Source organism: Ursus americanus, chromosome X (assembly GCF_024610735.1).
Source record: "Ursus americanus isolate L20-20 chromosome X, mUrsAme1.1.p, whole genome shotgun sequence".
Lineage (NCBI taxonomy): Eukaryota > Metazoa > Chordata > Mammalia > Carnivora > Ursidae > Ursus > Ursus americanus.
The window spans coordinates 90,044,583-90,116,671 of NC_142164.1; the positions used below are offsets into that span (position 1 = coordinate 90,044,583).

At 43.0% G+C, this 72,089-nt stretch overlaps 1 protein-coding gene and 1 long non-coding RNA gene across 3 annotated transcripts; both read right to left on the minus strand.

Moving 5' to 3' along the window:
- Positions 1-17,373: 17,373 nt before the first annotated feature.
- LOC148106980 (uncharacterized) lies at positions 17,374-32,057 on the minus strand. Its single transcript, XR_015723262.1, has 4 exons — positions 31,975-32,057; positions 31,699-31,778; positions 28,378-28,539; positions 17,374-22,180 (listed from the first exon to the last, which is right to left on the minus strand). It is a non-coding gene; the product is annotated as an uncharacterized LOC148106980 (long non-coding RNA).
- Positions 32,058-36,674: 4,617 nt separating this feature from the next.
- Positions 36,675-38,971, minus strand: MID1IP1 (MID1 interacting protein 1). 2 transcript variants are annotated; one of them, XM_045791624.2, is made up of 2 exons: positions 38,708-38,971; positions 36,675-38,443 (listed from the first exon to the last, which is right to left on the minus strand). In XM_045791624.2, the coding sequence occupies exon 2, from the start codon at positions 38,201-38,203 to the stop codon at positions 37,652-37,654; it is 552 nt and encodes a 183-aa protein (XP_045647580.1). In that variant the 5' UTR covers positions 38,204-38,443; positions 38,708-38,971; the 3' UTR covers positions 36,675-37,651. The 2 variants fall into 2 exon arrangements, with proteins under 2 accessions (XP_045647580.1, XP_045647581.1); XM_045791625.2 differs by having other exon boundaries at positions 38,680-38,971.
- Positions 38,972-72,089: the final 33,118 nt, after the last annotated feature.

The window sequence follows — 72,089 nt, forward strand, 5'->3', positions numbered from 1 at the left end:
CCGAAGGCCTATTCTGTAAAAACCACCGGTTACATGCATGAAAGGTCTGCTGTCCTTTGCCTTTTTTTTTGTTTAGTTGTCAAAGAGAAAGAGAGATTGAATGCACAAGCAGAGGGAGCAGCAGGCAGAGGGAGCAGCAGGCTCCCGCTGAGCAGGGAGCCCGATGCAGGGCTCGATCCCAGGACCCCAGGGTCACCACCTGAGCCGAAGGCAGACGCTTAACCCACTGAGCCACCCAGGCATCTTCTGTCCTTTGCCTCTTTGGCATCTAGGTGCTAGAGGGTCCTGCTTTGCACTCCGTGGGGATATTATAAGGAATTAGGGTAGATTTGGCCCACTGAAATTTTGGCCTTAAGTCTATGGCATTCTGTTTTTTTAGAAGAGCTGTTTTAGTCCATTATGTTGACACGAATTCAAACAGCCCGAAATTAGGAGAAGGCATCTGACAGCTCCTGCCTCTGTCAAGTTACAAAATAAGGCTCGGGCACAGCTGTATATCACCTAATAGAAAGGAGACACATTAGCATTATGTCAAGGAGATTTTCAAAGAAACGGTGGTCTGGAGCAAAGTCCTCAGACACTTGAGCAAGCAAGAGCTGTCTCCCTGTGGCCTTGGCTCACTTAGTGCCTGCTGCTTCAACAAAGAACATTCGAGGCCAGCTTCCCGCCCTTCCCCCCCCCCAGCTGCTTTTATTTTCTATTTTTCTAAAGCCCCTTTCTTAAAAATGTTTAAAGTTAGGGTCAAGAAGAGGCATGGAACTGGAATAGGGAAAGAAAATTTTTAAAGATCCTGCTCAGCGCTGACCTTCAGGTGGAAGCCGCTTTATACTGAGTGGCTGTGTGAGACCCATTTGAGTTCATTAACACCCTCTTCAAAACAACGAGAGAGAAAAAGAAAACCTTCTTTTCCCCATACCAATGACTCAATTTGGCTTTTGTGTATCTTTAGGTTAGCGTGTGACCAAGGCCTTCTGAAGCCTGATGAAGCCGTATGATAAGCAGCTAACGCGGTCCAAAGACCTTGAACATCTCATTTAGATGCCGCTTGACGGATATAAAGCAGTGCTTTTCTCTCTCCGCAATCCAGACTTCACTAGAAGCCTGATTTTTAATACAATCCTCTCTGGTTATTTCATTATCTCATTGCTAAAATCACATGCCCAGCCTATGCCGCCTGTTCTTTCTTTTCTTCTTAAGATTTATTTATTTATTTGAGAGAGAGAGTGCACGAGTGCGGGGGGAGGGGCGGCAGAGGGAGAGGGAGAATTCAAAGCAGGCTCGGCGTCGCAGAGTGCAGAGCCTAATGGAGGGCTCGATCTCACAACCCTGAGCTGAAATCAAGAGTCCGAGGCTTAACCGAATTCACCACCGGGCACCCCCGCCTGTTTCTTTTCTGTTCCTCTTTGCACACAGTCTCCCATCAGACCATGCGTCCCCATTTCTGGTTCAAGACAATGGTCGTCACACCATTGCATCCCGTCTCAGCTCGGCACCCGCTGCCTCCTTCTCAATGCGGCAACCCTGTCTTTGAAAAACCTACAGTGAAACCAGGCTCAACGACTGCCCAAATGTTCCTGTCACCTTTAACTCTATGCTCCACCTGACCCCCAAGCTTGGGACAAGAACACTTCCTTCCCCTTCCCCCACTCATCCCCGTCAACCAGGGCTTCCTTCCTTGTCTCCATCGGAAAGGGGCACGAACTCCCTTCTCCAACCAGCCAAACAATCAACCAAACAAGCCGCATCCTACCCACAGCAAAGTCCTCTTTTCTTGCTCTAAAAGGGACACCACGTATTGTCCATTTATGACATTCCCAAGACATCTCTGCATGCAATCATATCTTGCCCCACCCCGTCCCTTAAAAGCCACCACAGATAAGCTATTCTGGGCATCAAAGGCCAGCGCGCATTCTAAGATTGATGGAAATGATAACTCGTACCTGGTAAGGAGCCAGCACACAAAAGGTACAATCGATGTCGTCAAGATCAAAGATACAAAACGAGTGGCTGAGGCTCCTCATCCCGCCTTCGTTTACTCCGCGGAGATGTCCGGAAGCTTGGTGGTCGCACAGTCGCCGTGTGCGCGCGTGTGCGCGCGTGCGCGTGTGCGCATGTGCGCATGTGCGCTAGCACAGGCCCAGCAGTCCCTAGTACTATTAAGAGGCATCCGGCCGCTGCAACCCCATCTTGTAGCACAGAGCCGCTTCCCCCCTCGCGTTTCTCCCTGTAGCGTCGCACTTCCTAAAGGATTCAGTGCAAAGGCCCAGCCAGGGCTTTCCACAATGGGTTACATCAGAAATTTAAAAATATATCTTTCCTATATCAGCTTACTCTCTTGGGAACTTTTGACTGCAGTCTTTCGTATGCATATGCTGAATTTCCTTTCATCTGAGTTCCTATAGCACTTTCAAATCCATCTCTCGGCTGTAGTCCTGCCACAAATTACACAGCATTTTCTGCAGGGCTTCCTTGAGGGCCCAGCCTAGGCCCTCCCTGTCTTGAATCCTCAGTAGTTAGCACTGATCTACAGATCGTTTACATAAATGTTTGCCAAACCGTTGTTAAATGCTTTCCCACGGCACACGCGCTGGATCAAACGTGAGCGCTCAGGATGAGGGAACTGTATCTGTTTTATTTTCTGCACAGACCATACTTAGCACGTACAATTTAATCAGTGCCTTTGAAAATGGATGCTCTGACTTGTCTAACTTTTACTACCTGTCTGTATTTTCTATTCATTGTTGTTTTGCTAGCCAAACGCCTTTGCAAAAAGGTAGGAAGACCAGGAAGGCAGAGATATCTTGCCCACTGCCTTTAAAATCCAAAGAGGAACAAATCACTATCCATGACCTCACTGTTATCTCCTTTGGAAGTGAACATCAAGGACTATGGTTTTAGATGAGAAGTGAATGACATTACGACCAGGAAAAGCCTTAATAGAGGATTGAGCCCATTTCACCAGCTCCCTCGGGCCACCTGCCAGTTCGAGAAGAACATGCAGTAACCCTGTCAGCCGGCTTCAAAATTAGAATGAATTCATAAGAAACAAAAGATCTTGTTTTCATGGGAAAATATCCTTTGTGATATCCAACAAAGGGAGAATAATTTTGAAAGCATGTGACTTGGGGTCCTATCCTGCAGTTCTTACACAGACAAAACTCTCATTGACTCCATCAATAGAATTATTGCTACATAAAAGTCTTTTGCAAAATTTCCATGATGCTTCAAAGTGCATTTTAAGTGCATCAGCCCAGCATCCCACACCCTCCCCCATTTTAATACAGCTGGAGAAGGTTTCTCTTAGATTGCCCTATTGTACAGCAGGAGACGAACCCAGCATAGGATTGGAAGCCAATGGACACCCCTCACCCCCACCCCTGCATACATCATCATACCAAAATCCAGGCGATATAGAGAAGGTCAAATTTCAACTGATCTCTGAGCTTGAATTTTCCATTTCAAATTGCTCTTGCCAGGTAGACAGAAAATGGATTTCTTGCAAGCTTCAATAAATACCATCTCCAAGTAAAATCCACATTTTTCAAATAGATAACAGTATAATGATTGGTATTGCTATTCCAGCTATGGTTGAATAGCAAGCAGTCCATTCCTTTTTATGTAGTATGCTCCTTAAGAGCCTCAAAAGATGAAATTGGGCCTTCAATACTGTTGGAATGAAGGACAATGGGCCCGATCTCTTCTTTTGAATTCTCTTAGCAAATGTACTGCATAAAATAGAATGCAATGCTAGGAAAGACTTCCCTTCTCAAAAAAAAAAAAAAAAAAAAGGCAGGCAATATCTGTTCTAATAGGTTTTCCATTCTCACCCATACTTGTGTTGTTGTTCACTCAATTGATGCAATTTTTAGTAGGGAGCATATTCTTAAACTAAGAAAAAAAAATGCTTACTTTAATTCATGAGTTTTTGCCCTAAAGAAGCTAATGCTAATAGTTTCACATATGGGCATAAAAGGAAATGGGGGAGCCTGTGGCCTCTCCCATGGAACTTTTAGAAATTAGAAAGACCTGGGGCACCTGGGTGGCTCAGTCGGTTAAGGGACTGACTCTTGATTACAGCTCAGGTCACGATCTCAGGGTCGTGGGGTGGAGTCCTGTGCCTGGCTCCAAGCTCAGCGGGAGACTGCTTGAGAATCTCTCTCTCCCTCTGCATGCCGCTCCCCCCACCTACTCAAAATAAATAAAATCTTTTTTAAAAAGCTGTGGATTGCTTTGGGTAGTATAGACATTTAAAATATAGATAGATAGATGATGATAGATAGATAGATGATGATAGATAGATAGATAAATAGATCCATCTGCTCCAAGATGCTGTTCCAAGTGCTTTATACATATCATTTTATTCACTACTTACTATAACCCCAAGTGGAAGGTACAGATCCATTTTACAAATGAAAAAATAATGAGGCAAATAATACTTTTTAGTAAATAATTGTTGACTAATGTAAATAAATGGAGGCCAATAGAAAGTTCCTAAAATGATTAGCAAAGAAGCTGTAGTCAGTGACATTTTCGAAAATGATTGCCCTTAGTCATTTGGTGTAACAGAGACAGCTCTTAGCTTCCTAATATGCATTCTCTTCTTCTTCATTAGAAACAAAGCCTGATTTTCTTCCCCAGAATTCCTTGCAGCTAGGGATGGCCTTATGGCCATGTTCTTGTTAATGAAATTTACATATAAGTGTTGTATTTCTGGGAAGATCTTTAAAATGAAGGAGGCAGGCGTATTCATTTCTCCTTCCTCTTTCCTGCTGCTCGGAACACATACGTAATGCTGATACTCAGCAGCCATTTGGACCATGAGGTGACCTTGGGAATTGAAGCCACACATAGCTGAACAAGAGAAAGGGGTGCTGGTGCCTGACACGGTGAAACCACCATACCACACCCGGCTGCCTACATCCTAACTACTTTTACATGAAAGAGATCTAGGAGATGGGGGTTAAAGACTACACTCATCTCGATGGGTACTAACATATCGAATTGTTGGATCACTCTATTGTGCACCTGAAACCAATATAACACTGGATGTTAACGTTACTGGAATTAAACTAAAAAGTTTAATTTAAAAAAAAGAGAGAACTAGGGCCACCTGAGCGGCTCAGTCAGTTAAGCATCCTACTCTTGATTTCAGCCTGGGTGGTGATCTCAGGGTTATGGGATCAAGCCCAGTGCCAGACTCCATGCTCAGCGGGGAGTCTGCTTGGGACTCTCTCTCCCTCTCCCTCTCCCTCTGCCTCTCCACTCCCCTCCCACTCATGCTCCCACTCTCTCTCTCCCTCTCTCTAAAATAAATAAATAAATAAATAAAATAAATGTTTTTTAAAAAAAGAGAACCAAAAGAAAACCAGATTTCTAGCTTAAGCCACTGTCAATTTTTTATTTTCTGCTATATGCTGCCAGACCAAGAACACCCTAACAAGTGGCATACATACCACAACAACAATGTCTCTTTGATACCTATAACAAAGGGTTATGCTCATATTTGAAAAAGATCAAACGTTCTTTTTACAAGTGTTTGTGCTTACTCATGATACATATTTTTTTATTATAAAAGTAATACCTCTGTATTTTGGAAAATTTTTAAAAAACAGAAAAGCAGTAAGAAGAAAATGACACTGATCTCTAATTCTAGCAATCAGAACAGATGCTATTCATACTTTGGATTTTACACAAACCTGTAAAATTAAACCTTTTCTGCAGCATGCCACACAGATGCCTATCCTGCTTCTCTCTGAAGAGTCCTCATAATGAAGAGCTCAAAGTGTTATGCAATAGTTTAGTCCATAGCTGGAGTCATTCTGTTTTAAGTTCTATCTTCTATTAACAAAAATGTGCCTCCCTGACATATGGAGCAACCCAGAATAAATGTATTGTCTCTCAAATATCATGTTCCATTAAATGTTTGGAGGTAAACACAAAAGCTTTCATTTCCATAGTCACAAACTATGCAGCAAGCATTGTGACAGGAATGAAAACACAGGCCATGACTTAAAATAATCCAAGTGACAGATGGTGAAGGCCAAGTAAGTGAGGGCACGTTCAAAAGGCTTTTTTTGTTTTTAAATTTGGTGACCAACTAAAATATGGAGGGTCGAGGAGCCAGGCAACAAGGTAGGCGGTGATATCTTCAATGAACCAGGAAATGTTCCAATAGCCACTGGAGTACGTTTGCAAATCAGTGGTAGTGGTGGGGGATCAAGAGAAGAGTGTACAAAAACATAAGTCAAATTTTGAAAATCAATGTTTGAGAAGCTTATAGGACACTCCTATAGGGATATTCAATAGAGAGTCAGAAACTTCTATCTGGAGTATAGAGACACATTAACACTTCCACTGTTCTGTTAATCCAGCTGTTAGAGACAGTGGAGGAATTAGGGTGTTGTGCTCTTGAATGGCATTACAATCAGAGAAGCAAAGAATATGTATATCCCACTCCAGACACTGCCATCCTCCCTTGAGAGGTTCATGAAAGACACACACAGACGTACACAGAGATAGAGAGAGAGAGAAAATTAAATACAGCCTTAGCACTTTCTGGGCTTAGACCCCAAGCCCCCCAAAAGATACTCTGGGCCATGTTTAGGCTGGACCATGTGGCCATGTGGCATGTCACCTTATCCTAGGTCACCTTCAGCCTAAAGCAGGTTGTGAGTGAAGCCTGCTAATGTTTCACCTGCACCCAAGTTTGAGATCCTACCATGGCTCAGCCTTATGTAAAAAAAAAAAAGAAAGGAAGGAAGGAAGGAAGGGAAGAAGGAAAGAAAGAAAGAAAGAAAGAAAGAAAGAAAGAAAGAAAGAAAGAAAGAAAGAAAGAAAGAAAAAGAAAAAAGCAAGTTAGTTGGTTGGCTAAGCTCCAAGGCAGTAGGTCCTGCATCCGCTTATCACTTCTTGCCATATGGATGGCAGAGAACGAGGAGAGAGGAAGAGAGTCTCCCAGAGGGGGTAGCCCTGACTCTTCCGCTCCAGCAGTGTTTCAGGGAGAGCAGCAAGAAGGCCACATCCTAGGGCTGACCTGTTAACACACAGTGACTGTGCGCACTGGAAATATGGCATACTCCTGTCCCAGAATCTGATGAATCCGAACAATACTCCTCCTCCCCAAATGTAGATTGAAGGGAGGAGGGAAAACAAGATCTTGCTCCTTCATTAACTTACATAGCCAAAGGAATCACAGCATTTGAACAGCTTCCTAGACCTACTGGCTTATATTAAACTTGGGGCCAATTAAATCTCCTTGGTCATTTTCATAATGACACCGATGTAAGTAAAGTAGGAACCCTTAATGAGAAATTTACATTCATCTCTCTGTCAGTTTTAATTTTCTTGCTTTTGTTTCCTAATTCATGTCACCATCTAACATTCAAATGCCTGATAAAGTAAAAAACAGAAAAGGCCACGGTTAAGGGTCTGGAACCCACAATCAAAAACCTCATTCTAAGTCGATCTAATTGTTCTTCACGTTCAAGTTACCTTGAAACACCCCAACCAAAGACTCATTTGGCCTTGCCTTTTCTACGTTGCCCAGGAAGACATCACGGCCACCAAATAGTGGTTTAAATCATGCTATTCTACTGCCCATTCCATTATTCTGCCAATCTTGGGACTCTGTTTTTACAAAGGAAATGAAAAAAGTTTGCTTTTTAATCACCTGTAAATATGATACCAAAAAAATGCTCATCATCCCAAAATTCAGCTTTTCCTGTGTATACGTGACAGATTATATCCATAATTTGCTTGCATCAAGCCTGAAACAAAGAAATGGTATAGCTAGGAGCAATCTTTTCTTCCATACGCTTGCCACACCAAAGCTTTTTTAAAAAGCAGAGCAATTAGCAATTTTATCAGTTTGTTCATGTATTTGTATTTTGCGTATATTTGCATTTCATATTTAATTTGGTGCCCCATAACTATTCAAATTAACTAGACTCAGCAGATACTTTCACTTACTAACACTCTGAGTGATGTGCCCTTAAATTAATAAATAATTAATTGAACAGATAAATAGAATTTACAATCAACCGGAAAATTGTTCTTCCTCATAGCAGACATGAAGAGCAATGGTCTTTAGTACAACGTGTATATACAGGTAAGGATATCAAAGCATATATATCAAAATAGATAACATCCTATTTGTTGACATTTTAAAATATTCGTTAGATCACTTGAGGAGCTAATAACTTTTAATGAAATCTACAATATTGCTAGAAGCATCTTTAGATGAGTTTTTAAAACAAGAAGCTTTGGCTGTACTGTGCTTACAACTGAGCTTCCTATGGCCTGAAGGGTTAGGATTTTTTTTTCCTCTAGTGAGAAATTTGTCTACCGGCCACCCTGGTCTGAGTTGTAAAAATTACAGAAAAGAGTTCAAAACGTTCTACCATAGTTAATAACACACTCCCCCAAGAGTCAAAGTCCCCAGTCCAGATCTAATCTGCTATTGAAAGGGCACTGGTGCTTGAGTCTCCTCTGGGATTTCAGGAATTTATTCTATGTTATTTCATGGAGAATAACATTAGAGCACGATTCACAGAAAACCTTAGAACCAACTAACCTGTCAAAAATCCATTCGGTTTCCAATCAAACTAGCTCTGCTTCCCCAGTGTCACCCCACAACTTTATGGGTGTCCCTCCAGCCTCAGCTGAAGTATTCCTTCTGGGGCTCACCCACCATGCCTCTCCTCTGAGCATCTGTTTCCTTCATCCCATCTCTACCCACACCTGGATAAGGACCTGGCAGCAGCAGCAGCAGTGGGCCAAAGATACGACCAAACCCTAGCCCTGTTTGCCTACCTGTGACCTGATTCACACACCACTGACGTTAGGATAAACTCCCCCTCGCATGGCCAGGACCAGAGTTCAAAAAATAAAAACGTCTTCTTGAATTGCATCGTGAATTTTGCTCAGAAGCAAAGTGGTCATAAGTGGCCACTTGTTGGTACATTCGTTCTTTCAACAAATGTTTTTGAGTGCCCCATTGAATGCTTTTAGCCCTGGTGATCTAATCTGGAAGTGATTTTACTGGTGCACATCTGCAGTTTCCATTCTAGTGGAAGTACAAAAAGATAATCTATCTCATTTAGCGCACCAAGGCTTAGATTCCCACTAGTAAGCTTTCCCTCGACACTGTAGTTTTCTCTCTAGCCATTTTGCTCTGGGGACATTTTACCTTCATGAGATACATGCACAGAAGCAGCTGAACCATATGGGAGGTGAGGGTGAGGTGGGGTGGGGTTGGGAGGACAGAAGAGCCAGGGAGGTGAGAGAGAGGTAGGGTGGGGGTTGGGAGGACGGAGAAGCCAGGGAGGTAAAATCAACTGAAGGGACTCACATGTACATAGAGAGAGAGAAAGAGAGAGAGAGAGAATAATACCCACTGTCAGTGTTTCCCTCTTTCTCTCCTTCCTTCACTCCCGCTTAAAGATATCCCTACGAAAAAATAATACAAGATTTCTGCCTCTTGCATACGATTGCTACAGCCGCCAGTGCCATGTTAATGATTAATATGTCACATCAAACTTCTAGTAAGGACACAAGTCCCTATTTTTTATCCATGAATTATCTTTGAAACATGGAGAGCAGAGTGCATTTAGACTCATCGGACGCACCCATTCTCAGCAAAGCATTTTATCATTTGTTCAAGTAAGACTGCGTGGCTTAAACCCTAAAATCAATTTGAAACTTCCTTTTGCTGTAGCAACTGATCGATGCCCAGAGAGACTTGAGACAAAGGGCAAGACGAACAGCTTGAGGGACAGTGCTTCATGGACAAAATGGGAAAAAAGCACAGGGCTAGTCCTCGCTCCAGAACGAATTAGATGTGTGACCCTGGAAAAGCCACTTGGTCTCCCTGAGCCTCACGTTTCCTCACCTGTAAAATGGATATGTGAATATGTTTCCTTGGAGAATCAAAAGAGTCCACCCCCACATTCAGCCTGGACGCTGAGAACCAGACCACACCTTACTGGCTATGCTAACATGACTTTGCTATTCCACTGTCTTCATTGGTATGACTTGACCTTTCCAGGACTGCCCTGCCCAAGCAAATGGTTGGATTGTTTATTATAAGACCTTGCCAGCAGAACCATCGACTCTTCCATGGAAAGCATCAATAGACAATTTGCACCCTGATATTCTTTGAATCCCTCATTTCAAAATGCTCATCTTGCTGCTTTCACCAACCCTGGGTGTATATGATGATTCTCACCCAATTCTAACTGAGCCCCCTGCATTGAAAGACGTGCCTTAAACCAAACTTCCAATTCTAGGTGAACTCTGACCTTACCCTCATCCCTCTGAGACAGAGCCAAAGCAAGGAGCTCAGCTTTGTCTTATCATGTGTTGGTGATATTTGGGGAACCAACTTTCAACAACTCCCAGAATCACTGTGATAATAGATGTGAAAATTCTTTGAATGCTGTCAATTGCAATTAAAATACGAGTTGGCGGAATGAGAGGGCAATAAATAATACCCAGGTAAACTGGAAGGTGATGGTACACCAGAAGGGGATGTAAACACCCCTGGGAATGACAACTCCCTGAAAGTGTTGTAAGATGCCAGGGAGTCCTACACCTACCATTGGAAGTAAGGGGAAACTTTTTCACCTGTACCTACCATTGGACTGTTCTGGTTCACCTCCAAAGGTGAGAAAGTTGTCACCATACAGTTGTCAAACCAAAGTTGATCTTCTAATCTAGGATACAACCGAACAATGGGTGTGCAGGTGGGTGGGTGGCTATCACAAGCTGCCCCCACTTGAGTTGCCAAATGTAGGACAGGCTCTTCAACCTGACGATTCAAAGAACACCACCTTAAATTGATCAAGTGTATCAACTTCACACATTCTAACATTGTTTAGTTCGGTTTATGTGGTTTACAGATTCTTCAGCTTCTGGCCTGCCAAATGTTATTAACCCATCACCATACAACTCTTCTCTATGCTTTTTGTAGTGAGTACATCCCCCCATGTCTGTTTCACTTATGTGTATGAAATTTACATTCATACCATAGCAGTGTACGCATCCAGAACATATAAACACAGCATCCTCAATTCTGAAGAATGTGGCCGAAATAAGGAAGTGGCAAAACAGACTTTGGATTAGCCGGAGGGGGCTAATTATTAACCAGGAAACCCAGAGTGCTTCACATTATCATCAAGGAAAGCTTGTAGTCCAGCGCCCGCCAAGACGAGCACCTTCAACAAATGCTGAGCTATCAGAGCTGGGATCGTGTCTGTCTTGACACAAATGTGTTCCCGTGATACATCTGGCAATGTCTGGCACAAAAGTGGCACGTGATAATATGTACTGATTGATGGGCAGGCAATTCACAAAAGAAGACAAATGTATGAGAGATATTAAATGTCACTAGGCAACCGGCAAAATTCATATTTAAATGAGATATCATTATTTGCCTATTACATTAGCACAGCTACGGAAAATAATATATCGTGCTCTCAAGGGTGGAGCCAGATGACCGGGGTGAGGCAACAGCCGAGCGGGTGCAAATAGATTCAACTGGTCTAGAAACGCATCCAAATCAAGCCTTTAAAATGTTTCTGCCCTTTATGCCACGGCTAGGAATTTATCTGAAAGAAATAATTTTGGACAGAGGCAAACATGGCAACATGATAAAGAGCAAAAACATGGAGCACAGACTCCATTTCCAAAGACTGAGCAATGATTCGGGACTAGCTAACAGATATTTCACCTTTATTATCTACGGACTATGTCAGGGCTTTGCGGATATTACCTTATTCAATCTGTTTCAAAAACCACATGAAGTAGCTAACATTATCCCCGTTTTAGAAATGGTGAAACTGAGGTCATTTGCCCATAGACAGAACTGGATGCTGAAGGAATCAGGACCAGAATTGGGATCTGTTTGACTCCCTAGCACTTACACAGCATCTCTGTACTAGAGAACATTATGCATTCAAATTAAATTTTAATGAGAGGGTAAAAATTTAATGTTGAGTGAAGACAGGATAGAAAATTGTACATACTTAATCTTTTTTTTTTTTTAAGTAGGCTCTGTGCCCAACATGGGGCTTGAACTCACGACCCTGAGATTGAGAGTCGTGTGCTCTACCAAGTGAACCAGCCAGGCACCCCTATACATATTTAATCTTAATTTTGCAATACACACATACACGCACGTACACACACATTGGAAAAAAGTTTTCATGAAATGCGGCAAATATTAACAGAGGCTATTTCCGAGGGGGTGTTCTCTCAGGAACTATTGTTTTCTACTTTATAATTTAGATATATCTCCTACTTTCCTACTATGATTAATAAATTATTTTTAAAAAGAGAAAAACAGAAATGCTGTTAAGAAAAAATGTGGTGAGAGGCATCCATGTCCCACAGATAAACATAGGTTTACACAACAGGAAAGACCTTTTGCTTGCTCTGGAGTCTGGTTATAGGAGCACCCCCATACTGTCTTTGCTGGGGTCCCAGAGTAATGCAGCTTTCTTTGTTGTCATTTCTCTACCTCTGTGAGCTCAGCATCAGATGGGTGGATCGAGGTGGGTTTTATATATAACCCTGCCTTGCTGCACAGCCTGCAAGAGGCGACCAGACGCCCTCCTCTCCATCTCTTCAAGTGAGCAGGTGTCACACACCTGCAGGTGCTTGTGAAAATGCTCAACCCTCTGCGATCATCACATGTCAGAGATCCACGTGGTGACCGGACCAACGGGGCCAAATCAAACAGACCATGAGCCTCCGTCTGAATCACTTCAGACACAACACATGGGAGCCTCCTGGAAACACAGGGCCTTTGCACCTGCACCCTGAATGTGGCCCGAGCTAGAGAAATGTGGACACAAGGCAGAAGCCAAGTTCACACAAATGGCATACAGATCATTTTTATGGTTGTTGTTTCCTTGCTCAGTTGAGGACTTGACCAGAACATGCCGGCAAAGGATAATTGTTAGGTAAAGGTTTGTGGTCCTGTTGTTATCGTGTTGTTGTAGAAGCTTCTGCATAAAAATGAGGTATTCATTAGGCCATGGCTGAGAAAACATCCTCATCTGGTAGACCGAGCAATGTAAACTATGAGGATTAAATTGACCTTTTTCTGGCCATCGCTTTTTCTGTGACTCGATCACAGAGTTACGTTGATCTCCGTGCCCAAACTACGCGTTCTTAGTTACACGCGGTTTCTATATAGATGGTAGAGCCATCAATTAAAGGTCTGTGACTGTGGCCTCATCAATTCACTACCCTTCCAGCTGCCAGTTGGCTATAAATTATCTCCCTTCTCATCCTGTTCCCAGTCCATGAGTTGGAGTAACTTTTAACCTCTACTCCTCTTCCCGCTCAGCTTTATTGAACTTATTTTGATGCAAATGTAATTAACTACTCTCCCCCCATATATTCATGAGATATTCAAATTGGGGATAAACGTGCTTTATGCAATTGTACCAAGAGAAAGATGTGGAACAACAGAATCGACTTGTGAGACCATGACTACATTGGTCCAAGACAAAAATAAAAATAAAGACGGCAGCTAGCAAGGCTCCCGGGTTCTCCTCCAAGTGCGAAAGCAGTATGTTCTCTGGAGAACAAACCACACCACATAGACTCTTCATGGAGTCTTAGAGTTGGACCAAATGATTTTCGAGGTCATATGATCCAATGTCCCACTTACAGGACAAGAAAATATAAAACATTCAGGTGAGACCATCACTGAATCTCTTAAAATTCTCCCACAGAGATAACAACACACTCCTAGCTCAGAAACCCATTCTTGGGTTCTCTGGCCCCAGTTGAAAAAAGGTCTTGAGACTCAATGAAATTATTCTCAGCCTTATCAAAGTCTATTATTTCTTATCTCCCCCTGTTAATGGGGGGAGGTCAGAACTTTTCAGGGGTCCTCTCCACCACTCCCTAATCACTTCCTACCGAGGCCGTCGTCAGCCTCTAAATGCACAGCCAGGCGCACGGGCGGGGAGTAAGGAAGGCCACGTGAAAAGCCTCCTCCCTACAGTGTAGACAACTACCCTCTGCTCTGATTAATTAATTCCGAACCCTTGGAGAAGCACTCATCTAGAAAAGTAACTTCGAAGAAAGCCTAGGTGAGAAGTTCCTAGTGTGACTGCCAACACACTGTTTGGGAAGAAGGCAGGAAAAGCAGGGTCCAAGTCACAATATTAGGAGTTTCTTCAGCTAGTCGCTAAAGATAAGAGCCTCTAATTTGCTCACTCCTCCATCATCCCTTTCCTTTGTAGGTCTGTGCACGCGCGTGCTTGGGAAAGCCATGCCCTGATGACATGGCCTAGTTGGGCTTCAGCATGGATTTCCCCATACAAATAACGTTTTGGTTTGTTTTTTAAAATAAGAGTCCCGTAAGGCTGAGATAGGAATAGTAGTAATAATGGTTCTGAACACATGGGTCCATTAGACAACTTGGGGCTTTGGGTTGGTTTGTAAGTGTCACCACCTCAAAGAGCCTGGCTTTTGTAAGGCCCATGACAAGGTGGGGTCTACTTGCCATTACAGGGAGTACAGAATATCAATAGAGCAAGATCTAGTTTCCTGAGAACCACAGAGCTAGAAAACAATGTTGTTGTTAAAGCTCTGAGTTCCAAATATAAGCTACACCCGAGTGAACAGAGCAACCGACTAGCAAAGAAACAAAAGTAAGTACGGTATGGATGGGGATAGTAGCTACCTTATTTATTGCTATCACATCACCCCCAAACTTTAAATTACCATTTATTATCTATCAGTTTCTGTGGGTTGGAAATCTGGAAGAAGCTTGGCTATAAATTCTTCTGGGTCATGCATGGCCTCTCGTGAAGTTGCAGTCAAAGATGTCAGCAGCCAGGCTGCATTCGTCTGAAGGCTTGAACAGGGATGGAGGACCGATCCACTGCCAAGATGGCTCACTTCCACAGCTCACTTCCACAGTGGCATCTGGTCAGTGGTAGGAAACCTTGGCTCCTCCCCACATGGACCTCTCCACAGGACTGCTTGAGTGTCCTCACAACATGGCAGCTCCCTTCCCACCCCCCATCCCGAGCAAGTGATCCAAGAAAATCAACGTGGAAACTGCAACGTCATTTATGAGCTAGCGTCAGAAATCACACTCCATCACTCCCATACTATCTTATTAGTTATTTGGGTCAGCCCTCTTCACGTGGGAGAAGACTGCACAAGGATGTTAATACCAGGAGATGAGAATCACTGGGGGAATCTTGGTGGCCACCTACCACATTGGCCATTAAAGGTATTATGGGAAGCTTGTGGGCCCACCTTTTAGATAATGTCACCCCAAAGAGGGATTGTTAGGTTCACTGATGTGGCTAATTGCCTCTTTCTCTTCTCTGCTCAAAGTGGGCAGGTCACCAGTTTCATTTCTGGGCACAAAGGGGAGGGGAAGAAGAAAACTGGTAAGTGGCCCCTCTGATTCCAAGCTTCACAGTCCCTGTGCACTTTAGAGTTTCCTTCTCCACAGCTGGAAATTTTCTCCATGGCTGGTATTCCAGTTATCCATTATCTCCACATGGTATATCATTTATATTGTTTTTCAAGGCCTTTCCATGTAAATTTAGCTTCTCACAGCATGGTGGTCTCAGGGTGGTCCCGCTTCTTACATGGTGGTTAGCTTCCAAGTGACACAAAATGGAGGCTACCTCTTCACATAGGATAGGCCTGAAAACTGGCACAACCTCATTTCTGTTATATTCTCCTGGTCAAAGCCATCATGGAAACTGCCTAGATTCAAGGGGAGGGGACATGGACCCCATCTCTCTATGGGAGGAGTGTCAAAACCTTGTGGCCATCTTCAACCCACCACAGTTGGGGAGCTTGAATGGACCACCTGCCCGCCTGAGGCAATGGGACTATCGGGATATTAATAAATTACACAGCTATTCCTTGGGCCCCCACTTTTCTGTCCCTACATAAGATGCAGAGCATCTTCCATAGTGCGTGTGTGGCAGACAGGGCCTGAAGTAAAGCCCACAGTTTCATTCCTTCAGCAACTATTTCATAAGCACTCCCCATATGCTAGCCATCTATTCCAGGCGCTTGGGACACATCCGGGAATGCAATCAAAGCTCCTGCCTTCACAGAGCTTACACTCCAGTGGAACGTAGGTGAGGAAAACGGATCGAATAACAACTTGCATCATCACGTGGGCTTGCCGCCCACCAGGCACTGTGCTTGGCGCTCAGCTCTATGTTATTTCATCGAATCCTCACCGGAACCTGCAAAGGAAGTGTTTCTCTCCACGCAGCCAGCAAACAGCCAAGCTGAGATTTAAATCCAGGGTCTTGCGGACGCCAAAGTCTCATGCCCTTCGTCACCATGCCACGCCAAGTCTCTCGTGCTAGGTAATATTCTAAAACAGGAGGAAGCCCAGGATAAAAGTGTTCATGTTAGCCCCAGGTCGAGATAGAGATCTGGATAGTAAAACCCACCAACATCTGGGAAGTAAGTACCTAACCACTTATTTAAAAAAAAAGGAAATTGTTTTCCTTTACCCTAGCCCAACCACTCCGCGAGGCGTGAGGTTTTCTTTTCTTTGCAGCTAAGGAAACAGAGATACAGGAGGTTTCAGGGACTTAGCCCACATGGCCGGAACCTTCCACACATCTGTCCAGCTGTGGAGACTTAGGTGTAAGCCCAGCCGGAGGAACACTTGGAGGTCGGCCCGTAATCAGGCAGCTAAAGCCTGTCTGGCAAAATACACTTGTTCTTCTGCTATTAAGACAGAAAGCGGGTACCATGGCTCACAGAACTCTCCCAACCGGCCCCCCAGGCCAACACGGCAAGAATCATGTCGAAGACATCCTCCCACTTCCCACTGACCTCTTCTTCAAAATAGCCCTTCACCACCTCAATCCAGGCTTGGGCCCTTCCCAGGCCAGAATCGCTACAGTCTGTTTTGTGGGAGAGAAAAAGGATCTCACATAAAATAATATTTTCCACCTTGACGTTCCCGTAATAAATAACTTAGCCATTAAACCAGATGGTGCCCTCCTTCGAGACATCGAGCTCCTGGAGAACGGAGATGAGATCTCATCCATCTTCATGTCCCCAGTAAGCAGTTCAATGTGTGGCATATAGTAAGTGCTCAAAAAATGTTTACCAAATTTAATTAAATCTTATTTAGCCCCAACACGTCCTGAGCAGATTTGAAGGTCATTTAGAAGACCAGAGGTCTCTAGGTAGCTGACAATGACAGTAAGAAGTCTTTGGCAACAAATAAGAACAATGTGATGAACAGTAAAAGACATAAGTCAGATTTCTGGGTGCTCTATAATTTCAGTGTCAATACAAAAAGGGCTTCCTTTTTTAATAAACGTTTTATTTTAGAAAAGCATTTGGTTTCTAGAAAAAACTACAGAGATGGTAGACCGTTCCCATACACCTCACACACAGATTCCCTGGTTATTAGCACCTTACATTAGTGTGGGACACTTGTCACCATTAGTGAACCAAACATTAATATATTATTCTTATGAAATAAAGTCCCAACTTCATTCGGTTTTCCTTTTTCCCTGCTGTCCTTTCTCCATTGCAGTTTCCCATCCAGAACTGCACACGACATTAGTTGTCCTGCCTCTCCTTAGGTTCCTTTGGGCTGTGATAGCTTCTCAGACTTCTCTTGTTTTGGGTAGTGTTGAGGAGTACTGGTCAGGTACTTTAGAGATTGCCCCGCTACTGGAATTTATCTGATGTCTTCCTTATGATTAGACGAGGGTTATGTGTTTGTGGGAGGAAGACCACAGAGGTGAAGTGCAATTCTCATCACATCCTATCCAGGGTACGTACTGTCAGCATGACTTATCACTGTTGATGTTGACCTTGATCACCTGGTTGAGGTAGTGCTTGTCAAGTTTCTCCACTGTCAAGTTGCTCTTTTTTTGTCCCCCAATGGGCTAATCTTTATTTACTTTATCGAGGTATAATTTACATACAATAAAATGAGTGTACCCATTTTGAGTGTATAGCTTGATAAGGATTGATGATCCACACCAATGGTTCTCAAACAGGAGTGACTTTGTCACCCAGGACACGTTTGGCAATGTCTGGAGACATTTTCGGTTGTCATTTCTGAACTAAGGGGAGGTGTTCCTGGCATCTAATGGATGAAGGCCAGGGACACTGCTAAATATCTTACAATGCATAACATAGCCCTCCTCAAGAGAGAATTATCAGCCCAAACTGTCAGTAGCAACAAGGTTGAGAAACCCTGATATACACTCATATAACCACTGTCCCCGATGAAGACACTGCGGCACCCCAAAAGTCTCTTGGGCTCCTTCGCAGTCAATATCCCACTACCTGTCCCTAGAAACAACTATTCTGATGTTTTTCTCCATCAGTAGAGTAGTTTTGTTTCTTTTGGAACTTCATATAGATGGAATAGGACTTTATTTCTCCTCTGTCTCTGGCTTCTTCCATGCAGCAGAATGTTGAGATTCATCTATGTGGTCTTGCATATCAGTAGTTTGTTCCTTTTCACTGAATGGGCTTCCATTGTATACTTTATCAACGGGCATTTGGATCGGTTCCAGTATGGGGGTTTCAAGAGTAAAAAGAAAACTGTGCAGAAGTCTTTGTGTGAACATATGTTTTTAGTTCTCTTGGACGAATACTGAAGAATGGAATTGCTAGGTCATATGGTAAGTATCCATTTAACTCAAAGGGCTTATATCGTTAAAAAAGAAAGACAAAATAAATGGTTCTTCATCTCCTTTTGAACTATATGGATTCTCTCACTACTTCTGCCTTCTCATCTCCGCTCAGAAATAAGTTTTGAATTAAAATAAGTAAGTGATGTCAGAGACATCCTCTTCCATTTTTTCCATCCCCAGGCTGAATTCCTTGGAATAGGTGATCAGACGTCATCAATCCCCTTCTCACTTGCACTTGCCAAGCAAAAGTTGTCTCTTAAGATCAGAACCAGAAACAGCTGTGTCTCTGGTTCTTTGGGTAATGCGTGTTTGATTTTTTTTTTAAGAAGATGTTTATAGAAAATGGCCTGCGGTATTGGCAGTTGTGAGAACAGATCTAACTTCTGCTTGGAATTGCTATAAATTTTTAAAACAAACCAAACCCTAACATCGCAATATGGCTATGTAAGGTACCTCCAAGCCAAATCCATTAGATTGGGAATGAAATATTTATTATGATCTGAATGAGACAACAACAAAAAAGGACTTTAGATTTTCCTTAAAGTTGTACGACCAAAACTTGGGATATTTATTTTCCTACGGTGAGTTTGGGGATTTAATCTTTGATTTAAACAGGGACTCAACGTGACCATCACAGAAGACAAAGTTTACAGAATTCATAAATGAAATCTTTTCACAGTTCAAAGTAAAGACTTACTTTGCTAATAAGCATCCTGAATTTGAGGCACAGAGAGCTATTTCTTAGGCTTAAAAATGATTTATAATATGCGTTATGAAATGATCCTTTCCCATACTCTCCCATCAGAGCTGGTAAGTGATATCTCCCAAATTTTAGATATCTCTTGTATCCAAAGAAAAATTTTAAAAGAGCATTAGTAAAATGATTAATTTTCTCAAAAATTACAAAATTTAAAGAGGAACAATAAAGAACTCTGTAATGAACGGAACAACGATGCAGAAGTAGAGAGACCTAAATTCGAATCTTGTCTGTGTCACAGACGAGTGAATGGGAAATATACTAGATAGATTTCGAAGGTTCATTTCAGCTCTAACCTTTCATGAATTCCATTGTCTGGTTTTCCATGCACACATAAATAACAGACCACAGATATTTGTATAAGCAACTGCTTCATCAGAGTGTTTTCACGCACTTCAAAGCAATCGGGGTGGAGGGAGCATTAGACTAGAAGCATTTGTTAAAGTCTTATACGGAGTTACTACTCACCTTACAAGAATTATAATACTACAATGTCTTCATTAATTTTTTTTTAGTTACAATCTGATGGAACTTTAGCATTGCCTTTTACATCTTTATTTTCAGGTAGATTTATGTCCCCCTGTTGCAAGATTAAGCATTCATAGGACACTTTAATGTTTACTGAATGGTTAAGGATCATATGTAAGTTAATTCTCATGCAAGACTTTTAAAAGGCAGCCTGGGTTATTTAAATGGAAAGAAATTGCTTTGGGAAAAACATTATGTACAAACAGAGTTAACTTTGAAGGGCAGAGACGCCACCGTAATCTGTAAGTATCATGAGAAGCATGAAGTACAACTGTAGTCAGAACAGGCTCCTCGCAGGGCATTTCACTTCTGTGCCAAAGGGACAAATAAGGTCATCTCTTGGGTGCTTCCTTTTCATAGTCTCAGGATTACCATTTTGGCAACTTCTCCATGCATCACATTACTCTTTTTACATCTGGTTTTCTGTATTTTGTATGTCTCTTCCCACGCTATCCCTCAGTAAGCTACAACCCTTATTCAGGTGAGTGTCCATAAGGCTATAAAATCATCTGCTTTTCAGCGGGGGCGGGGGGGGGGGGGACCATCAGGAGGGGACCTTTCTGATGTCAGCCTGATAGTATGAGCTCCAGCAGCTCTCTTGGTGTGACACTTTTGTTAAGACCCCTAATACACCCTAGGGACAAATGCAAGGAAAGAATAAGGTCTGCAAGCTGTATTTGCCCGAGAAAATGGAACCTTGACTTTCTTTGACGTAGGTGATTAAAATGTCAGATTTGAATATCATGGTGGCTATTTTTCTGCATGTAAATTTGCATGATTTAAAAACAAAAGACACTGGCCTTTCACGTTGAAAAGAATTCAAATATAATAGCTGTAAGCATTTGTGAATGAACCGTATTTTGAAAATCATAATGTTCAGACTGAGCACAGATAATTGTATTGTTAAGACGACCAAAATTAATAAATTGCCCCGCCACTGATATAAACGTACCATTATCACCTGAGTCAAGAAAAAAACTCACCCACAGGGCTTCTTTCTGATGTTCCCAGTGCTAGGAACTGTCAGGACACGGCTCCGTGAGTGCGCAGTCACGGGCTCGCCTTGAAAAGGGAATTTCCAACATAAATAAGAACTTATTTTTTTTAGATAGGAGTATTCTCTCCATGGAAAGAAGAAATGGTTTCTTTTGGCAAAATGTTTAAACCAACAAATGTAGACAATTAGTTTATCTCGGAATGATCATCAGATCTCCGTAACCCACTTCAGACAATGGTGCGTTTCCATGAGAGAAGAATCATCAGTAAGAAATTGACCTTTATGAAGAAAAGGCTAGAACTCCTAGCAGGCATCATGTTGGAGAAGTAGGCTGCTCTACGGATTTACAAACACATCTCCGGAGGACGAATTAGCTTACTGAGGTGGGGATGCGTTTGATCTTACAAAACACAGATACTGAGGTGTTTATTTCTACCTTTCTTAGAGGCCGGTTTTCCTCTGAGAGGAAAAATGTTGAGATTAACTCCTGCTGACCTCTCTTCACAAAGACCTTGGCTCTGACCTTGCGTGTGGACTCCCACCCTCCCCCCAGCAGCAGGCTTGACTCTCATGGCCTCTTTGCCAACATCAGGGGTGCTTTCCACGCTGGTCATGCTGTCTCGCCTTCCTTGGTTCCATTTCTCTACTGCGAAGTATCCAAGCCCCCACCCTCTACCTTCCTCTTTTGTTAGTATGCAACACGCCTTTAAGTGTTTTGCGAAATGTCCGTATCACTGCTGGCTGAAAAGTTTGGAACAATCCCTATTTTCCAGTGTTCTGCACCTAAAAGATCCCGATCCTTTCCCCAGTCGTTCCCCCAAATAGGTATTGGCGCGGGGAATCTTGATGTGAGCTGGAAATGTTAGAAGAAATCATTTGGGTTGGCTCTGGTTTGATTATTGCACCCTAGGTTTCCAAGCAGAGCAAACCCGGGGAGGGGGGCCTCCTGCTTAGCCAAGACCCCTGGAACAAATAGGAAGCCACTCACCCACACCACACCTCCCCCCAAAGGAACTTTTGTTTGTAGGAAGTTAGAACAGGATTTCTTGGTAATTCAGGAGTTGGCGTAAGCCGGGGCTCCCCCCCCACCCCTGCAGTGCCGCAGGCCGTGTCACCCAGGGCACATGGGGTCTTCCCACATCAGCCACCACGTCACAGTGTTATGCCTCATCCTTCGGCTGTCAGCTCTGCCTTGGGTTTGAGCGCGGGGTTTTATGTACACTTAAAAAAAAAAGAAAAAAAGAAACAAGTCAATCATTTTAAAAAAATATCATAAAAAATCCATTTCCTCCTGTCGCTCATGCAGGGACAAGCAGTGTCAGAGAATACTGCATATCCCTAACGGTCTTTTCTCTACGGGAGATATTTTAATATGTATATTTTGCCTACCTTGACTTTTAAAAGGTATTTTGTGAATATGTCAAATTCTGGGAAATGACCTCCTGGCGTTAAATTTTTTTTTAATCCTGCTGGTTTGTTAAAACAGATAAATTTGGGGTGCCTGGGTGGCGCAGTCGTTAAGCGTCTGCGTTCAGCTCAGGGAGTGATCCCGGCGTTATGGGATCGAGCCCCACATCAGGCTCCTCCGCTATGAGCCTGCTTCTTCCTCTCCCACTCCCCCTGCTTGTGTTCCCTCTCTCGCTGGCTGTCACTATCTCTGTCAAATAAATAAATAAAATCTTTTAAAAAAAGATAAATTTATATATGCTTTCCTTTCACAAAGAAGTTTACACCTCAGAAAATATATTACTGTAATTTATTGTCATTTTGAGTACGTCCTGTCTCTGCAGCAAAGTTACACTCACACTTGGGGTTCTTTGTACAAGTCACTCTAAATAATAGCGTGTGGCTAAAAACCATGACCAGTGTCCTATGCTGAAATAAAAATGAAAATGGGAAATATGAGAAACTCGAAAGAGACATTTCACACCCAGGCCCAGCAGAACCCCTCCAATGGGGTCACAAGAACATCGCCGAACACCTCACCTTCATAGTTCCTTTATGCAAGAGACAGAAATGACTCTCTTATTTAAGTCCTTGCCATTTCAGAAATTTCTCTTACATTATTAGTATCTGGGGAGAGAGCATTCCAGAAGAGAGGACAGCAAGAGGGAGGGGCCCGTGGCTGGAGCATGTCTTGCAAGCTGATGGAGAATCGAAGTGGCTGGCGTGACTGGAGCAGAGTGCACGAGGGGAAGAGGGTGAGATAAGGTCAGAGCAGTACTAGAGGCCATTCTGCGCAGGGTCGTGAATGCCTTTGGAAAGACAGTGGCTTTTACGCTGAGCGTTATTAGGAGTCCTTGTGATGTTTGGATCAGAAGAGTGACATTATAGGAGCTGTTTCAATCACATCCACCCGGCTACTGTAGAGGGAGGAAGGATAGATGCAGGGAAACCCGTCAAGGAGCTATGAACTAATCCACATGGGATATCACAGTGGCTGGAACCAGCACAGTGTCAGTAGAGGTGGTGAGAAGCGGTCAGGTAGTTGGTATTTTACGAAGACAGAGCCAACCAGACTTCCTGACAAACTGGATATGACATATGAGAGAAGAGAAGAGTCAAGAGGACCTCCAAAGGTTTGGGCTTGAGCAGCTGGAGGGATGGAGTTCCCATCCGCTTAGCAGGGAAAGGCTGTATGTAGCTAGAGCCGGCTTCGTAGTTGAGCTCTAAAACGAAAACCATTCTTCCTCCTACAATCTACTCCTTTGCCTCTCGTGCTTATCTTACAAATTCAATGCGGAACCACGTCATCCCAAAGGGCATCCTTGACTCCTCCCTCTCCGTAACCTCCCAACCACGCGACCACACCCTCTGCTTTCCACTTCCTAGATAATCTCCTTCATCTATCCACTTCTGTCCTCCACTGCCATCGCTTTACCGGAGGCTGCCCTCATCGGTCATCTGAATTCTTTCTTTAATTTGACTTATGGTTGAGAGGGAGAGAAGGAGAGCACGAGCAGGGGAGACGGGCAGAGGGAGAAGCAGACTCCCCGCTGAGCAGGGAGCCGGACACAGGGAGTCGATCTCAGGACCAGGGATCACAACCTGAGTCAAAGGCGGATGCTTAACCACTGAGCCACCCAGGCGCCGCAGTCATCTGAATTCTTACAAGAGACTCTGAAATGGCCATGAATCAACCCCAGCTTGAACCACTCACTGGATTGTACCCTGAGGCTTCATCTGAAAGCACAAAATCCTCCCGTGGCTCACCATCTCTTATCGTCCTCAGATAAAGTCCAAATGCTAAAGTGTGGGGGTTCATGGGACGCTTGGGTGGCTCAGTCGGTTAAGTGTCTGCCTTCGGCTCAGGTCATGATCCCAGGGTCCTGGGATCGAGTTCTGCATCAGGCTCCCTGCTCAGCGGGGAGCCTGCTTCTCCCTCTGCCTGCCACTCCCGCTGCTTGTGCTCGCTCTCTCTGTCTGACAAATATATAAATAAAATCTTTTTTTAAAAAAGTGTGGGGGTTTCGTTTAACTCTTCGTTTCGAAATAATTTCTAACTTACAGAAAGGTTGCAAGACTAGTTGAAAAGCTTTCCATATGCCCCTTACCCAGATATCCCATTTTACTTCTCTCTCTCACTCTCTTTTCTGAATCATTTGAGAATAAATTGGAAACACAATGCCCCTCTCCCCCTAAAAGCTTCAGGGTATATCTTCCTAGGAATAAGAATAACAACATATGACTGCAATACAATAATCAGAACCAGAAAATTAACATGACTCCAATACAATATATAGACTTGATTTAAACTTTCCCAATTGAACAAATGATGTCCTTTATAGCAAAAGAGATACAGTTGTAGATACAGTTGTTGTCGGCATTACCGGGCCAAGAGCTAGTCCCGGATCATATGCGGCATTCAGTTATTCTGTTCCTTCAATCTCTTTTATTGTGGAGCAGTTCCTCCGTCTTTGCCTTTTACGACCTTGACACCGGTATAGACCAGCTGTTTTGTAAAACGCCCCTCAGTTCGGATTTGCCTGGGGTTTCCTCAGGGCTGGATGTGCTTCGCGTATGTTGGACAAGATGATAGCAGAAGCCATGTGTCCTTCTCCGTGCGTCGTTATCAGGAGGCAGATCTCTTGGTAATATTGCTTCTGCTTCTCTATCACCCTCACTTCTCACCCTCCACCCATCCCTGCTCCTAAGCTCTCAGACATAGCCCCGGAGAATCCATCCGAACCGCATTTTTCCCTGGCGAATCCACGCTGTTTCATCGGATCTCCTTGTAGAGGCCGCTTTGGCCAAGGGACTGGTCCTCAACCCCAGGCCTGGATAAGAGCCTCTTCTGAGCTAGCATAGTGCCCTGCGCCCTCCTATCATCACACTTATTAAGCCATGGGGTAATTGCCTGTTTGTCTGTTTGATGGCAGGGACTGTGGAATGTTCCCTACCATCACTTAGCATATAGCACACCGTCCGGCACACAGTAGGTGCCCAATAAATATTTACGGAATGAAGCATCGCTTCCTCGTACACTTCCTCCTGCATGTTCCCAGAGCCCTGCTTAACTCCATTCTCTCTCGGTGTTGCTGGATTGTTTACTACGTTTGGTCTTTCCTGTTAGACCGGAAATTCCTGGAGCCGCATCTGAGCCCTTGCCCTTGATTCCAGTGCACCTTAACCCAGAGGGAAGGAGAGAGAGAAGGAAGGGGGGAGAAAGGGAGAGATTGGGCCTTTTGTTTTAGAACTTTGTTCCTTCTGAGCTTGTGCGGAGCAGGTGCACAATGTTTTGGAGTCTCTCTCCCGGCGACTCCTCCCCCCACACCCCACTTCCTGTTTATTCTGCCTTCCAACACCACACTGGGGAGGGGTGGGAGGGTGAGAAACATTCCAGTTCCTTTATCCGCCTTCTCACTCCCTGTCTGTCTGCCCCAATTCAGGAATGATTGCTTTAAGGTTGAGTTTATGCTCTTTCAAAGTCTTTATGCGAGTTATTAACAAGAATCTAAAGCTTCTAGTGTGAATTCTCGTCAGTGCATATACTAATAAGCAATGAAGTCAATGAAGGAAGAAAAAAGGAAACAAAAGAAAAAGAAGCCTGGAAAATGCACAGATTAAATAGTCGGAATAGTCTAGAATGTGGTTGCATTGCTTTATAAAGCCTTAAAGAACAAATCAGGTAAAAGAAAAGAATCTCCTTCCTCAAGGGTTTCCTTTTTATCCTTTCCCTGGCCAACATATTTAATTAGCAACTAGCAAACACTTCAAGATCGTTACAAGGTATGGTTTAATCATTGTCATATCTTGAAGACTTCGCTTCCCTTATAACAAATTCTTCGAACCCTGGTTTCAGTATTAGATAGGATTAGATTTGGCCATGAGCAACAGAAATGGCAGTGACTTAAACAAGATAGCACTTTATTTCTGGCTTTTGAGATCAAAGTTCAGAGGTAGGCTATCCATGATGAGCAGAAACCCAGGTCCGTTCCCCCCTGTCCTGCTGCTCTAAACACAGTGCTGCCACCTCATTATCCAATATGGCTGCTGGAGCTCCAGCCAGCCGGTGTTGCTCCATTTCACAACAAGAAGAAAGGAACAAAGGTACTCTCCCATCCTTTAATGACACCTCCTGGAAGTCATGTGTGAAACTTACGCTTTCAGCTCATTGGCTCGAACTCTATCACATGGTCACCTCTAGCTGCAAGGGAAGTGGAGAATTATAGCTTTATTTAGGGTAACCAAGTTCCCAGCTAAAATTGGGGGAACAAGGAGAGAACAGATATTAGGAGACAGCAAGCAGTCTTTGAGACAAATCTATGCTTCTGTAAAATGAGAATAATATAAATACCTACTTCAAAGGGCCCTTGTGAGGAAAAAAATGAGATCGTGCATGAGGTTGGCACCAGTCACAGTAGTAACGACTTCCTTTTTCAAAGGAAGAAGGAAGCATGCACTGAGTGTGTGCCGAACAGTGGTTCATCGCGATTACTTTTAATCCAGTGAGGTAGTATCCCTCATTTTGCAAAAGAGAAAAGACTCCAAGAAGCCAACTAACTCCCCCCAGGAAACAGAGAATGAACCAGTGGAACTGGGGCGAAATCCAGATTCTGTGACTCTGAATCCTAGTTTTCTTTCACCCCTGGGTGCCACCTCTCCTTTGGCCTCACCTAGCCACAACCACCTCTCTTGCTATGAACCTCATGTTCACCAAGACAACATGTATTATGCTCCTCTCCATGGGAAATCTTTCATTATCTACCCCAGCACTACCTCGTCACCATTCAATGGGAACTGGGAGGACTAGGTGCCAGTGGTGAAGACGGCGTTAATCAAAAGGGACTGCACACCGGGAACTCTCATTAAGTGCTGGTGAGGGGGTAAACGGTATATCCACGGTGGAAAACTCCTTGGCAGTCTCTAGTAAAGTTAAACATATACCTCTCTTATGAACTAGCAATGCCATTCCTATGTATTTATCAAAAACAAAAGGCTTCAACTAGAAAGTTCCTCATAACTTTATTACTAAAAGCTAAAAGAAATAAATTAAACAATGCAAACAAGCTAAATGTCCATTAACAGGAAAAGAGGTAAGCAGAGTGTGGACATTTATAAGATGGAACACTGTTCAGCCATAAAAAGGAAGGCAAAAACTGACAAGGCAAGAAACAACAATTGTTGGAGAGGATGTGGAGAAAGGGGATCCCTCCTACATTGTTGGTGGGAATGCAAGTTGGTACAGCCACTCTGGAAAACAGTGTGGAGGTCCCTTAAAAACTTAAAAATTGAGCTACCCTATGACCCAGCCATTGCACTACTGGGTGTTTACCCCAAAGATACAGACGTAGTGAAGAGAAGGGCCATATGCACCCCAATGTTCATAGCAGCTTTGTCCACAATAGCTAAATCGTGGAAGGAGCCGAGATGCCCTTCAACAGATGACTGGATTAAGAAGTTGTGGTCCATATATACAATGGAATATTACTCAGCTACCAGAAAGAACGAGTTCTCAACATTTGCTGCAACATGGACGGCACTGGAGGAGATAATGCTAAGTGAAATAAGTCAAGCAGAGAAAGACAACTATCATATGATTTCTCTCATCTATGGAACATAAGAACTAGAATGATCGGTAGGGGAAGAAAGGGATAAAGAAAGGGGGGTAATCAGAAGGGGGAATGAAGCACGAGAGACTGTGGACTCTGAGAAATAAACTGAGGGCCTCAGAGGGAAGGGGGTGGGGGAATGGGATAGACTGGTGATGGGTAGTAAGGAGGGCACGTATTGCATGGTGCACTGGGTGTTATACGCAACTAATGAATCATCGAACTTTACGTCAGAAACCAGGGATGTACTGTATGGTGACTAACACAATATAATAAAAAAACATTTAAAGAAAAGTAAAAAATAAAAATAAAAATAAAAAAATGAAAAGGTAAAAAAAGAAAAAAAAAAAGGAAGGAAGCACTTACCAACTCCTGCAGGAGTGTGGGTGAATCTCAGAAATATTACGTTGAATGGAAGAAGCCAGACCCCAAAGAGCACCAATCAGATGACATTGCATGATTCCATTGTTAGGAAGTTCAAGAGCAGGCCAAATGGTAGATGAGGATAGAACTCAAGAGAGTGGTTGCCTGCGTTGTGGGGGAGGGGAGGATCAGAAAGGAACATGAGGGAACTTTGTAGGGTGATGGGAACTCTGTGTACCTTTACTGAGGTATCAGTTACACGGGTGTGTGCGTTTGTCAAAACTCAAACTAGGTACTGTACGTTTTATTGCATGTAATTATATCTCAATAAAAAAACCCAGAACTAATGATGAGGTGTGGGGCTGCAGAAATGAATGCTACAACTAAGTGTCACAAAATAGTTGCAGAAGGGAAAGAAGTGAGGATTGAACAAATAAAAATAAAGAGAGTGGGAGCCCCAGATCTTAGCCACAAAATACGTAATAAAGAAGGCTGCTAGATTCGAAGTAAGCCCTTTAAGTTCCCCGTGGCAGCGCCGCGACTCGTGTCTGTTTATGCAGCGCTACTGTCACCAAGATTAGAGCTGAAAAGAAAAATAAAGTCTCTTTCACAAAAGAAGGCGAAAAGAACCTTTCAATACTGTTCTCAACAAGTTGTTGTGCTCGAAATTCTATATTCCAGCCAGCCCAAGGCAGTGAATGGATTAAGTGTCAAGAGTTTAACCTTTTTGTTTTCTGGCCACATGCTAGAGGCCGGGTGTTTCCGTTTCCTATTGCTTCTGGAACAAATTCCCACGAACTCGGTGGCTTAAAAACAATGCAAAATTATAATCTTCTAGTTCTGGAAATCAGAAGTCTAAAACAGGTCTCGCTGGGATAAAATCAAGGTGTTGGCAGGGCTGCGTGCTTTCTGGAGGCTCTGGGGACAATCTGTTTCCTTGCCTTTTCCAGCTTCTAGAAGCTGCCTCTGCTTTATGGCTCATGACCCCTTTCTCCATCTTCAAAGCCAGCAAGGGCAAATCGCGACTTCCTCATGCTGTGTCACTCTGACTCTGACTCTGACTCGGCCTCCTACTGCCATTTGTAAAGACCCTTGTGATTACATGGGGCCCTCTACATATTCCAGGATAATTTCTCCATCTGAAGGTCAGGTGATTAGCAGCCTTCGTTCCTGCTGCAACCTTCATTACCCCTTGCCCTGGAAGGAGATATAGTCACATGTTTGGATGATTAGGACACAACCATCTTTGGGGGACCATGACTCTGCCTACCAAGCTGAGCTTTAACTATAAAATGTTACTTCGAATCTTTCTCTTCTCCGTACCAGCCATCGGAGGAATGTTTCCAAAGGTTCCAGGTATATTAGAAGCTGTTACAGAGGCATATGTGGTAAAATGGACCCTGTCCTATAGAATTACATTCTACTTTCTTTTTTAAAGATTTTATTTGAGAGAGAGAGGGAGAACAAGCAGAGGGGGGAGGAGTAGAGGGAGAGGGAGAAGCAGACTCCCCACCGAGCAGGGACCCTGGTGTGGGATTCGATCCCAGGACCCTGGGATCATGACCTGAGCTGAAGGCAGACGCCTAACCAACTGAGCCACCCAGGCGTCCCTACATTCTACTCTCAAGTGCTTTTAGTTAGTTCTACAATCTCCTGAAATCTGGATAAAGGTCTCTGTTCTGATTATCCATTGTTGGGTAACACACCACTTAGTGGCTTCAAAGAGTGAAAATATTTTGCATGCAAGTCTGAAATTTGGACAGGGCTCGATGCGGACAGCTCATCTCTGCTCCACTTGGCCACTCCACAGCAGCTCCACGGCTGGGGGCTAGACTCAGTTGAAGGCTCACTCATAGGGTTGGCAGTGAGATGCTGGCTGTGGGCAGTGACCTCGCTGAGGCCATCAGCCGGGACACCTGCATGTGACCTTTTTGTGTGACCTGGGCTTCCTCAAAACATTGCAGCCAGGTTCCGAGGGCGAGCACCTCCAGAGACAGCCATGTATCTCACACACGAGGAGGATGTGTCACCCTTTGTGGCCTGGCCTTGGAAGTGACGGCCACGTATATTTTATCCAGGCAGCCACAAAGCCCCACCTAAATTCAGGGCGAGGACAGGGAGATTCTACCAATCGTTGGAAGGGGGCAAGGCAGTTGGGAGACTATTTAGGGCCAGAAATAACTTGGCACCCTTTGTTAAAAAGTGCGGTTTGCCACAGCTTCTCTGCCACATTTCCATTTCTTCTCTTCATTTAAAGTCTCCTTTTCCTTTTATTCAATTTGTCCCCCTTACATAATGGCCCCCCGCCCTGGGGCCACCTGGGTGGCTCAGTCGGTTAAGTGTCTGCCTTTGGTCCAGGGTCCTGGGATCAAGCCCCACATCCAGTTCCCTGCTCAGTGGGGAGTCTGCTTCTCCCTCTCCCTCCCTGCCCCACCCCCCGCTTGCATTCTCTCTCTCTCTCAAATAAATAAATAAAATCTTAAAAAACCCATAATGCCCCTCTTGGCCTCTTTTTTGGTCCCCCACTCCTTCTGGACTGAAATCAGGCCAACCCTGAGTTGGCAAACAACAGTTTCATAAGGTCATAGGGAGGGACTGTGGCCCATGCACGGAGGAGGGGCAGCCCATGGCTGGAATCGGGGTCCACTCAACTGTTTTGAACAGACAGAAATGATGATTTCATATGCTACAACCTAGCATCTGCTACCTCTTTTGTCAGAGAAAAAGGTACCAACCCGCTATCAGAAGATTACCTCCCCACTCCTCAGGTTTCCAATGGGTGGGAGTGTCCCTAAACACACTTGCCTTTCCCCATCACGGCCCTTATCACACTGACCCAGGGGTGACATCTGGTAAATTCAGAAAGACGAAATTCAACAGGCACCTCCCTTTTTCTCCTTGAGGCTAAACTGGCTCCAGGGCGTAGGCCTTTCCCTCTGTTCTCAAACCCACTGGTTGGAAAGGGCTGCGGGTGTCGAGATTTCTCCCAGCCCCCAACACTTGGGTGAAACATCTAAATTTCTGGCACTTTCCCTCTAAATATTTAAGCTATGAAGGAACTGTCAGCAAGTACTTATCACAACAGAAGCTAAATTATACCCTCAAAGCACTGACGAGTTACAAGGTGCAATGTCAATTAGAGGTCACAGAATACTACACCTTGTTTTGAATGACCAAAACACTAACTACAGTCCTCGCATTCTGCACATAGTTTGGCTGCTATGGTACACAGAAGCGTTCTTGCACAACGCACACGTTTCATTAACAAAATAGCAGGGCTTCAAATTAACATCACATTGAGAAAAACTGGAAAATTTTAAATACCTTGGTCAGAACCAACAACGTGGTACTTTCGTTTTCATCTTCGCTTGCCTACCAAACAGGAAATCTCCTCAATTAGATGTCTGCTCAGAAGAAGAAGAAGAAGAAGAAGAAAGCCATTATCCAAGGACACAGCAAGTTCTGTCAGGTATTTCAACATGGTGGAAGAGTAGTCAGGTTTTAATTGGCCCTATTGAGCTCACCCACAAGCTACAACATTCTTTACCTCAGCAGTATGGTATTCAAAAGGGAAAAAAAAACTACAAAGTTAGTTCCTACCTTTGAAAACATCAAATGAATCATGTTCGGTTTCATCCTGTTAACTGAATGCTCGTTGATAAAAGTGCACATATCAACACGAGTAAGACTGGTATTCAAAAGTAAAAGAAGAGTCTCGAAAACGCTCCACCCCCAACGTTGTTTACTTAGCTAAAATAAAGAACTGGGCTCTGTGTTTTGCTAGTATTTTCTCAGTCTTATCTACTGTGTTGGAAAGCACTTTCTCTAACAGCTCAAGGTCAGAAAGTTACCTTCAATAACCCCGGTCTCAACTAAATGATAAAAACTTTCCCCAATCAAAATTCTTACCATTTTGGGGTTATTGACAAAGAAGCTATAAAATAGAAGAAAAATTATGGGAGGATACAAATAAAAAACAAAACCAAACAAAACAAAAACGTTCCTCTTAATATAGAGAAGGCCAAAACAGGAAGGACTGATGAGACGGTTGTGGTTTTACCAGGCCTTGTTTAGACAGATGCACACAACTATTAGTTTTGTGCTTTAACTTGACCAAGACTTTTGAGGCTAACAAGAAAACAGCCAACTCAGTAATTAACAACAACAACAACAACAAAAAACAGATGAAAGAAAATTCGAGGAGGCGAAATCTGCGTGGTTTTACGGAAGGCGTATCCGTTTGGGTATTTGCTATAATCACCTCCATTCAAGCCCTGAATGGCAAGCAGCTGGAACAGCTCTGTGTACAGATGTGGTTTTCCTTCTTCTTAACCAACCTTTCATTAATTAAATAACATTCTTTCAGTGGAGCAGGGAGGCTCTTGAGGAATGTGGGAAGCACAAAGGAAAAGGCTAGAACTCTCACTTGCCAATGCTGGAAGAGATCTTAAGGCTTGAACTGCTTCCACCTCTTATTTCCTTTCTGCGCAGGCTTTCAAACCCTTTGTCCATCCTGAAACCCAGGGGGGAGCCTCCTGTCTCCACTCCATCCCCTTATCTTCCTCCCCTAGTTCCATCCTTCCGACAACCCAGTTTGCATCCAAGCCCTGTCCATCATCCAAGCATGTCCATCACCGGGAGCATAAACCCAGGGCCAATGTCTATGAAGTCCCTGGACGGGGGTCAGGGCCATTTGGATAAGGAACTCTAGAGATCCAGGTACCCAAGTATGGTCTACAAGTAGGGGCACAAGCTCTGGGCATTCCCTTGGCTCTGATGACTACTTGCCCCGGGGGGAGTCACAGGCCTTACAGGAATCATGAGGGCCATCAAAAGTGGGGGATCCATGAAAGGAACCCTCGTTGCATGAGGCAAAGGATGGTATTGGCTTCCAGATATGGAAATGGTTATTGGTAATAGACTACCCTTATTTCCACCACTTACCAGGAAATTCTACACAGTTCCAAATGAACTAACTGGAGATGTAATAAAGTGTTTAGAGGAACTCAAGAACAACCTTCACAATTTCCCTGAGTTACTGGAAAAAAAAATCTGACCCGACCTTAAAAGAAAAAATAAATAACTTTAAGTTTACGTTATCTCACTAATTAAAGCAATTTACCTTGATCAGAAACTTTGTAAAGCTTGAAAATTTATTTTATTTTATTTTAAAGCTTGAAGTTTTAAAAAGACTAATAATTAATTTTAAGAGACCAATCCAATAGTCCACATGTTTAAAGTTTTCATGAGCTTCCTGTCCAGATTTTTTTTTATCTGTTGGGGGTAAAATTCGCCTCTAAAATTTTAGAGAAAACATCTCCTCTGTCATTATTTCATTTAAAACTCTTTCAAATAAATCAAACAAGGATGTAATGATTGGTATCAATGTACTACTAGACATCCCATAAAAAGATAGTTACCTTTTAAAAAAAGGTATACTCTGTAAGATTTGAAACCTCGGTTCACCAGAACTGTGTCCAATTTGCAAGGAGAACCAGAGACTAAGGGGAGAAGGGGGGAGGTGGGAGACAAGATTGCCCCGATGAATTTTGTTTGGCAACTACAAATAAGGGGAATGTATGGGGCATACCCAAACGACAATAACTTTCATTTTTTCAAAAATTGTTAACAGTGGGCTAGTTTTCAAGTTGGTCCAAACAATAATGGTCCCAGCTGTTTTCTAACAATTGAGTTCAGGTTCAGAGAAAGAGTAAATGAGGCCAGACCACTAAGGAACACTGTGTAAATGTACAACATGAAAAACCCCATGTGAGCAAAGCAGAAAACTGTTTTTACGAGGCAAAAGCGGGCCTTCTGAAAGGCTTTGGTGTGCAGTTTTGATGTAGAAAATCGCATCAAATGTAAATATCTGGAGGGTAATCAATTCCATTCTAGCGGTTCCGTTCTGCCCTTTGGTCCCAAACCACCACAGAGATGGGCACCGTTGGGCACCCATGAGCACTTTGCGACAACCAAGAGCTCTCTGAGGGAGGTACCACGCAGTCTTTGCAACTTTAAAATCTATCGAGTACTTTGAGCTTCCTCAGGAAACACCTTCTGAAAATAAAGTCACTCATCCCTTCCTCTCCGATTTTAAGCCAAATTGTAAATAGCATGAGGAGTTTGACCGGGCGAGTCTGGAAGGTCCACAGTTCCACATGAACTAACCGGAGATGTGATGAAGTGTTTAGAGGAACTCAAGAACAACCTTCACATTTCCCTGAGTTACTGGAAAAAAAAAAAAAATCGGACCCGACCTTAAAAGAAAAAATAAATAAGTTTAAGTTTAAATTATCTCACTAGTTAAAGCCGTGTAGCCTCAATCAGAAACTACGTAAAGTTTGAAATTTTATTTTAAAGCTTGAAATTTTACAAAGACTAATGATGAGTTTTAAGAGACCAATCCAGGCATCCACATGTTTAAAGTTTTCATGATTTGACCTTGTTTGGTCTCATAAACTGATCTTGAATAAAACAGTAGTTACTCTCCGTGCGTGGGCTAGTACTTTTGGGGCTGGGAAACCTCACTGGTTCATAAAAAAAATCCAATCCAGTGCTGGTTATTACTCCTAGGTCAGAAGCACTATTTACGTATAAAAATACCCTTACGTGAAGTAATGTTTTCCAAAATGCAGTTAAAATTGATAGCTATGTACGGTTTAGGTTTTACTATCTGTATTCTATATACCAGGAGAACACCCTGAAAACAACTGGCAACTAGTTGGCATCTCCTAAAATTCCTGCAAATTATCTGCCCAAACTCTGACTTTTTGCTTTGAGTTCAGGTTCTCCCTCGAGGCTTTGAGAAAGGAAATAGTCGAGCTGCTGTTTCAAGGATGTAACTGAAATTATGCATTCCATGCTTCATACATTCCTGGAGAGAGGCAAGGGGGTCAATGGAGACATGAACCAACATTAAGAGCAAGAGAGAAACCCGTAAGGCCCCTTTTTAGGAGTGCCTGAAGAAACCTCGAAGTGTCAGACATTCTATATATGTCAGCTCATGTAATCTTGACTTCAACTCCACGAAGAAAGCCTTGTAGTTATGATTATGCCTCATTTCAAATGTGGCAACAAGCGTGGATGGTTGAATACTCCTAGTTAATAAGTCGTAACAGGAGGATTTGAACACAGCACTTTCTGGCTCCAGAGTCTTGGTGTTTCTTTCCACCTTGTGGCTTCTGCAGTTTCCCTTCTTTGTTGTTTGCACTTTGATATTTTAAAGGAAATACAAAGCAAGAGGCTGTGTACCTTACTTTCGGTGCTGTTCCCCTTATCTTTATATATTAATGATTAACTTTCTCTGGCAAAGGCAGGCACCCCAGTCTTGACACTTCCCCATTTTTTCACTGCTGCTAAAAGCTGATAATAGACTTGAGCTGCCCACACCACAAAAAAAAGTTTTGCTTTTTATTTATTTATTTATTGGACTACAAAATTATGTGTATTTTAAATTCAAGCTCTAGGAGCTTAGAAATGTGTCATGATTTGAAGATTAAAAACTGAAGTTGATCCAACACTACTTCCCCCTAAACAAATAATGAGAGGAAGAAAACGCGGAGCACCCTCCCAGGAAAGCATCATAATGGCATCTAAGAAGTGTTCCCAAGGGCCCTGCTGCAGCTTGGCTCTGATCGGCCATCCACCATTGCATGCCACCGCTACATGCCCGCTCACTGGAAGGATTGCAGGGCACTGCTTAACAAAACTTAGCACTTCCCTGGGAACGAGTGGAAGAGGCCCGGCACACTTTATAACACATTTCAGTATCTCCTAAGATCCACCTGAAAGTCTTGTAAGTAAAGACCCGCGAGATGTGTGCATGAGTATTAGCTGGTGTTTCTTTTCTGATTTTTCTCACTTCTCAGTAGCCAAGTGAAATTTCTGCCTCTTAAATGGGTTTTTTCTGCCTCAAAAAAACAAAAAAAAAACAAAAACCCACTTCAGTTTGTGCTTGGGCTTCTTAAGAAGTTCAAAATGTTAATCAAGCAATGTGAAAAGCCGGCCAAGGAGGTTGAAAAATAGATGTACCCTCCCAGATCACTTTGGGTATCTATGAGTTTTTGTTGAGGTGTGTGGGCCTATCGGGTACTGACTTAAAAATAAAAAGCTTGGTAGTGAATCTCGGTGGTAGCTACATCCCAAACAAAACTGGATCCTCACGGAGATGATTATCCACCACTTTGAAATACCAGAGAGGAAATAACATTTTCTTTTGCTAAAAAAAAAAAAAAGGCAATTGAATTTATTTTTATTTCACTTAGCTAGGCCACTCATGGACAGATTAAAAAGCAACAAACTTTTGTTGAGTTTCGTTAACACATTTGCTTTTTTTATTTTAGAATATAGTCTACATCTGGATTAAAAAAAGTTTTAAATAAATTTAAGACATATGACAACAGTGGAACCCTTCATCATTCTATGTACACCACGGATAGAATGTCAGTTGGTTCCATTTCGGATAAGTCCACTTTCTCATAATAACATTATTATTTTCACTGGCTGAGTGGCAAGCTTCGTACGAGCTGGCACGGTGCCAGCTTCCACACACTGGGTTGGGGGCGGGGAGGGCGTGAAAGGGTTGGGGTAGGGGTGCCACAGGACAACTATACAGTGTAACAGAAAATCATTAATCTCGTAGTACCGGTTACCGACAGACAGTGCTGTTTGTGCGCTTATCACAATGGAATCGACGAAGTTTCAGAGCAAGGAGATTGGAAATACTTTAAGACAGGGCCACTGCTACAAAAAGAAATAGTGCAAACAGGAAAACTGATGCAATCCTAGCAACGCTGCGGCCTCCACCAGCCCAATGGCAGGGCGGTAGGAGGCTGCGCGCCCCGCCTTCCCCAGCGCCCGGCTCCGGGCAGGCGCCGCTCCCAAGTGTGGCAACCCAGCGCCGCACCCCGGCATGGCCCCTTCTCGACTCATCTCCTCCAGAAAGAACAGAAAAGAAACTCCAAGAAAGGCACAGGCTGAATGCAGGGCGTCAGCCCAGTTCCATTCCCACCAATGTAGAACACAGGCCCCCCACCCACTGCAGGAGAGGGGGAGGGAGCCCCAACCCTAACTCCCGCCACCACTTTCCTCTCCTCTTGGCAAAGAGGCCCCTTCCTCCAGGCAGCCCCGCCGCGCCCCCTGCACGTACGCAGCCCCCGCAACTTTGCAGTCCACCCATCGCCCATCGCGCCCTACAGCCAGAAAGAAAATAGCTTTGAGGGAAAGAGGGTGAGAGATGGGGCCAGGAAGGGTGCTGGGCAGCCACGGGCGTCCCGCCTCAGTGGCCCCAATTGCTGAAGCCGATCTCCTGCTTGTATCTGTTGGTGAGGATGTTGGCTTTACGCGTGAGTTTGGAGAGCACAGTGTGCAGCCCGCGCAGGTGGTAGTGGAACTGCTGTTCCAGGTCCTCCTCGCCGGCTTCCGCGCCCTCTAGGTGGCTCAGGTCCACCAGGATGTCCTTGGACTTCCAGGCGTTGCCCTCCTCGCTCCCCGCCGGCGGCGGCGGCTGGTGCAGGACCCCCCACTCGATGTCGTTGCGGATGGACTTGAGCAGCACGTAGTGGCTGTACATGTCCCGGGAGGGCGCGAAAAAGCTGCCATTGGAGCTGCCCGGGCCGGGGGCCGGGGACGTGCGCTCCTCCAGGCAGCCGCCACTGCCTCCCACCTCCACGCCGACGTCGTTGTCCAGCCCGGGCTCTGCCAGGGGCACGTCGCGCAGCAGGCTGGGCACCATCACCGTCTGGTCCATGTTGTTCACCGCGCCGATGAAGCGGTTCATGGCGTTAAAGAGCGAGTGCTTCTGGTTGTAGGTGTCGCAGATCTGCATCATGGTGGACCCGCGGGTGCCGGGGCACAGGGACGCAGGGGCACGGGGTGGCCGGCGGGGGCGACGGGCCGCGCCGGGGGCCTGGCTAGAGCCGGTGCGCTGGGATTCCCGGCTGCCGCTCCGCCCTCTCCAACTCTCGTCTCGCTCTCAGCCGGGCCTTGCGGGACGCGCAGCCGCTCGGAGCCTGGGCGCCCGGAAGCTCGCGATGGCGGCGCGTGGTCCGCGGGTCGAGCCCTGGCCTGGCTGGGGGACGGGAACGAAAGAGATTACTCACCCAGCGAGGGTGCCCGGCGGCCCCGCCCGCGCACAGCGCCCTCCCCGGTGCCGGCTCGCCCGGGACAGCGCCCCGCGGGCTCCCGCGACCGGGCGCTCCCCCCGCAGCCCCACCTCTTCGCCCGCCGAGGCCGCGGAGAGAAGGAAGGGGTGCTCCCCACCCCCGTCTCCCTCGGAAACGCCTGAGTCCCAGCACCCACGCTGACCGGGCAGAGATGGGGCGGGGGCACCCACCTCCTGCTGCGCCTCGAGGTCCCCTTGCTGCAGGGTAGCTCAGCGTTCCCGCTGTTGGCGGCGGCTGCCTGCGGGCGCTATGCGGTCAGTGGCTGGACTGTGACTGCGGGCGGCTGTGGTGGCGTCGGCCCCCTACCCATCCCAGGTGCTCAATTTATAGAGCCCCGGAAAGGTGTCGCCGGCGCTCAAGGGCCACCCCCGGTGTCTCCTCCTCCCGCCTCCCCGGCAGCGCCAAGATAAAAGGCGCGGGCCGGGATGACCGCGAGTAACACTCTCCTGGCCTCTTCTACAGCGGGGGCGGGGCGCGCCGGGCCAGCTCCGCCTCTCGCCTGATACCCGGGCGGAGGGAGGGCGCCAGGGCCAGGCCGGGCCGGGCCGGGCAGGGCAGGGCAGAGGAGGGATGGAGCAGCCGCACCCCGCCAGCCCCGAGAGCAGAGCAGGCCAGTTGGGGGAGGGCCAGACACTGAGCGGGTAAAGATGCCGGCGTCCCCACCGGCCACAGGGCGGGCTGGCGTGCTGGTCTGGGTGGACCTGGCACACGCTCCCGGAGTGGGGTGACCGAAATGCACCCTGGTTGCAAACTGAGCCCCCAACCCTGAATTGACAGTATCCGCGGCCCAGAAACTACGATCCTGGTTTATTATTAGCCGTCGGGGAAAAGGGACCAGCAGCAGCCGCAACTCCATCTCTGGGCTCTTATGTAAGAAGGGTGGCTGGGCATGCCTGGTGCACGTGGACGCGTGGTGTTCCCGCCATGGCCCTGGCCTTGGCCAGCGGCTGGGGGAGGGGAGCCTCAGAGCCTTTCGCCTCCGTCCAGGCCGAGTTTTTCCCAATCTTTTCTGTAACAGCTGCTGCCAGGGGTGAAGAGCAACCCACCATCCGATCTGCATGTTCTCCCAAGAGATCAGATGTGCCAATAAGGGAGAAGTAGCCCAATTCCTGACTTTTGTCCAAGTCCCGCTACTCAGAGATGCTGGCGAGCCCTGGCCATGTGGCCTTTAGGCTGCCAAAGGGCCAGGAGAGGGTGACGGTAGTTAGGCCCGGTGTTGGGTGTCTTTCATCATTTAACAGAAAAGCAGGGAGGCATGCAATAATTTTTTTTTTTTTTGGTCCTGGTGGTGGTGGTGGAGTTTGAAATGTTCCTTTCCAAAGATAGTTCTTTAAACACAGGGTCATTGAATAGGGCCAAAGCCATGTACTGACTCTTTGAATTTAATTTTTAAGAGCATTGCACCTTAAATTTCACTTTGGGACTCCAGACCACAGCCTGTTTTCATTTATTTTTGTCTCACCATCTCACTTCCCTTGTCATGTCCTTCAATGGGCCATCTTCTCCAACAGCCCTGCAGATAATTCAACAAGACTCAAGTTTCTAATTTTAAATTGCTTTTCTCTAAAACCTTTCAGGGGTGCTTTTACTATAGTGTTTTCTCACAGGATAAAAAGTACCAAAAGAAGAGAGAGGCACCTAATAAAGGAGTTTATTTCTTTCCCTCTTTCACTTTGTGTATATTTAAATTTTTTCCACAGCAAACAATCAGACTTGGTGCAATAAGAACTGACCTGTAGACAACAGGACACTAGTCAGTGATCTCTGGAGACAAAGCCTAGCCTGCGGACCTCCAGTTCCAGGCCTTATTAGCTCTGCCAGATCATAGCACATGTTTTCCTATTGATGAAACTGGGGTGACGCTACCTGCTCACCTATCAGTCTTTGGGGGGGGGGAATCAGTGGAAAGAAAAATGTTGGACAAAAAAATCATTATATAAATTTGAAGCGTGAAGATAATCCCATTTGCACCCATGGAGACTTAGAAAATTTCCCACAGGCAGTTTCCTTATCAGTAAAATGGAGCTTCTCCCAGGGGCTATGCCCAATTTTGGTTAAGGTTAAATAAGATAGCGGATGTAAAATTTATGTAAATTCGAAGCTACTTTCCAAAGATTAATTGTACTTAACTGAAGGACCTCATCATAGCCAAAAGGTGTTTATGTGAAGAGTCAGAAACTTTCAAAACGTGTAAATGGGCTGTGATGAGCCACAGACCCTTTCCTCTAGTGCTTAGGCAGCAGGAGAGTACAAAAAACGGTCCAGATCGATTTTAAATCTTTACAACCAATGAGACACAAAGAGCATTGCAAGAGGACAACTCGAGAAAAACACACATCCAGTTTCCAGTAGGTGATCCTCTCATTAATTAAAACATATTTGTCCCCCATTACAGATCCTCTTGATATTTTAAGTACGTATGCCTCTGGATGAAAACTTGGTATTCAGATTGAGTTAATTAAAAGCTGGAATCCTGCCTCTTTTTGTCTTCGTCCCAATTCCAACACGGTGTGATAATAACTCGCAGAAAACGGAACTCCAAGTCACCTAGCAAAGCGATCCTAGCAAAAAGGCACAGGGTGAAAGAAAGCCCCTAAAGCCTTCTTTTTGGCCTCCACCCCCCCCCCCCCGCATCTGTTTCCTTCCTTCCTCTAGTCTCGAGGTCTCTCTCCATCTTCCAGTTCTTGATTCGGCCCCTGTTCTTTGACATTTCTTTAAACACTAAGAGAGATGGCTCATGCACCTGCCTGCAAAACTTCCCAACCCGGGCCTCCTCAGCTCCTGGGTGCCAGTTCAACAACTCACGCCCACCGAGTAAGTCCGGAACGAAAAAGTCCCCGGGCCAGAGCTCCGGGCCCTTAGAATCACCCCACCACCGCCCCTCCAGCTTCAGCCAATCAGATGCCGTCTGAGAATGTTATGCAAATAAGCCTTCGCGCCCCAGCCAGTCAGAAGCCACAGCCCCCTCCCCCCCAGCGTCCTCTTTCACCCCAGCCGCGCCATACTGGCGGCCGCGTCCCTGGCAACTGGCGCGCAGTCAATCTTCCCTCACACGCAGCTGGGGAAAAAAAAAAATGGTTCCCTGGGGTCACTTGGAAGGGGAGCAGGCGGGCCCTGGCCTGGCCCAAGGCGGCCAGCTTCCTCTGGTTGCCCCAGGCACTCTCCCAAATCGAGATCTGGAACTGCCTGGAGATGCTGAGCCACTTGTCCTGGCTTATTTTGCCTCCGGAAAACAAAGTAAGTCTTCTGTGAGCAAATAACTTTTGAGTACACTTAGTGTAGGCCCACAGGCTCAAGGCTAGGGGCCCCTGGCCTCTGCTTCCTCCCCAAGACGCTGAAGTCTCTGTAAAAGCCTTGCCTGGGGTCTGGGGCCCACACCCGCTTCTTGGTCCGCAGCTCCGGCTCTGGAGCTCTGAAGTTAGGTGTTTTTTTTTTAAGATTTTTTTTTTTTTTTATTCGACAGAGATAGAGACAGCCAGCGAGAGAGGGAACACAAGCAGGGGGAGTGGGAGAGGAAGAAGCAGGCTCATAGCAGAGGAGCCTGATGTGGGGCTCGATCCCAGAATGCCGGGATCACGCCCTGAGCCGAAGGCAGACGCTTAACCGCCGTGCCACCCAGGCGCCCCTGAAGTTAGGGTTCTTAATTCGCATTTTACCTCTTAGCCTCAGCAACCAGGAAATCATGCGTTGCGGGCCTGTTTCCCAAAAAGTGTCCACAAATTACCCCTTACACTGTGTCCTTTGAGCACTTGGGAATGGTGGCATTTTAAGTGGCCAGAAATTCATAAACAAAAGGGAGAGCAAGAGTCAACCGGTGGAAGAAGGCCGACTGGAGAAATAAGAGGCTCAGCCTAGAGCTGGAGAGAAGGTAGTGTAATTGATTGTAAGGCTAGAAACCAGCCCAAGCCAAGGTAGTGGAGATTCTGGATTACTCTGAGGCAGAACTTAAAAGGAACCGCTTCGTGCGAGGTGTCCAAGAAAGAGGACAGTCAGACTCTTGTTCAAGGTCATGTCCTCCCACTGTCCACTTACACTGAAATGGCTCACAACATCCCCACCAGGTGGTCACCCTGGCCCACATTCTTGTCATTTCCGTCTCCCAGCACTAGTTGTCCCTCCTTGGAGCCCTCCTGGAGGCCATGCAGCACACCATCCCATATCTGAAGGAGGATGTGGTCTCTCTTGAATCCTCTCTTCTTCCAGCCATCTATCCCCAGTTACTACCATGGTTCTTCAGGTTCGCATCTGAGGTGCTCATCCATCCTGGTCAGTCTTTGCAAGTAGCTCCAGTTTGCTTGTAAGTGTGACACCTGGAATTCATCCCAAGCACCATTTCTCCTAGGACTAAACGGAGTGGCAGGGCCACCTATTTTATTCTTTAACTTTCTGGGTCATATCTATTAGACATGGTAATGCATTTGAACTTTACAACAACCCCGAGAAGAAAGTAAGGATCAGAGAGTTTAAGTGACCAAAGTAACAGGACTGGGATTTGACCTAGTTTTCTGCTGCCAGAACTAATGTTCCTTCTACACTATCCAACAAATACCTATTTCCTTACAATGCCACCTAACATTTAATGGACTTCTTTTAACAGCTACCTCCATATGCTGCTGGTTAGCAAAATTTTGTGTATCCCATTCTTGAGCAGGGCAGATCTTTTTTGGACTAAAGCACAGAATTTTATATGTATCTTACTTAAACTTTATCTCATTAGATTTGGCTCATTACTCCAGCCGGTTTCAATGTTTTAGGTCCTAATTTTTTGCTCTAATGTATTCAGATCTTTTTTTTTTTTAAGATTTTATTTATTTATTTGACAGAGATAGAGACAGCCAGCGAGAGAGGAAACACAAGCAGGGGGAGTGGGAGAGGAAGAAGCAGGCTCCCAGCGGAGGAGCCTGATGTGGGGCTCGATCCCATAACGCCGGGATCACGCCCTGAGCCGAAGGCAGACGCTTAACCGCTGTGCCACCCAGGCGCCCCTAATGTATTCAGATCTTACCCATACATTTGATAACCATTCTATATATTCACCCACGTTATCGATAATAGGCAAAAGGCAGCACTCGGTAAAGGACAAAGTGCTGTGGAACATTTGGAAAACTCCTTCAGCTTGATATCAGTCCATTAATTAGCACCTTTTGGCGTATGTTGTTTCAGCCAGCTATGAATCATGTTAATTGTACAATCATCTAGCCCACATAAAATTTTTTCTTGACTACAGAATATTCTGAGCGACCTTGCTAAATGCCTTGCTCAAGTCCCAAGTTAATGGCTGGTTTTTTTTTCTTATGGGGTCAGGAAGCAGGGTATTTTTTGTCATCTGCCATGGAAAAACCACTGTCACATGGTACAAATGTGGCAGAAATAGCATTGCAGTATTCTGAGTTAAAATTGGGAGGGGAGAGTAATCTCATTGTCATTGTGATTATAGGAAACATTGTCATGAAAATTTAGTTGGGAGAAGGCTAAAACCTAGGAACAGGGCAGGAGTGAGTCTCTTGGCCTCAAACCTTAAGCTTCCAGGTTCTGGCGCATCTGCATATGTTGGAGTTAGCATTTTGTCAAATCTCATTTAAAAAAAAAGCCTCTTTAGCTTTGAATCCAGGAGGAGTAAAGCACAGGAAAAGCTGAAAATACTAAAGACTACCTTTTGTTATGTTCTCAGCATTTCTCTACGTTGGGAAATTTATATAGAAAATGAATCATTTAATTTGAGTATGGTAGATAAGAAAAGTACAAGACTCATTATAGGTTTGCTTACCTACCATATAGGGGCATCTCAATTTGGTTATTCCTGGAGCTCTTACAATTCCAGGACCTTCTTGCACCACCAGCATAGGAGGACACGGGCAAGGGGTATAACTCAGGGATAGAGCTTTTGACTGCAGAGCATAGAAGGAACCGTGACAGTGTTCTTCCTTCACTCTATCCTGTTTAAGTGTGTCTATTGGGTTAGTTTAAATTATGAAATTGGATTCAAAGTTTATAGATTATAATCTAAATTAACAGAGGGAGAAAAGATGTAAGTATCAATAGTTCATGTGTTCAAGTCCTAATTTGAGTGACACATATACAGATTCCATTTTATTATTTTGTATATATAACTTAATATATGTGTATCTATAAAAGTTATACATATACATATTTTGTATACTTATATGTATACACACAACACATTTTATTGAAGCTACAATATCATGAATACAATATTATCTGATAGAACATTTCAAGAGTTCCCCACCACAGTTTATTCTTTTAACCCTAATAATAAAAGAAATTGGGTCTAGACGAGGTACACTGGAGTTGAGCTAAATTCATCTATATCATATCAAGTCTGGACAGAGCACTTGGGCTAATCTTCGCAAGGAGCAAAGAATAGTGTGGCAAACTAAAGCCAAAAAAAAAAAAATAGACTACAAGAGATGTGTTTGGAAGCAAATGTAACTCACAAGTCCCTCCAGCTATAGAAGGAAGAGCTCAGTAAGAATAGGAAAAGTAATAAACCATTGGGAAGAAAAAAGGAAACCGCAGAGCAAAGGAAACAAAATTTGAACAACGATAGCAACAAAATACCAACCAGCCAAACAAACAACTGGAGAGTTAATAAATGGACTGGAAACAAAACAGGCATGACAGAAAGTTAAATTCCTGCCAGCGAGTGAAAGGTTCAGATCATCACGGAGAAAAGCCACAAATAGTTAAAGGAAGTGATGGGTCTAGAAGGCAAAGACAACACGTGAATGTAATCGATGTCACTGTAGAGATCTCAGTACGCGAAACAGAAAACAATTCAGACATGATATAGAAAATTGTCCTTAATAAAATGCATTCATCTGTAGATTGAATAGGCACACTGTATACCAGGTAAAATTATTCAGAAAAGCTGACGTTGAAAAACAAGCTAGTTATATGTTTCAACTTCAGGGAAGAAGAAAAAAGTCTTCAAGTATGCAAGTAGGAAAAGAAGTCACCAGAAAGACGGTGGTTGCAGGGGAGGGTAGAATCAAGCCAGCTTTACGGAAACATTCAACAACAGGAGACAGTGGAACTATAAAAAAGAACGTGTGAGTCAAGAATCTTAAATGACTTGAGTAAAAAAAACAATAGTCAGAAGTCTCAAACATGAGCTCAGAGCTTTTCTTGAAAGAAAAATTACTCAGGGATAAAATTCTGCCAACAAAAAAATGAATCAAAAGAAAGAACACAGGAACAAAGAAACGCTGATGAAGAGATTCATGGTGAACTTGAATCCATTGAAATACGGAAGGAAGATTAAAGTGTAGGTAGGATGGTTGCAGAACAGAATGGATATTTTGAACACCTACAATGTGAAAATAATGCAAGCATCGAAATTGGAAGATGGGAGGATAAAGTAGCAGAGCCGATCAACTTTCATTGCAGTAGGTCGGTCAATGAAATCTAAAACCAAATTGCGCCATTTACAAAATGAAGACACTAGCATCTTAATAATTCTCAAACTATTTTTTCCCTCGACGTAGAGGAGTCCTTGAGGAACTAATATTTTCTATAGCAAAAAATCTCTTTTGAAGTTCAGTATTTCCTCCCGTGTCACTTCAGTTACTACTCAAAATTCAAGTAAAATTAATTTTAACATTTCTATTTAAGTAGCATGTAAAAGAATGTTCTATTTCATTTGAGTACTAGATGCTACTTACATAGGTGTGCTCAATTAGTGAAACTGACACTTTACTTATATTTGAACACTTTTCTTCACACGCGTTATACTTGAAAAATTGTTTGGAAATTCCATTTATATAAACTACCCTGATAGTTTGTCAACAGTCTGATCTGGTGAGCTGGTTTGGAATTAAATGCTCTCAGTACTGTTTTGGTAAGAACATTTGTGACCCCAAATATTACGTGGGAGTAAGAAAGCAGTAAGCCTTCTGAACTCTGGACCTTTAGGACACCAACTACTGTTCTTGCTCTCTGCTCCTGTCAACTGCAGTTCAAGAAGTCCAGTGTTGGCAGTTTCGAAGCCTTGGTCTTGGAGAGATGATATTCTCAGAGGTGATTCCATTAAAACGGCATTTTTCTATAAATGCCCTGAACACTGTTTCTAAAAGTGCATTCACACAGCACATTTATGGATGGCTATCTGCTTCTGTTATGCTGCTCTTTGTTATGTATCTATTGCAGATGATTCCTAAAACAGGAAGCCTGGTATCTACCATTCTCTCTGTGAACTCTGCCTTTCTTTAACCCTAAAGGTAGAAAAGTTGGTGTGAGCGGAGTTCTAAGAGTCTCCTACGTACTCATCTACACACTGAACCTGGCCAGAGGAATAGGTTATTTTTCTATAGCATATATATTGTTTATCACACCACCGCACGAAGATTATCCTTGCCAGTTTGGCCTGCAAAGATTGGACTTTAGGTCGGCATTGGTCCTGGGCAGTCCGAAATGCAACTCGGGCACGTGGTCAGTTTCCTTTTTTCCTAAATGGCTTCACGATTAGTAGAAATTTGGAAATAAACTCATGTGTACACCATTATTGAGCACCCTGAACTTTGTTTTAATTGTTGCTTCATTCCTAGAAAAATATTAAACAAGGAAACATATGTTTTCCAACTTTAAGACAGTGTCTTGTGTAATTTTATTTTGTGCAAAGCGGGTCATTACCTTGTCCCGAATTATAAAGTGCGTGTTTGTGGCGTAGAGTTCAGCTGGCAGTATTTGTCATAAATGTTTATTTGGGACTACATAGTGTCTGTAGAAATGACTTCCTTGCTTTCTGTTGGAGGGACTTAAATATTTCAATCCTGATTTAAAATATTAGCAAACGTTACATGAAAATGCTGAAGTGGTTCCAGTAGTGATTAGATGTGGGGTTTTAGAAAAAAACCACCTTGATTTACATAACAAAACATCCGTAAGAGAAAACAAGGTGGCTAGGTGTTAAAACATCTCTTTCCTGTTTAGTCTCCTTCACTGGAAGGAGATTCTCTAAATCATTGGGTTTTGGATTCAGAATCCAGAATATTCCAAATTGAAGATTCCTGGGAGTCTGTGAAATATTCAATTAAGAAATTCTAAGTGTGGTTTTAGTGTTTGTTCATTCCATCCTATTTTTTCCATTTAGTTTTAGACAGCACGTTCACCTTTGTTAGATCCAGGCTGAAGCAAATTGGATGCCATTAAGAACGGCCAATTCAGCTGCTTTTATAAATGTTGTTCTTGACCTACTATAGGGACCATGCCTTTTGTACGTTCAACCAATTGGTTCAAGTACTTTACATTTCTTTGTTCCGTTTGTGTAATTCCTCCATGACGGGAAAATAGAGTGCCGGGATTATTACTACCTAAAATAATGTTTATTCAGATTTCTGTTTTTTATTTATTCAAGCAAAGGCATAAATTTGCCTTCTGTCTAGAACACAATCCTTGACCTATGTTCCCAGACAGAAACAGTCTCCTTCTCCTCTCCTCTCTTCTCTCTCTCCCCAACGAAAGGACCAGAAATTGAAATGGGAGAAATGCTTAATGGGAAGACGATGTTCTCCCAAATCCCTAACCATTTTGGAATCCTACTGCAATTCACTCAGAAAACGTAAAGTGTGCAGGGAGGTCAAGTTCACCCACAAGATACTGCATGAAGTGATATATAATAAATTAACAAAACAGAAAAAATAAACCCACAGCACATTGCAAAGCAAGTGATTAATTCTAAAGTTATGACAGCATTCTCATAAAGACAGTAGAAACGTCCGATTAAATTTGTATTATGATACAAAATTAGGTAGAAATAAGTTTTCTCTAACAAACATTCTATTTACTGAACAGGGTGGCAGGCCACATCATGCAGTGTAAAGAGCAAAGTATCTGGACTCAGACCCATCCCCCATCCTCCCCCCTCCACACACACCCCAACCCCAGGGTACAGATCACCTTTCTGCCATTTCCTACCTCGGTGAGCTCAAAGAAGACTCAAAGCCTCAGTTTCCTCACCTTGCAGAGTTAATGGAAGGATTAAAGATGAGGTATGCACGTTATAGAGTATCAGGCATCGGGCCAGCAGTAAGTGTGTCACCAGCTGCGATACATTTCCACTGTGTATTGCATGTCTGTATCAGGAGGCCGTATATGAGAACTGTGAATGTATTCTCAATCCCCAGATTCATGTCTTCCTTCCTTTCAAGCAAGTTTCCTGTAATTCTATCATTGAATTATGTTTTCTCCTCTGGGATTTCAAGCCTCTTCTTCTGGAGTTTATTGTAGGCTTTTGTCTCTCTTTCAGCGCTGTCATTTTTTAAAAATTTAGTTTCATTTATTTGTCTTTTTTCAAGTCATATTGGATAGTCTCTCCAAGCCTATCTCCCTGTTACTCACTCCTGATATCAGTAATATCTATTCTGCTTTTTGTCTTTCATATGTGGAATTTTTTTTAAATCAACAATCTGAAATAGTTCATTTAAAAAAAGATTTTTTAAAAATCATGGCGAATTTGCCAATATTTGATAAAATTGGATTGGGTGTACATGTTGTTTATTATTCTCTAGATTTTTCTCTGAGCTTGGTTTTTTAAAAATAGACTTTTGTTTTTGCTGTTTTGGCTTTTTTTGGAGCAGTTTTAGGTTCTTAGCAAAGTTGAGAGGCAAGTACAGAGCGTTCCCGCATACCTCCTGCCCCCACACGCCCAACGCCTCTTCCACTGTCAACATTTGCTATAGTCAATGACCCTACACTGGCACACCATCTTCCCTCAAAGGCCATAGTTTCCATTACAAATATGGTCTGTATATCTGTAATTATTTTGTTATTTTGTCTATTTCCTGAGCCCTACCAGTACATTTTATATCTCTTTCTCAGCATCTTATCATCCCTTACTATCTCTTCCTTGAGCCCTTTTCCTTCTCCTTTTTCAAAGCAATCTTTCTGGGTAACTCACGTATCATTGTTCGTGTCTTCTGCATTGAGGGCAGCTGCACTTTTCCAGTTGTGCATTTTTTTCTTCTTTACGTCTCTCCTACCTTCACACAGAACCCATCAATAAATCGCACTACCTCCAACTTCACTATATCTCCAGATACGATCCCATTTTGTGCCCCTTGGCAGTTAGTTAGAGAGGTCAGGTATGGCCAATGACATGAAAGAGGAAAATTCACCATGGCTTTCAGGAAAAACTTTTTAAAAGAGGACAGGCAGCACTGGCATGCCCCTTTTGCTTTTTTCTAGTTGCCCTTCTTCCCTTCTTCCTGTTGGAAAAGCAGCTTGGTGCTTCAGATGCAGCGCCCATTTATCACCGTAAGGAAGATAGCCACATATGCTGATACTAAAGCATGAATCTGGAAGCAGCTGGGTGTAGATGACATCTATGAGCAGCTCTATCAGCCATAAACTGTCTAGCTCCATATTTCCTTTTACATGAGAAAAATGGATTTCTATTCATTTAAGCTACTGTGGTCAGTTTTCTGGTACATGCAGGTGAGCAGCATGTTGACTGATGAACACCATGAATACAGCATTTGTTACTTTCCTACGCCTGTCGTAACAAAACACCGCAAACTTCGTTGTTTAAAAACAACAAAAATGTATTTTTGCCCTTATCCTGGAGTCCAGAGTCCAAAATCAAGGAATCAGCAGGGTTGCTTTCTTACTCCTAGAGGCTCTGAGGGAGAATCTGTTCCCTGCTTCTTGCCTGGTGTCTACTGGCTGCCGGTAACCCTTGATATTGCTTGGCTTGTATATGTGTTACTCCTATGTCCGCGTTGGTCTCCATATGACCCTCCCCTCAGTTTCTATGTCTTGTCATTTTCTGTCTCCCACAAGGACACCAGTCATTGGATGTCGGGCCCACCCCAATCCAGGATGATCTCCTCTAGAGATCCTTATCTTATTTTCATCTGCAAAGACTCTTATTCCAAGTAAGGTCACATGCTGAGATTCAGAGTGGATATATTTTTGAGGAGGGGCACCACCTGACCCACTACGTGTGTGTACACACATAAATGGGATAGTATGTATGCAGTTTTACTTTAGAGCAGTCCTTTTATTTATTTATATACTTATTGATATTGTACTTTTTACTCGATTCTTCTCTTTCTCTCTTCCCACGTCAACCTGCATCGTCCTACTCCTGTAATTCATGTTAACATATTGTGTATCCTTTTTTTTACCCACAGATATCTAATCCTATGCAGACAGAACGCACACACACACACACACACACACACACACACACACAGAGTGTTGGTTAGCTATTCTGCATAATGAACTACCCCCAAGCTCAGTGATTGAATATGGCCATTACTTAGTATTGTAGTTCATAGGTCATGAGATTGGATCTGGTTACTTTTGGCTGGGCTTGCTCACGTATCTCAGGATCAGCTGGGGTCCCGTTCTAGATTGGGTTTGTCTGGAGTAACTTTTAACTTTGCTAGAGTGGCTCTGCTTCACCATCTCTCAACTTCTTCCTGGGACCAGTGGGCTAGCCCAAGTATATCCTTCCCATGGAGACAGCGGAAGTACAAGCAGGCAAATCCAACCACACAAGCACTTTTTCAAGTGTCTGCTTGTGTCGCGTCAGCTAACATCCCGTTGGTTAAAATCATAGTCAATGGGCACAGAAATCTGTTCCATCTCTTGATGGAAGACACTGAAGTTCCATTGGAAGGGCCTGCATATAGGAAGGAGCACAAAATAGGGTCCATTCATGCAGTCTATCTCATGGACGGATATGAGAAACAAACATGTCTGCCTTCATGTGGTGAGTGTTGGCTTCACAGAAATAGGATCATATTATGTAATTTGTTTGCATCTTGCTTTTCTCAGTGACACCATGGAAATACCTCTAAGTCATCTTTTTATCTCTGACTCAGTTTTTAATTGGCTGTATATTATTCTATCTTGTGAATCTATAATTATTTAACTATGTGTAATATATTTTGTAACCATATATATATATATATATATATATATATATAGTTACGTATATATAAATATGCAAAACTTTCTTGATGGGTATTCGTTTCCTTTTTTTTAAATTGGTTATTCATTTTGAAGAGTACAGAAAAAAATCCCTTTGGGGTAGTTTTCCAGGAATGAATGTCCTGGGTCAAAAATATGTTTATCGTTTACTCTTGAAACCAATACTACACTATATGTTAACTAACTAGAATTTAAATAAAAACTTTAAAAAAACAGAAGATATGTTTATTGTTGATAGAAACTTTCAAGTGATTTTCCTTTTTTTTTTATTTTATTTATTTATTTTAGAGAGAGAGAAAGAGAATGCGTGGAGGGGCAGAGCGGAAGGGAAAGGGCCAGGCAGACTCTGCACTGAGCTCAGAGCCCAATGCAGGGCTTAATCCCATGACCCTAAAATCGTGACCTGAGCCCAGGTCAGGTTACTTTTCAAATGAGGCTGTGATACTTCACTTTTATCAGTGATTTTTCCCTTTTATCAGTGATTTATGACACTCTTCCTTACATTACTGCCAAGAAGTGGTGGCGTTATTCTTTATTAATCTTCACCATTTTGTTGCACATAAAGTGACCACTGCTTCTTCATCTTTCATTTCTCTGTTCGTGAATTTTAGCATCTTTTCATATAGTTTGTCATTTGAGTTTGCATTTCTGTTACTAGTTTCTTTGTACCCTTTTCTCAGTTTCCTATTGGGCTGTTTTTCATTTTCTTGTCAATTTGTAAGAGCTCTTTGTATATTATAGAAAGTATGTCTTTGATTGGCTTAGGGGTTACAATATTTCTCCAGGTTTTTGTTTGTTTATTGACCTTCTTTATAGTATCCTTTGTCATGCAAAAGTTTTGGTTGAGGCTGTTTTTGCTATTTAAATATTTATTAAATTAAATGCTTTTTGAAACACCGCTATGCCAGCTAAGCCGGTGTAACAATCATCAGGAGGTTGAGTGGGGGAAAGGGATCCTCTCTTGACACTGCCTGGAGCTTCCTCCAAATCCTCAGTGCATGCGAAAGAGAAATGAAATAGGGCATTTCAATTATACCTCTACAAAATTGAAAAAGGAGAGAGATAAATGAGAAGTCACAGGTAAAGAACATGTGATTGAGGCCCCCACAACTGTTATTTAACAGAAAAAACCCCACTTGGGTTAACCAGGACTGAAGGAGGAGCTCTGCCAGAGCACTGTATTCGTTTCCTAGGACTGCTGTCACAAACTGCCATGAACTTGATGGTTCCAAGCAACAGAAATGCATTGTCTCACAGTTGGAGACAGTGAAATCAAGGTGTCAGCAAGGCTGCTCTTTTTGGAGGGCTCCGAGGGAGAATCTGTTCTATGCCTCTTTCCTAGCTTCTGGTGATTGGTTGCTGGCCATCCTTGGCCTTCCTCAGCTTGTAGATGCTTGACTCCAATCTCTGCCTCCATCATTGTGTGGATTTCTTCCCCATGTGTCTTCACAGGGCCTTCTTTAAAGGACACCAGTCACTGGATTTAGGGCCCACTATAATCCACTATGACTTCATATTAACTTAAGTAATTACCTCTGCAAAGGCCATATTTCTAAATAAAGTCACATTCTGAGGTTGTGGGTGGATATAATTTTTTTAAATTAATTTATTTTTATTATATTATGTTAGTCACCATACTGTACATTCCTGGTACATTTACATTTTCGATGTAAAGTTCCATGATTCATTGTTTGCATATAGCACCCAGTGCACCATGCAATACGTGCCCTCCTTAATACCCATCACCGGCCTATCCCATTCCCCCACCCCCTCTCCCCTCTGAAGCCCTCAGTTTGTTTCCCAGAGTCCATAGTCTCTCATGGTTCATTCCCCCTTCTGTTTACCCCCCCTTCATTCTTCCCTTTCTTCTCCTACCAATCTTCCTACTTCTTATGTTCCATAAATGAGTGAAACCATATGATAGTTATCTTTCTCTGCTTGACTTATTTCGCTTAGCATTATCTCCTCCAGTCCTGTCCATGTTGCAGCAAATGTTGAGAAACCATTCTTTTTGATGGCTGAGTAACATTCCATTGTATATATGGACCACATCTTCTTAATCCAGTCATCTGTTGAAGGGCTTCTCGGCTCCTTCCACGATTTAGCTATTGTGGACAATGCTGCTATGAACATTGGGGTGCATATGGCCCTTCTCTTCACTACATCTGTATCTTTGGGGTAAATACTGGGTGGATATAAATTTTTTAAGAACACTATTCAACTTAGTACAGTCTGCCCTCTGCCTGCTGCCCCCCCACCATCACATCCATTCCATGTGCAAAATACATCCTCCAATGTCTTAACTCATTCCAGCACTAACTTTAAATCCAAAATCTCACCTAAATATCATCAAGTTATTCGAGAAGTTAACAATCTCAAGAAGTTCCAAATCTCATGTAAATCATCTAAATCAGGTATGGATGGGATTTGGGGGATGATCCATCCTGGGGCTAATAGCTTCCTTCACATGTGCAGACCTGTGAAACTAGAAAAGAAGTGATCTGCTTCCCAAAGACAATGATGTGACGATCATAGGATATTCCCATTCCAAAGGGAACAAATAGTCACAGAATCTAGTATCCCCTCAGTGGAGAGCCCGATTCTGTAGGCTCCGCCACTGAGGTTCCTGTCCTAAGTAGAGTGGTACAGTCAGCCCTGCCTTCAATGACTGTCCTTGCGAACTAGATACAATTTTGAATATGTATGGGCAAACCTAGCTCTTCCTTTATAATAGCTTCTGTGTTTTTAATCTCAGTTAAAAATGTTTCCCCTTTTTAGTTGTTTAATTTTGTGTTTATATCTTTAAATCTTCTGAAATTTATTTTTTATATCATGGGAGATGGAGTCTATTTGAATTTTTTTTCCAGACAAATATTCAGTTGTACCACTTACTTTAACAAATCCATACTTTTTCCAAAAAGTGGTTTGAACTATGACTTTGGCCATTTATTAATTTCTCAGATATTTTGGGAAGTAATTCTTGACTCTCTCTTCTTTCACACTGATTATGTTGTCTCTTCCCATGTCAATATTATATTGATTTGATAAAAGTGGCTTTTCAATATATTCTGGTAAAAGAAGACTTCCCTCACTGATTTGATTTTCTGAATGTCTCTTTTTATCCTCCAAAAAGTCCATATGAGAGGATAAAATGAGAGTATACAGCTGCACTAAACATTTGGTGACCACTAGGCAAAATTAAATTACTTAAAATTAATTAAAGTAAATTAAAATTAAAATTAACCAAAACTTGAATGACATAAGTAAAGTAAAATTAAAAATTCAGTTCCTCAGTTGTACTGGTCACATTTGAAGGGTTCCATAGCCACATGTGAACTGGTGGTTACTATATTGAACAGCTCAGAAATAGAACCTTCCCATTGTTGTAGAAAGTTCTATTGGATAGTGCTACTCTAGAGTATCGAACTTTCTTTGTTTCTGAGGATGATTCTTCTGGTGTGAATTCTTCCTCTAATTTGTGGTACATGTTTATTTACTTCTCTTTTTCTATTTTTGCAGGTGGGGGAGTGGTGGTGGTGGTACTAATATCTACATATAGGCCATGTAACATCCTTCCTTCATTTTGCTTATCTTTAGATGGTGGCACTTCTGAAAAAGGCCACTACTTGATAGTAGCGTGAGGAGTATTTCTGCTTTCATCCATGACAGAGCAATTGGAAATGGACTTAGCCTCCCACCATAAAAAAAAAAAACAAAAACAAAACACAACAACTATAGAACTGGAAAAAATATATGAGACAACCGTTTTCAGGCTTTAGACAATAGGCAGTACAAGAACATGACCCTTCAGAGGATGGAAACATGGGAGATGAGCCTCTAGCTCACATTATTTTTCTGCCTTGGGGGTACTTTTTGGGTCATGGTGCCAACCAAGCAGAATATGCCAGTCTCACTGAGCTGAGGATATCAGAGTTTGGGGCAGCTGGAACACATGGGATTTTTTGAAAGTGTACCAAAGATGAGGGAGCTGAGCAGAACAGGGCCTAAAATAGCCAATATAGTCGTGGGATTAAAAACAGAAAAGTTGGAGGACTCACACTATGCAATTTCTAAGATTACCATAAAGCTGCCCAAATCAAGACAGAAGACAAAGAGTTTAATGAAACCAAATATAATACATGAATAAGTAGATAAAACTATACAATCAGTTGATATGTGAGGCCAAGACAATCCAATGAGAGAAAGGAAAGTCTTTTCAAAAAGTGTTGCTACAACAAGTGGTTATCCTTACGTCAAAAATAAACAAACAAACCTTACCTCACACCATACACAAAAATTACTTCTAGATTTATCATAGACCTGCGTACACAAGATAAAATTATAAACTTCTGGAATAAAATGCAGGAGACTCTCCTTATAACCTTGGGGAAGCAGAGATTTCCCAATCAGGATGTAAAAGAAATTTATCATTGCAAATTGTAAATTGGGCTTCAGCAAAAGCAAAAAAGTTCTGGTCATCCAAAGTCCGTTAAGAAAATGAAAAGGTGGGCGCCTGAGTGGTTCAGTTGGTTAAGCATCTGCCTTCGGCTCCGGTTATGATCCCAGATCCTGGGATTAAGTCCCGCATTGGGGGTCCCTGCTCAGTGGGGAGTCTGCTTCTCTGCCCCTCCTCTGGCTTGTGCACACTCTCTCGCCCTCTCTCGCCCTCTCTCTTGCTCACTCACTCTCAAATAAATAAATAAAACCTTAAAAAAAAAAAGAAAATGAAGAGGCAAGCATGGTCTGGAAGGAAATATTCACAATACATATGTCTCATGAGGCACTTTATCCAGAATTCATTAAAAATGCCTTTAATAATAAAATAATAAGCAGCCCAATTTTAAAATGCTTCAAAAGACACTTCACAAAAGAAAACGTGCGAAGGCCCCTAACTGCACGAAAAGGTAGTCAACATCATCAGTAATCAGAGAAATGCAAATTAAAACCACAGTGTGACACTACTTCAAACCCACTAAAATGGCTCAAATTTAGAAGTCTGATAAAAGTAAACTTTTGGCGAAGATGTGGAATAAATGAAACTCAACCTTGCTGTCAGGAGTGTAAAAGAGTTCATGCACTTCGGGAAACTCCGTTTTTCGTAATGAGAAACGCACACCTGTGCTCTGACCATTAATTCTACTGCATTCATTCAAGAGGAATGAAAACTTATGTCTGCACAAAGACTTGTACAAGAACGTGTAGAGCCCTTCTAGTCATAATAACCCCCACCTGGAAACCGTCCAAACGTCTATTAACAGAAGGCTGGCTAAAGAAATGCTCTCTAGTCACACAATGGAATACTAGTTGGTAATGAAAATGAATGAATCGCTTATACCCGGGACAACAAGGATGACTGTCAAGAACACGCTGAGCAAAAGGCGCCCAACACAAAGGAGCACACGCTCCATGATTGTGTGGAGAGGAAGTTCAAGAATGGGCAAAGCCAACCTACGGAGATGGAAATCGGAACAGTGATTGTGACGATGGAGGGCGGGGAGGGCTTGAGTGATTGACTGCCCTGGGGGCACAAAAGAGCTTCCTGGAGTGATGGGCCTGTTCTCTTGTGTTCTTGATGGGGGGTGGTGATTACGGAGGTGTATACATTTACCGGGACCCATTGAATTGTAAACTCAAGATCTGTGCCTCTTATTGTAGGCAAATTTGACTTCCAACGAACAAAGCAAAGGAACACTGTGAGGGGGATGAAAGGAAGTAAGCTGTGTTGCCTGTGGCTTTCAACCAGGTAGGTGGCTTAGAAAATTGTGTATCCAAATCTGTATCTCTTCCCTGCAGGTGACCTGTCTCCATCAGCTCTTGGCGCACCCCTTAAGGGGAAGGTCTCTTTCACAGGGATGGTCGGTTATTTAACTCTTCAGCTCTCTGGAATTGTTTCTTTCATGGACACGTGTTTTTTATGGTTTTTTGTTTGTTTGTTTTTGTCTTGTTCGGTTCAGTTTTTTCTTTGCTCTCTGGCTCCCGCCACCAGCAACCTTGTGGCAAGCTGTTGTCAACTTTGCCGTATCTAGAGGAAGTTTATCTGGGCTGGGGAAAACAAAGATGGCATATCCACAGTGTCTTTTCTTCACCTTGGCTTTCCCCGTAGTGCTTCAGGGTGGAAAGAAGTCTACACAGTGAGGGGCCCTACTCCACCATAGCCGGCTCACCGCCCCAGCCCATCCTCAACAGGACGAGGCTTGCCTCTAGATGCCTTGAGATCTGGAGCGTTATTGGTTAGCTACCAACAGCGGCCCATGACTTTACCGGAGTTCCACTGTACTTGGCGGATATGCTCTATGGTGTGGGTCATAGTAGCCATTTCTTAGCTTCATTGTGACTGGAATTTTCTTTCGTTTTCCTTCATTCAAAGCTGTGGGCTTGGAGCGAAAGAGTGGGACCAATATACCTTTACTTCACCATCTTTTGTTGGAAACCTCGAGTCTAATGTGAGCTCTGAGAAATCCAGACGTGGTCCTGCCACTCCCATGCCTGACGCCTTTGACTGGCCTCCACGGCCAGGCAAAGACAGAGTCCCAAAGCCCTGGGGTAGCTCGCCGGGCTCTGTGAGGCCTGCCTCCGGTTTAGCTCCTCAGCCTCATTTTGCTTCTGGCTCCGCAAATCTAGGGTGCCCCAGTCACTTTCACCTTCTCTTATCCTTTTAAGAGAACATTTATTGTTCTTCTCCAAATTATGAAAGTGACTGTATTTAGTGGTAGAGAATTGGGAAAGAGAAGGATAAAAAAGGCACCGAAAATCACCTGTTGTCACGCTTCCCAAAAGATAGCCACCAATATATCCTTGTGTCTTATTTCATTCCAGTATTATTTCTCTACATAACAGCCAGATAGTATTTTTATATGTTACATATTTTATATATGTCATTTTAAGGCAATGAGTCTTTTAGAGTCCTTCCACTCCATATTTTATTCTGAGCATTTTCCCTCACCTCACCATCATAATAGTGATAGTGAATATTAATAAACACTTACTATGCCCCAGTACTATGGGGCTAAGCACTTGACATGCATTTTTGTGTTTAATCCTCACAACCACCTATGAGCTGGGTACTACGATCTTCCCATTTCACAGATGAGGAAATCAAGTAACTTGCTCGAAGTCACCCCGCTACTAATTTTGGAGCTGGAACTTGAACGCAGGTGAAGCAAACCTCGTAACTCCCCTGAAGGGTCAAAGGAATTAAAAAAAATCATTAAGTATTGAACAGATACTGAAGAATAATTATAACTTATATGTAAGGTATAAAGAATTGTGATACAATGAACCAAAATATTACCCCCTACCCAGTGTCAGGCAAATGCGCTTGCTTTTGACAGTTCTTCAAAGCAGTCTTCCTTGAAATGATCACGATGAGAATTAACAAACATGCGGGTCCTAGGATGAAAATCCCCCGGTGTAAAGGAGACAATGGCTCCCCCAATCCCTCGGAGTAGCGAGTCCAGATCCGTTGGTTGCTCTGATTCTGGTGGATGCTCCTTGGAAAGCAAGGACCCACCTAACCAGCCACAGCACCTAACTAGGTAGTGGGTGACTCTGAGTCATTCCAGGAAAAGTCGAAGGACCTGGAGGCTTTAGGAACCCTGCGAGGTTCAGGGGGCTCAGCGTGAAGGTGTTTTTGTTACTATAGCCATTTCTACCCACACCCTCATCTGTGCCCCCTCCTGGGCTAGTGTGGGCTGAGCTAGGAAGGGCTAATCAGTAGTTAACAAAATGTAAGTTTCACGGCCCAGACCACTCACTTCATTCAGCTGTGGTGGCTCTCCCACCACTCTCCAGGGTCCCCAGGGGTAAACTCAAAAGTTGCAGAAGTTGTCCTCCATCAGACAGACACTTTCAAGAGACACGGGAAAGCAGGGGGCAGAGGGGGGCTTGGCCACACCAGTGTCTGTGCCTCTTCTCCACCTCCCATTGCCCCCCGCAATGTCGTTCAGGACCCTTATCGTATCTAGACTGAATTCCTACGGTAGCCTCCTAAGGAGCTTCCTTGCTCCCACCCTGTCTGCTGTATTTGCCACCAATTCGCTTCCTTTCACAATTGCGTTTAAATGCCTAAAATGCACCTGGATTTCCAAAGTCAAAATCATATAATAAGTTCTGTTCAGAAAAATTCCACTGCAAACACTATCTCCTCACCCTGCCTCTTCCCTCTCCTCTACAGGTAAATATCTTTATTAGTTTTTCATTTGCCCTTCCAGTAACTTCTTTTCTGGGGGCAAATACAGCAAACATGTATGTCTGTATATGTGTTTATTAGTATTTCCTCCCTTTCTTAAATATAGGATAGCATGCTAAATACACTGCTTTCTATTTTTTTTTCTGAATGACATATTCTGGAGATGTATTTATGTATAGAAATTGTCCTTTTTCCTTTTATGGTGGCTTCACACTCCATCGTGGGGGTGTACTATTCCTTTTCCAACCAGTCTCTGTATTGAACATCTGGGTTATTTCAAATCCTTTTATTGATGACAAACTTAACAACAACAAAAAATTTAGCAGCAATGTCGTTCCCCTGCTCAAAACCCTCTATGGCTTTCCATGGCCTGCAAAATCCAGATGCCCTGGGAGGTCTAATGTCCCAAACAATCTACTTCCCCAACTGGTTCTCCCCCTACCCACCCCAGACCCTGTGTAGCAGCCACAGGGGAACCTGTCCTCTTCATTTCCCAATTTTATTTCCCCAAATGTATCCTCACATTGCTCACGCAGTTCCCTCAACCGAAATTACTCTTTCATCCTGTCCCTTCCCTCCCACCTCTTCTGTTGGTTGAAATGACTCCTCAATCCCTAGAAGAAAAGTGATCCTTCCAGGACTCCTTTACTGAGTCCTGTCCTCATCCACACCTTCCTCCAAGTGAAATTAATCACTTCCCCGTGGGATTCCTGAAGCATCGTGCTTATATTTTTATATTTCGTTTTTGCAATTTACATCATGCAGTGTTTTCTGGTTATTTATGTACATTTCTCCCCCTTCCCAAGTAGATTATGGAAAAACGATTCCTGCACAGAGCTTTTACATGGTTAAGTGCTCAATACATACTCGTCGAATTGTTTGTTTTTATTAAATGTCTGTAAAAATAAAGCACACATAATAACTAGGACCAACATTGCTCATGGCTTTGCAAACCGAATGAATGTCACTCATAGTTTTGCTTGCTTTGTTTTTCTCTACTGGGTGGTGGGAGAGGGCCCAAAGCAATTCCTGAAGAAATAAGATTTCTCGGAACAACTGAAAATTGTTGTTGTGTTTGTACAGCATATTTATGTAGTTTTAAAATTACCATTCTTTGACACATCAACCTTCCTCTTATTAGCTTTTTGCCAACTACACTAAATTTCAAATTAGGTTATTTAGGTCTTACTCAGAATGACTGCCAAGCACTTGCAGAGTTCAAAGGGTTTATTGATAACTTAAAATCAATGCTTAAATTTAAGGTCATGACTTATCACTGCCCTATGACATTGATATGGCAAATTCGAACTGTTCCTGGGGCCTCTTTAATAGGTGTGTAGATCTGGCCTCTTGGAATCCACTAGAAGATCCTTGGAAATATTTGATTTGCTTCTTTCTGTTGTAAGAGAAACAACCCTCCCTCCACAGTTTATGAAGCATCATCAGAAAGAGTCCTAATGAGCTCTTCCAAGGGAATTTTATCAAAATTAAGACAATGCAGTACACAATCTCTGATTGTAGAGATAAAAGTCTTTCTAGACTCTTGGGAAACCCCAAAGGTCACACCAACACCGATGGGAGGCTGTCTAGTTCTAATTGACATGAATTTTTTTGGTGGGTTAACAAATGTTAATTGTAGTGGGTCTTCTATTTAGTCCATGTATAGAGCCTAAAGTCTATACCTTAAAAGACTTAGAATCTCATAAGAGCAATAAGACCTGTCATTGGGAGAACTATCAAGGGGTTGGCGGCCATCTTTAATCCACCACAGATTTGGTCCAGGATAATGACTATGCACATAAGCAGATCCCAGGACTAGCTCTAGCACAGAACCCCCGTTCGTAGCACTGTTCCTGTCACTAAATACATATTTAGTAAATTAACAAATAGAGAGTCGAGATATCATAGAGGAAAAAGTTAAAAGCTGGGCTTTGTGGTGAATTATGTGCAGGAGGCAAAGGAGAGGAGGGAAGCACAGTGATGATGTTACGAAGTTGGGAAGTGGGTGGTTATACTAATAGCAGTTTCAAGAAGGGAATATTAGCTCATTTTCTGATGGATTAACTTTCAAAAACCGCTGAGACCATCCCTAGAAATTGTCAATTTAAAATAATAAAAATAATAATGCTAGATCATGGCTTAAAGGTAAGGGCATAGGTGAAGATTTGGAAATCATAGAATTCCAAGCACTAGTTAAAAAGGAAACAAATGATTTCATCCACGGGAGAGACTGTAGCAGGAACAATTTTAAACAGTCACCGAGCAGCGCTGTTAATGAACACTATTACAAGAACATTTTTGTTGACCTTATTAGGGTTGTTCCCCCGTTAGCGTTGGTAGGTGCTCCATGGAGATCGGTAGTAAAGATACCTCGACTCCGAGAAAGAGCCATTTGCGTGCCAGAATTTCAGAGTCTTCTCAAGTTGTCTGTTAAATCTGTGATCCGATGAAATATGGTCGACTCACATTCCATTCCATGTTTCAAGTTTACATTTTTCTATAAATGTTGATCCGGCTGCCGCTAAGGCAGAGGAAGCAGAAACTTCTTGTGAATCAGGGCTGATCTGGCTGAGGTTTATGGAGGGGCTCTGCCAGCCTTGCATTTAAATCCCTCCCTGCCTTCCTCTCGCACAAGTTGTAAAGTGCTTCGTAACCCCGTGACCAGGAGAAATGAGAGGCTCTGCTGAGACTGTAATCTCACTCTAAACAGGTCTCCGGCGAGGGCTGGTGAGTGGTGATACATCACGTGGCTCTCTCCTCTAAAGGCGCCCAGTGTCACCTCTACCGTGCTCCACGCTCAGGCTGGAAGATAGGAGAGCTTCCAGGGAGCGTCGGCGGGAGGTCTCCGGCGTGTAGCGGGCACAGCGCATTAGCTGCCGAGCAAGAGGCCTGGCCCACAGCCTAATTATTAACATTTGAAAGTCGGCTGCTGGGCAACTGCAGGAATAGCTTCCATGACATTTCAAAGTATGGATTTTTCTCCTCCTTCTTACTGGACAGGCCTATTGCATATTAGTTTCTGGATATACTGTCAGTGCGATTGTAGAAGCCGTCTCCACCGTGGCTACTGTGACTATTGATCACAGTAAGGATGAGTTCTTTCAGGGACAACCACCGCTAAGCACATATTGGAAAATGAGTAAAAGAAATACCCGGATTACTACCATTGTTTACTACGAATACTAATATTATATTAACTGAAGCATGTGCATGCTAGGTTCTCTAAAAAGCAAAGCACTACCCCAACCCTGTGACTACCGATCATATCCCCACCGCTAGGACATTTTCTCTTCTGTTTGGATAAGGCGCACGGATGTGGTAGAACTGTATCTCACGCGTTCAATCAATAGGCCATAATGATTCATCAATAGAGAGAAAGAGTTCACTTAAAAGTATGACCTTCCAGCCTCTGAAAAAGCATTTGTAGTTCCAAGGATTTGCTAATACGCATTTAAGAGAGTCTTTTCGGCTGGACATAGCACCGAACACTGGAGAATATGGGTTACCTTTCAGAAAAAGGAATTTTCTCCAGGCCCGGTTCGATAAATGAATCTCGACTGGATGTGGCTCCGGGGAGAGGCAAAGGGTGACTGACGCTAGATCCGACATTTTCTTGCAGTCAGTGACAGATTCGGAGATAAGTCCCATCCTGAATACGGTGAGCGCTGTTGTGTTGCTCCTGTCTCGAGGGAAGCCAGGGACCAACGCGTCTAGCGAGTGCCGAGCAGATCGTGGGAAGGAAGCGTCTGATACAGAGACGTGCCCAGTGAGGTGGTTTGGAGCCTCTCTTCTTAACTGCAGATAATCCTCTCATTAAGGGCAGGTGCTTGCCTGATCTCTGGCTCACCGATTTGAGTCATTTTGTACTGTGGCTGCGAGGGGAAAACATACACGTTCGAAGCTCTTTACTTCATTATCCTATGTCTTGGCCATTTCACCTAAAATGCTACAAGAGTAAGAGGAAGAGTCCCCCAGCACAAGGTAGCTGTGAAAAAGTAATGAACGCAAATATTCAAAAAGCACTTTCAAGTGGTAATAATAAAAATATGAATTTACATCTATAGAATAATTTATAACTAGGTAAGACTTTGTAACTCACTTTGCATACATTATACAGGACATTTAAATCTCAAAGCCAACCTACAAAGTGTACAAATACTTTATAAATACTAAATAACTAAGACCAAGAGCAAATTAGCTTAAAAATTAACTTTACAGATGACATTATTTTAAATGAATGGAAAATCATTCTTTTAGTAATTTAACATTGGCACCAATACCCCAGAAAGATAGACGATTTGACCTCGGCTTTAAAGTTGTCTCCATTGTTAATTTCCATAAAAACCTTAACATTTGTCTAATTATAGGGTTCTGCATTCATTGATCTCACTAATTCAACTGTTTTATCTGAGTGCCTCTCCTGAATTGATAAATCTAAATTGCACATTTTCTAAACTGCTAAGCTCAGGAGAAATCTCGAAGGTGGCCCAAATGACTGTTGGAATCTTTTACACCCGTCTAGCACCATCTACTGTAACTTTGTAATAATGGATTTATCGTCCTTCTCTCGAAACCATGATGTTCGGATCCCTTTTCTCTGTCCAGGCATTAATCATTCTACCAAAGGCATGCATTCACGGGGAAACTGAAAACCAAACGATTTTGGTGGCAAAACCTACAAAAGGGGATCTCAACTCCATGGCGTTGTTCAATTTCATCATCAAGGAATGGGTTTCTCAGATTTCCTGGCGTATCTTGAAGTCAGTGTTGCATAAGCAGTATTTCTGCTAGAAACATTTCTAAAAGGAATGAGTACTTACATATGAAAACACTGTGAAGCCCTTGCAATTGCTTTCTTTGTCCTGGAAGAATGTGTGTTCACATGATTCACACAACTTATTGTTTTATCATTTATCTGCCTCCCTGGAAATAACAGGACATAAAGAGAATGAAATCAATATTCTTTTCTACTTGCCTAGCACAAATGGATACTTACTTGGGGTCAATAGTCCTTTTTGAGGGTTTTATGTAATGTTCAAAACTACCTCTACTCCAGGTGGGGAGAAGCCAGAGGATGGAATGATGAGGGAAACATAGCGTTAGCCGGAGTTATGACCAAGGTCCGGGCTTTTGTTTGGGGCTATGGATTTGCAGGTGATTATTACATTATTCAAATTAACCGATAAACAGAATGAAAAATTAATTAAAGCAGTCCACGAGTGGACCAATGATGAGTCCATCATGTACCGAGGATTATGATAAATCTAATCCCTTGCTCCTACACAATCCAATGTTAAAAGAAAAAAAAAAGAAAATGTTCCTACTTTGGTTTGAATATTGGAACCCAAAGACTTTCTGCCTAGAGAGTTTTTGACCAGTGAGGTGACATCCTGCGTCAGAGCCTCCAGACTAGTTAGGAGTGCCTAGCTAGATTCCTGATGTTCAGAAGAGTTTCCTTGTCACTAGTCTCTCTTCAGGCTATTCCAGCCTCATGTGTTGCTGCAAGGCTGCAAACCTCAGGAGATAGTATACACATCAAGAGATGGGTTTCAAGAAGGTTCCCAGCAACACTCTTCATGATCGCCCCAGACCAGAAACAACCCAAACATCTATCAACAGTAAAGAGATGTGGTACATTCACACAAAGGCATACTCTAGAGCGAGGAAAATGAATGAAATACAGCTACCACAGCACGTGGACGAAACCCACAAACACAACACTGAATATGAGAAGCCAGACACACAAAACAATGTCTATCTACTACATTATTGTATTTATGTAAAGCTCACAAAACAAGCAAAATTAAACTGTGTTGAAGGAGTGCATGCTTGGGTGGTAAAACCATAAAGAAAAGCAATGATGTCATCGTCGTAAAAGTCAGGTTAGTGGTTACCCTTGAGGGGGTGATAGAGTGACTAGGAGGACACATGGAGGGTGGGCCTCTGAAGCACCAGCAGTGTTCTGTTTCCTGACCTGGGTGGTAGGTCCATAGGTATTTGCTTTATGATAATTCCCTTGGCTATACACTTGTGATCTATATACTTCTTGGAATTTCTGGTATATTTCACAGTTACAGAAACAGTTTACAGACAAACGATGAAAACCCTGCTCTGTGACTCCATTGGCCACCCAACCCCTCATCTTGTCAGTGAGTGCTCCCCACATCTGCTTCCAGCTCCTCGTCTTGTCTGGTTGCCTCTTCTCCCCATCACATACACCATGTTCTGATCATACTATTCTCTTCAGTGACTCTGCACTTTCTCTACTTCTGTGCCTAAACACCTACCCTCTTCTCCCAGCCCCATTTCCACACATTTGAATTCACTTCCATCTTTCAAGGCAGAGCCAAACCAAGACTTCTTCCATGAAGTCATCCCTGAGCTCCTCGGTCCAAGTACTTATCTTTGAACTCTGGGTTCTCATTTCCATTTGAGCCTGTTTCATAGCAACTATTATATTCTCCTTGTCTGGTCGTGTGTGTGTGTGTGTGTGTGTGTGTGTGTGTGTGTGTGTGTGTCCTCTTTGTCCATAGACAAAACACAGTTTTGAGCATAGTAGGTACTCAGTAAATGTAGAATAAATTCATTCTTCAATAAATGAATGAGAATCATTATCCATTTGGTTGTTTGGGACTTAAAATACCTTTGCAGAGGCTTGACCACAGAAAAAGGGTCATTGTTAGAGGTATGCTGAGAAATAACTTAACCCAGGCAGTAGAGTTTACTGGCTATTCTGAGAGCTGGGTTGGGCCATTCTGGGAACTAGCCTGCAGCCCCCAGCTAGGTCCCTCTATGCTGTTGGTCCTGGGGTTGTGACCCAAATCAGTTTTGTGGAACATATCTGGAGGGCTCTAGAAGCTACTGGGTAATTCATAATACATATATGAAGACACTCCACATGTAAGTGAGCATTTACAGACATCATACATATAGCAGCCGTTTTGTGAGCATGTGTATGAGTGTGTGTGTGTTGGTGGGAGTGGGCAGCAGCATGTGTAACTACTTTGTAAATTACTTTGTAAATCCACAGCTTACAAATGTACATGTTATCTGGTGGAATTCAGAATACCGCACTCTCTCCCCTTCCCAAAGTCTGTGGGTCAGTCTGAGTAGAGAACGAGACAGGGCAATAGAGATGACTCTTAGGGCTACTTACGAAGCAACTGATGCCATCGCTGGTTAGCTGTTTGTGTGCATAAGGCCATTCATAAGTTAGGCATGCCCGAGTCATGAAATACCTACATTGTGAGCATGCATGTTTGTGTGTTAAGTGTTACGGCCTATATTTGGGAGCCTGTTCATTAACAAACGAGCATCTCTATTTTGGTTGACTTCACAGAATCATGCAAAAATACTGAAGTGTCACCAGATTTGGAAGAGCGATTATAATGATACAAATGTTGACTTAGTTAGGAGATAAATAGAAAAAAAAGCAAAACAATGAACCATTTAGAGAAGATTCTGGAGAACTTTGGTTGGGTGACTTTGAAAGGCACAGAAAGTATCTTTGGGTGAAGAGTCCTGTTCATCTGTTTAGCTCAAGTCAGAAGTAATTGTTCAGAACGGGGCGGGGGGGTGACCTTCGTGGTTATTGGGCAAGACCATTAGTAGAGTTACAGGATCACAAATAAGTTAGTTTTGCATGTGGACTCTAAAATGCATTATACACATATGAAGTATTAGATGCAAAGTGTAGTTAATGGCTAACAAATGTTTGAAATCCAAAGCTATTCCAGGAAAGGAGGAATGAAATGAGTCCATGTTATATTCATTAGGCTAATGGCCTCCAACATTTGATATGTTACCCGAACATTCTGTGAATTGCTAGCTTTAACATGTTGCGATTTGTTTGGTTCAAAAATTATCAAGAAAATTCGGTGGAAGTCATTGAAATGATGCCCACATAACGATCTGTGAAGAAGTACTTTTAACTTAGGAATAGGAGAACATTCCCTGTGCTTTTCCTCAGGTCCTAGATGAAGTATAATTCAGGAAATGAAGTCATGTGATTAGGAAATATCATTAACTTTCTTTGTTATTACGTCATGATCATTTTTTATGGTTTGGATAGTTTCTTTACAAGTCCCTTATGCAAGCTCTAAACCTAAATAGTTATCTCTGTTTGGAAAAAATTTGGAACTGTCAGTGAATTTTATCTAGTTGTCCGTAAGGAGACACAGCAAAAAATAGGTGGCTGTTTGGTTTTACCTTGAATTTGCTAGTTTAAAAGTACTGCAGCTGCATATTTCACTGGGGTTCTCTGAAGAAACGTGGAGTTTTGATTTTGAATGTCAAGGCATTTTTTTTTAGCATTGTCATTGGAGGTTTACAAGTGTTTTTCAGTTTTGGATGCTGGAGAAAATGAAATAAACCATAATAAAAATAATTTTGTCCAGGTGGCACATAAATCAGTTGAGGAAATACAGTTCTTTGTGGCAAATAAAAAACATATGTATTACCAAGTGCACTGAAATGTTATTATTCATCAAATGAATGTTATAGATGCGTTAGAATTTAGAGACGTGAGGAAGAAGAATGTTAAGGTAGAACATAGCAATAGTGCATATTTTTGCCTAATGCGGAATAATTGGAAACAAATACGTGAGGACTTTTGCACGAATTCGGAAGAGTTGAAGTTCATTTCTGGGGTCCATGGGGATCTCCCATTAGGAGGACTATCTGCTGCTATTTTCTCTTTATTCACCATTTGTTGAAAACTGCTGAATTACTATCCAACTCCAACTAGAGAATTGGGAAATAGAGGGGCACCTTGGTGGTTCAGTTGGTTAAGTGTCCGACTCTTGGTTTTGGCTCAGGTCATGATCTCAGGGTCATGGGATCGAGCGCCATGTCGGTCTCCATGCTCAGCTCAATGTCTGCTTGGGATTCTCTCTCTCCCTCTTGCTCTGCCCACCCCCCCACACGTACGCACACTCCAAATAAATAATACGTACATACATACATACATAAAATGCTTTTAAAAAGACTTGGGAAATAGAAATTACAGCGGATACAGTGTTAGCTAGGAAGAAACCTGGTTGCAGAGTAATTTGGAAGCAACAGGAATGTTCGATGACATGTATGTGTGTGTGGATATTTAGAGTGTATGCGTATTCATCTTTTTGTTATTTGGCTAACCACTAGAGTTTGTAAATTATTCTTCTAACCAGAAATCAGATATTTCCATCTATGTCCTTTCTGCATTTAGGTATGCAGATTATGCTGTATTATTTCATTTGTCCTCATTCGTGTGTTATTTTATAATTTTCTGATCATTTTCTGTGTATTGCTTTGCAATATAATTACAACTTTGAAATGGTTTGTAATTGCTTTTGTGACCCCCCCCTTGACTGTTCCCATGAAGTGTGTAATACACAAGACACGCAGGTACTTAAAATTGCTTTTAAACAAATGAATGAATTTATTTATTCACTATTCTCTACCATTGAGTTATTTCAAGAGACTAGAGTTCAAGGAATTGATGTGGGATATAAAACTTTGTTGGCTTTAGTAACAGTAATCCTTTTCATAGTTTAGTATTTTCTTCAATTCCTTGTATATTCCTTCTATTTTCATGCCAATTTTGCACAGAAACTAGGAGTTTCAGGCTGAAAGGAAAGGAAAACATAACTTTGCTCCTTTTCTATGACATTTACTGAGCAGGAATGAGCTATTTCGATTTTAATTTTAAAAATACTTTTGATGCAAGGGCGCCTGGCGGGCTCAGTCGGTGGAGTGAGCGACTCTTGATCTTGGGGTTGCAAGTTTGAGCCCCACATTGGGTGTAGAGATTGCTTAGAAATAAAATCTTAAAAAAATACTTTTGATGCATTATTTTTGTACTCAAACTATTCCTTGATTTAACCAGAATCGTTATAGTGTATCACAATGTCCACCATTCGATAGCAACTTTTTTCAAATGGAAATTTCTAGTTATTTTTCTCTTAAACCCAAATTTATAAATTATTGCTAAGGAATTTTATATGATTAAATGAATACTACCAGCATTTACCTCTCTAATGAACTTGATACATTCATCGCTTAAAATGGAGGTTTGACCAAAGTCATTTGTTGGCTAAATGCACATTTGTTATGCACAAATTATTTCTTCTTTGATAATAAATTCAGTCTCTTTAAATTTCTTTCTCTTCCTCCTCCTCCTTCTTGACCTGCAAATCATAAAGAGGGCAGAGGTAACAGAAATAAATTATCAGAGATTTTATGAAGATTTTGAAAAATAGGATGAGTTAGAAAAGATCCGTGTGAATGATGACCTAAAACAAAACCAGAATGTTCTTTCTCAGGTAAGAGTGTTTTACATTAAGACAGATGTTTATTCAATACTCAGCACACAGGTCAGACTATGGCTAAGAAAATATTCCACGATTTAATGCATCAATTAACACAAGTTAAAATTGTCACAAAATCCTATCTTACAGCATCAGAGCTCTTGATAGGAACCTGTCACGATGTTAAGGTTCAGATTTAAGGAACACATGTCGCTCCTGTGGTTTGCCCGAGTGTGTGAATGTGTCACATGGTCAAATATCAAATGGGGACTGGATTGAAATAGTCTCCCTTGATATGTGATGTAGTCAAACCTTATGTAATACTGGGTTTTAAAAGTGAAACCAACCAGCGATTAGGAAATGTCAGCAGGAGTACTGATCCTAAACCTAGCTTAGCACTTCGAATGCTCAAACATGCTGAATTAATGAGTTAATGTTTGGATGAGGCATGGATCATGTTTTGAAGAATTGAGGTTGGCCTGTTGCCTTCCACAATTCTGGGTCCTCATTTACAAAGAGAGGATAAAATTGATTCTGGAAGTGCTTCAGGAAGTCTTAGGTCACAGTTGATAAGTGTTTTGTGGGATGTGTCGGGACAGTCATAGTGACAGGGCACCTTCTCCATTCCATTTATGTTTGGGACCCCAAAAGCAGTGACAAGTGCTTCAAGGAACTCGGGAAATCAAAGAGCTGATAGCTTCTTGGTGGTTCAGGGCACTCAGGTCTTATGACATTTTTGACATCCACTACTTAACATAAGAAATGTCCCAACGTGTCAGAAGTCCACCAATCTCGTGTCCTGTATGGGAAGGTGATACCCCTCCTCTGTAAGAATGTGGCGATTTGCATTCATGCCATCATCTTCAGAAGTTAGGGATGTAACTTGAACCTGTCTGATTTGCCTTTAGTGAACTGCTACGGTTCTGTGACCCACGAATTGATCCAAATTCTCCTTGAGCACATTCACCTTCCCATCCTGCCCAGCTTTGCGGGTGTAATGAATTCCACATGTGTATTCGACACTGCATAAACAGATTCTTCATGTTTGTTCTAAAACCAAGCCCCATAAGTTTTAGGGTACACTGTACACTCTAGACCTATTACCAATAAGCTCATGTGCGTGCTGGCCATACCTTCTTGGTGTCTTTTTGTTGATCCTATACCCTCTATCTTAGGGGGGGATCATTGTACGCAGGAATTAAGATATTTCAATACCTTCACATGTAAGCCCAAATAAAATACACCCGTGTTTTTGCAATTCTGAAAATTCTCCAGAACAAAAGCTTTTCTGTGTTAGATTTTGGAAACTCCCAACTCCCTTCAACAGATTGGTTCTGTGACAAAGGAAAAGATTTGGTATGCAAACACTCCTAGCCAGAGCACATACAGACTTTCATAATTCACTCAGATATACCAGTCTAACCCTCAATATGTGATAAAAATTGATTATCCATTTAAAGTTGTTTCATGGTCCATGCATGTGTTTCCACTGGTGTTTTAAGTGGCTTTACACAGAGTGAAATAGCATTACTTAAACAGTAAAGTATAAACATAATATGGCTCGTTTATTAAGGTCCCAATGCTGCAGCTGGAAGGCATCCCAGGCAGTCCTGATGCATAGAAACCGTCAGTGTCCTTGGCTTCGTAAGCTGCGGAGACAATTGCTACACCTCGATGTGGTCTATGATGACCCTTCTCTCCTTCTCTAGCAATAGACGAGACACTGTGCTTTTATCTTTCCTCCTAATCCAACCATCTCTTGTCAGTCGTGCATTGTTCACATGAGTTGCTTGGTAATAAGTGCTGCAGCTGAAATTTTAGAGTGGATTGGAATCCATTTCAATGTAAAAGCTTGGAATTGTCATCTCTGTTGATGGTTGTCGTCAAAGGAAGGAGTGTGGTCAGTAAGGTCATGGAAAAAAGGGTAAAAAAAAAAAAGCCTGCTGAATTTTGCATAAAATCCTAGTGAGTTTCCCCAAATCTGGTCTCTTCTGAGCCTTGGCTGTGTCCCAAATCAGCAGGGATGACTGTTAGTGCCCACCTGTAGCCCCTGGACACAGCCCATCTCCGTGCAAGCCAACCGGATGGCCTCCAGCTGACCACATCTGCAGCTCTTTGCTG

What these genes read in the sequence shown, in the direction of transcription:
- MID1IP1 (XM_045791624.2), bottom strand. Translation starts at nt 38,203, where the DNA reads ATGATGCAGATCTGCGACACCTACAACCAGAAGCACTCGCTCTTTAAC.